The sequence below is a fragment of the Lactuca sativa genome, chromosome 2, assembly GCF_002870075.4.
Source record: "Lactuca sativa cultivar Salinas chromosome 2, Lsat_Salinas_v11, whole genome shotgun sequence".
NCBI classification, from domain to species: Eukaryota; Viridiplantae; Streptophyta; class Magnoliopsida; order Asterales; family Asteraceae; genus Lactuca; species Lactuca sativa.
The window spans coordinates 48,354-120,442 of record NC_056624.2 but is presented as its reverse complement, the minus strand read 5'-3'; the positions used below and the strand labels follow the sequence as shown (position 1 = coordinate 120,442).

At 39.6% G+C, this 72,089-nt stretch overlaps 3 protein-coding genes and 2 pseudogenes across 3 annotated transcripts; 4 read left to right on the top strand and 1 right to left on the bottom strand.

Annotated features, from left to right (window-relative positions):
• Positions 1 to 5,950: 5,950 nt before the first annotated feature.
• On the top strand, positions 5,951 to 10,343 carry LOC111888774 (exosome complex component RRP4 homolog; annotated as a pseudogene).
• Positions 10,344 to 11,280: 937 nt separating this feature from the next.
• LOC111888773 (exosome complex component RRP4 homolog) lies at positions 11,281 to 15,223 on the top strand. Its single transcript, XM_023884883.3, has 8 exons — positions 11,281 to 11,437; positions 12,769 to 12,943; positions 13,205 to 13,306; positions 13,392 to 13,437; positions 13,654 to 13,743; positions 13,953 to 14,018; positions 14,363 to 14,431; positions 14,636 to 15,223. The coding sequence occupies exons 2-8, from the start codon at positions 12,789 to 12,791 to the stop codon at positions 15,083 to 15,085; spliced, it is 978 nt and encodes a 325-aa protein (XP_023740651.1). The 5' UTR covers positions 11,281 to 11,437; positions 12,769 to 12,788; the 3' UTR covers positions 15,086 to 15,223.
• A 648-nt stretch (positions 15,224 to 15,871) lies between these two features.
• On the top strand, positions 15,872 to 16,624 carry LOC128132143 (transcription termination factor MTERF4, chloroplastic-like). The gene has a single exon (XM_052768208.1). The coding sequence runs from the start codon at positions 15,872 to 15,874 to the stop codon at positions 16,622 to 16,624; it is 753 nt and encodes a 250-aa protein (XP_052624168.1).
• Positions 16,625 to 16,972: 348 nt separating this feature from the next.
• On the top strand, positions 16,973 to 17,560 carry LOC111888772 (transcription termination factor MTERF4, chloroplastic-like). The gene has a single exon (XM_052768207.1). It carries the CDS (start codon positions 16,973 to 16,975, stop codon positions 17,432 to 17,434), a length of 462 nt encoding a protein of 153 aa, XP_052624167.1. The 3' UTR covers positions 17,435 to 17,560.
• A 21,958-nt stretch (positions 17,561 to 39,518) lies between these two features.
• Positions 39,519 to 61,742, bottom strand: LOC128132137 (exosome complex component RRP4 homolog; annotated as a pseudogene).
• Positions 61,743 to 72,089: the final 10,347 nt, after the last annotated feature.

The window sequence follows — 72,089 nt, the reverse complement described above, 5'->3', positions numbered from 1 at the left end:
GAGCTGAATATATTAGGGTTAGGTTATGAGATAAGGAGCTTAAATAGGGTCTAAGACCCTAAAATAGGGTTCAAATCTGATTAGCGTACGCTCAACGTACTCCGAAGAACATTTGTGACCACCCCTGGTCAATACGCCCAACGTACTCCAAAGTACGCCCAACGTACTTCCTTCTTCACTAGTACGCCCAATGTATGCTTTGTGTACGCCCAACGTACTCGGCTAGGCCTGAAACCACAAAACTTATGAAGGCCATAACTTCTTCATTATATATCCGGTTCTGATGATACTTATCTCCACGAAAAGGTAACGAGAAGCCCTACACTTCTATCAACTTTATTCCTCCTGAATCCCACTTGAACTCAGATCCAAAATCCATGAAAAGCCCAAACCAGCGCCTTTAACAATACATCTGGGCTCTAAATCACAAACCGAACTCTTTTATCACACAACCTACCTTACCTACATCCTAAAAGGGCCTGAACCTTTCTCTTTAAGAGGCTCAAAACCTTCTCATACTTGGATTAAGTCCCACGTGCCTTAAATCACAAAACAATCAAGAACAAGATGTTACAGACCAAGGACTGGTTTGGCATGCGACATTGTTTTGGCTTTTTAGGCCTTAATGGGCCACTAGTTTTCTGTATTTGGGCCTTCTTGTGCTTGGGCCGATTTGGAGCTTTAGGTGTCATTTAGGAATTTGAGCCTTCTTGGATTAGGCCAATGATGGGTTTTGGGCCAAATTAGGAAGTTGGGTCATATTGGGCTTTTGGTGCTATTAGTTTGAGCCTTGGATTTTGGGCCAAGTAAGGAAATGGTAAAATGGACTTTTACCCTGAGTTTTGGACAGTTAGAATAGGATTCCAGCTAAGGGTTGTGGATCAATTATTAATTAGTTATTATTTAATGATGCTAGCGCGAGGATTTTCCGGATCAGCAGTCCGAGCTTTTATTTGAGATATTCAGCAGCTTGAGGCGAGTGTCCTCACAGTATTTAGCGGGTCGAAGGCACCAATGTCTGCCCATGATTATCATGATTAGGATGTTAGTTGCCTGCGTGACTCTTTCATGTGTAGTATGAGGTATGTATACCGGGTGGGGCCTGATAAGTATATTATATGTTATTTATCTTTGTGATTCTTGCATGTGTTATGTGTTTATATGTATACTGGGAGGGGTCCAATGCTAGGCAGGGCCTGATGAATGTGATGAGTTGGGGCCCATCTCATAGATCTGATAGATTTGTTTCGAGCGGAGCTCGATGTCGGGCGGGGCCTGTTATATGTTTGATATGAATGGTATGTGGTGTTTTGGGGAACTCACTAAGCTTCGTGCTTATGGTTTTCAGTTTATGTTTCAGGTACTTCCGAATACAAGAGGAAGAGATCGGGGTGATCTCATCGCACATACCATATCGTTCCGCTTTTTATTTGACTATGATGTATTTGGATGTTTTGATCATACTCTGATCCTATCATGGTTTTATGAACATGTTTTGCATGATGGTTATATTGTTTGAAAAATTGAAATTTTTGTCTTACTTTTTGGGATGTTATAAATATATACACGTATTAACTATATAATTTAATAAAAAAAATAGGGTCTTATCTTGTACGGTCATACAGCTGGTACTCCCTTAGGGTCGGCTAACTTATAACCTTATAGCCATTTTTTTAAGATAAACGGTGTAATTTAATGCGAGGTAATGGCAATGTTGTAGAACTCGTTACTCGGTACCTGTTCGGTCGACTACTGAGTAGCGAGTACTCGGGAGTACTCGCGAGTACTCGGGGAGTACTCGGATTCGGTAATTCATGTACAAATATTTTATAGGAAATTATATATGTCAAAATCATAAGTTGATTGAAATATATAACAAAATTAGATACCTGTGAATACACAAAAACTGAAAAGCACATAATTGTCTCACTTCGTGAATAATTATTGGAAATTTAAGATATATATGTAGTAATAACCACATGTGTGTATGTTAAATAATAAATCATTAAGTATGTTATACATATAAATCACCGAGTTGACCGATTTTTACAACACTACTCAGTTCAGTAAGGGGCCGATTGGGGAGTACTCGAGATTCTGTAACTTGCCTCGGTAAGGGGCCAAGTAGTGAGTACTCGGAGGAGTAATCGGCCAACTCGGCGTGTTTTACAACATTAGGTAATGGACATTATAATCTAAAAGTTATTGTGTCCGTAAGTTGTAACTATTACGCTTTGTTCCTTAGTTATACTTAAGGATGGATATGAAGGAAAAGTGGGGGATGTCGAAGGCAAATCGTATTTCCGAGTTTCATTAATGGAAGGAAAATGAGGAGAAGAAAAAGATTTTGGAGCCATATTTTTCGTCAAAATTTTCCTCAAAAATTGGACGGGTTTGTGAAGAAAGTGAGGAGAAAGAAAATTTTTAAGTTTTATTTTCTTTTTCCTCCCTACTTGGGAACATAAAAAACTTAAAATTTTCCTTTCATTTTTTTCAAACTCAAAAACTCGGAATAAAGATTTTTTTTCTTCCGCTCCTTTTCTTTTTCTCAATATTTCATTCCCTTTCCTCTATCGAATTTACAAAAAAAACTTAGGAACAAGGCGCTAAGGTAATTATCATTTTTTTTTGGTTTATGTTAACAAAGTGTTAACCTTTGAAACTTTGATTTTTATGTTTGAAAAATTAAAAATTCATATTTTATTTTATAACATTAATATCTGATTTTGTTGGTTTCCAAACCAAACAAAGCCAAATTGTGATTCAGTTTTTGGTTTGGTTTGAATTATTCGGAATTTAGTTTGGTTTTTATATTGAAAAAAAAAAGTTCAAGCACTAAATTTGGACAAATCAAATCAAGTGGTTCAACACTAAATGCCATGTCGTTAGCTAATATTGGATAATACGTAAAAACAAATTTGAAACGACCCAAAAATACGACCCAAAAATTTCGTTTTTCAACATAACTAAAAACCATAATTTGAGTGTCATATCATGAAACCATACATAATGCATCGCAAAATTATAATAAACCACGGTATGGAAAACTGTATCATATCCATGACATATAAAAATCAGGAACTAAATCAACCCCCAGGATGAAAGCTGAAGCTGTGGTGTGTGCAATGCCATCAACCCGAGCTCCTCCCTCTGCTAGCGGAAGTACCTGAAACCAAAACTGAAACTGTAAGCACGAAGCTTAGTGAGCTCCCCCAAATTACCACATACCATACAATAATATATATATATCAAGCACATACTGGGGCCTTGCCCCCCCCCCCCCTCCATCGGACCGAAGTCCGAAGCTGACTGACCGGGACCTTGTCCCCTACATCGGACCGCAATCCGAAGCTCACATCAGACCGAGTCTGAAGCTGACTTGGACCTTGTCCCCTACATCAAACCTGAGTCCGAAGCTGACATCGAACCGGAGTCCGAAGCTGACCGGGACCTTGTCCCCTACATCGAACCCGAGTCCGAAGCTGACATCGAACCGGAGTCCGAAGCTGACCGGGACCTTGTCCCCTACATCGAACCTGAGTCCGAAGCTAACTGATCATAACCTAACGTATCACTTAGCATGAACACACATAATCCTGTCTGAGCCACGAAGGCTTCAAACATGCTAACTACTGCGTCGGATAAAGATCTGGATACTACTGCTAGCTAAACGGGCCGGCATTGTGGCCTTAGACCCGCTCCTACTGAAAAGGAACTCACCTCGTGAATTGGCTGCTGAGTGAATAGCTCTGAGGGCTAACTGCTGCTGCTCCGGTATCTCCCCGACTACAAGTCCATAAATACACTCAATCAAATACTAAACACTGCACTGGGTAAAATGACTCTTTTACCCCAGGTCAAAGTCAACTCTCGGTCAAAGTCAACCCATAGTTGACCTGACTCGCCGAGTTGGGCCGCCAACTCGCCGAGTCCCTATTCTCACACCTCGACTCAACTCGCTGCTACTCGTCGAGTATGGCATCGACTCGACGAGTACTCTCCCGATCCAAGAACTCAGACAATCTTCATCCGACTCGCCGAGTCCTATGAACAACTCGACGAGTTGTTCTTGAGCTTAAGAAGATTGCCTTGGACTCGCCGAGTTGTATGAACAACTCGCCGAGTCACTCCATCACTGAGTCTACTCTCAACTCGCTGAGTCCACTCTCTAACTCACTGGATCCACTCGATACTGATAAAAACGAAGGAATCGGGGACTCGCGACCCAACTCGCCGAGTCGTTCTTCCCGACTCGCCGAGTTGCCGCCATGCAACAGATTTTTACTCGATTTTGTTTGAATCCAACACATACAATTGATAGATCTGAGTCCAATAAGCTGATTTACCACGTAAAGTTTCCAACTTTACGTGTACAACCTCATGAATAAGGGAAATAAGGCTAAAAGATGCACAAAATGGGTAGATCTATGGTTATTATGCAAAGTAACTCCAAAAAGGCAGTAGATCTGGGCTCTACAACCCCCAATCATTCAGATCTAAAGATATCTCGACTTATTAAGGCATTCAAGCATACATAAGGCTTGGAACAAGCATCAACTAGATCCTAGGAGGGCTCTAATGGAGGTTTAAAGCATATAACAAGAGGGGAGATCCGAAAATACCTCAAACAACTCAGATTTGCCCTTGGATCTTTGCACTACACCTCTACTCCTTGCTCCTTGCTTCTTCTCCTTCTTCAAACCTTCACAAAATGGCACAAAACACTTAGCTCACACAAGGGTGGATTAGGGTTCTTTCTCACAGTGTTCTCAGGGTGAGGGAGGCGAGAATGGGGCTATAAGGTGACTTAAATAGTGGGCAACCCGGGGATTTAGGGTTTCACCCAGACGGATGGACTCGCCGAGTCAGGGATATGGACTCGCCGAGTCCCCGGCTCACACGTGCTTCGAAGTCGCGACCCTACTCGGCGAGTCAGGCTATGAACTCGCCGAGTCCCTCTTGCAAAACTACAAAATAAATACCAAGGAATTACCATACCGGACACGGGTCGTTACAAAATTTTTTTAAACAGTCAACTAAAAATATGGTGATTTTTAGGTCAAAAGAATTGCATCTACTTAAATTTTTCAATACATAACTCAAATATGTTGATTTTTTCTACGATAATTGGTCAAATATTTCATCCAAAACCACGTCCGGATTGAACCATATAGCCTTTTTAAATTTGGTCCTAAATTTCAGACAAGGTAGGGTTTTTTGTAATTGAAAACAAGGGTTTAAGCCTTTAAGGTTTATGGCCTAAATTTCAACAATTGCGTCAAATAAGAAAAAGAGTACAACACCCCCTAAATTTCAATACTCTCGTTCTCACACACACTCTTACTCCTCTCGCACAACTCTCTTCGCGTTCTCAACTGCAAACGACGAAGACACAACGACCTCCGGCAACCTCCTGCTTCAACCGACGACTTTCTCCTCCTGCTCCAGTACAAAATCTGAAGTCTTAGCTTTGATTTTTCTTGTTAAGAGTATATTACTTATTGTTTATCTGTATTTCTAATTTTGCTGCAAAGTTGTGGTTGTTCCCTTTACTAATCGAGTAACAAGAGTCTGGAAGAGTTTACATTTAAGAGTCTTTTTGGTATTTTTACTTGGAGTTCTATGCAAGAAATAGAAACATGATTTTAGCGATTCGTTAGTATAATGATGAATGATTTCTGACTAAAAAGTACATTATCAAGATCAATCATTCATGTTCTTATTAATGATATCCACTGGTGGTCAAAAGCTAAGTCAATTACCAAACCAGATTGGGGAATTTGTTAGCTGGGTAACCAAACCCGATGTACCTGTAAACCGATTAAACCAACTTATTATGATTGGTGATGAACACCAACCCGACTAACCCGAAAACATCCTAAACCACATGATGCTTACCCCTAGTTTATGTGTCTGTTTTCTTACAACATATTCAAACATGATTCAAGAGATGAGAGGCATTGAGCTATCATTGAATCAAACACAGAAACTAAGGCTGCAAAGAGCACTCGAACTGTTGGAATCTCTATCTTCGGGAACCAATTTTGATTCTTCTGTCACCGTCGCCGATTCTATCCCTATTAACCAAGAAGATGGTGTTCTAAAGTAAATATAAACCCTAACTAATGTCTACTTTCCATATGCATATGTTATATTGTGAGTTTTATGTGTATTTTGATTTTTATTTCATGTAAGTAACGATACTAGAAATTGTTCCATCCTCATTTATTTTAATATAGTCTTAGCTCTTAGGAATCATGGAATTCGTGGTTTATAGGATCGTTAAGCTTAAATTTTGAAATGATTTTTTCCATTTGTAATATTTTAGGGGTCATGGGACGACAAAGCTTAAGGGTGAGGTCGTGGCAACAGTGTGTGGAGTAATCAAATGTGTAAATAAATTGGTCTATGTTCGCACTTTGAGAGCCAGGTCATGAGCAATCTATTTACCTGAATTTTTATGTTTCATAAGAGTGGAAGCAAAATGCTTAATGCTGAATCTGAAATTGGTGTAGGTATAAGCCTGAGGTTGGTGATATCATAGTAGGTTGTGTTATTGAGGCAAGTCCTAACTCGATTTACTGCTTCTGTTCACTTTAGTTTTATACCAATAGCTTAATCTGCCCGCATATATGCAATTCTTCTCAAGTGAAAAGATAAAATTTGTAGCAGTTGCGTTAAAATGTTTGATACAAGTGAGGAATGTGTTGTTAAGTTGATTAGTAGGTAGTTAGTATTTTGGTTAACGGAGTTTTGTTTTTCATGATATATATGAAGGTTGCTCCAAAGCGGTGGATATTGGAGATTAATTTTAGCCAATATGCGGTATTGATGCTCTCTTTAATGAATTTACCTGATGGAATCTAGGTATATATCTCCCACTATGTCATATGGTCATGTTAACATGCATGAATGCTATGTGTATGCTTCATGGCTTAGTTTCTTTGTTATTTCCGAACTTGTTTGGATTGTTGTATTTTGTCTTTCTCATGAGTCATGACCATCCTTAAATTGGCAGAGGCGACAGACTGCAGCTGATGAGCTCAACATGCATACCATTTTTGAAGAGAATGACGTCATCTGTGTAAGCCCATAAATATCGTCCGTTTATTGAAGGCTTTTTTTTTACCTCTTTCATGTGTTGTACAAAATGAATTGTTGTCCAGATAAATGATGTTTATAACATATCTGAGAAAAGACGATACACTTGGATAAAGTGGAAGAAACCAATAAATGAATGCAATTTTATATAAAAAAGTTAGATTTGATTCTTTTCCTGAATTTCTCTATTAAGTTCTCTTTTCTGCATTAAGTAAAAAAGAAACACTCACTTAGTTAAGTACATTTTGTAAAAAAAGAAAGAAACGACACTTTAGTATTCATTGTGTTATTTATATTCGATGAATGCCCCCGTTAATCATTATGTTGTTTGTTGTAGGCTGAAGTCTGTGATTTCATGCGCGATGGTTGTAACGCCTATGTTTTTAGGCTAGACATTAATGATGATGTAATAGTATAGGTTAACCTTTGTAACTCATTTTGAAATAATAAAAATGTATTATTTGAGTATTATGTGTTTTATGCTTAATTGTTGCGATTTAATTAAATTAAGGATATAATAAGAGTAAAAATAAAATGTTAGATAAACCCAATATCGATACATGAAGTTGTAGTGGTCGTGAAGAGGATCCCGGATATATAAATAACGCTGAAATCCGAGTTATAACGAAGATGTTAAGACCCGTCAAAGTTTTGCGGCATAACCGGTACGACACTACGTGACGTAAATAGTGAAATCACGATAGAGTGATATTTAGCCTTAGTGATCTAAAAAAAGTCGTAGGATACGTTAAACCGAGAGCGTACATAAAAAGAACGTCTAAATCTGACTTCGTATTAGGAAATTATGATTTTTCGAAGTTTTTACTTAACAGTATACAACCCAAAGTTTGAATATGATATCGAGTGATTTCTTGCCAAATCAATCTAAATGAGAATCGAAGATCTCGTCTATAGTAGTGCAACGGTAAAAAGACAGACGAAAACGGATGTCTAACGAAGAAGTTATGAATTTATAACGGAGTTTTCCTGTCCCGGCCTACTAAAAATAATATAATAAAATAAAGTCAAAATTAGCCGACGGAGTCTAAATGAAGTTGTAGAGCATAATCTCACCTACGCGTGGATATAAAGAACGTCAAAAACGGAGTTCATATGTGAAAGATATGAATTTCTGAAAGTTCGGAACACAAACTTCGAGATCAGACAGGGTTCACGACGTGGAGTAGTTAGTGGAGCATCAAGCAGGTAGTGGAGCACTGAGCAATTAGTGGAGCAGGTAGTGGAGCACTAAGCAGGTAGTGGAGCACCCAGAGCACTATAAATTGAGGCTCGGGGCTGCCTAATTCTTCATACCTTCAACCTATTCTTTCACTCTTTATACTCTTTCTATCCATTCAAGCTGAAGCTCTGCCCGCAAGAAGCCCGCTGTGTGAAGATATTCCAGTTTCATCAAAGAATACTACTTAAAGAGTCGTAGTGTTGTCCGATAATCATCTTATCTGGCATGAGTGTATATACCCTTTCTTCTAAACACATAGATATGAAGTATCTCTATAAAATACGTGTTATGTGTTTATACATATTATTTGTTATCTGGTGTGAGTGTATATACCCTTTCTTCTAAACACATAGATATGAAGAATCTCTATAAAATGTGTGTTATGTGTTTATACATATTATTTGTTATCTGGTGTGAGTATATATACCCTTTCTTCTAACACATAGATATGAATAAAATATGTGCTATGTGTTTATATATTATCTGTTATCTGGTTTGCGTATTCAATGAATATATATTTTCACAAGATTTAAAATTGTATATGTATATTATCTACAAAACTGTTGGGTATAACATGGATAGATAGTTGACGTGTGAAATAAAATGATGAGAAGCCTCGATGTTGTTGTTGTTAATCTAGTCATCTAGCGGAGTATGGATGACGACCACATACACCTTCTAGACTGTCCAATGGAATGCTAGCAAGTTCATAACCTGTATATGTTTGTGAACGATGTGTTCACCGGTGTACTCTATCCCCCTCATGGTTGCCTTTAGGACATCTATTGTTGAGGAAACCCCTTTGCAGTAATGTCTGTCCCGATGAACTTCCTAGATTAGGTCCCTTGTTATAAATGTTATTTTAGGGACGTAAAGTGAGGATAACGGGAATGGGTAATCGGGTTAATGTTGGTTGGTGAAATTAAATATAATTATTTATTGTGGGTTGAAAGCCCTATATGCTCACCAGACTCCCAAGCATGACCCACTCAGTTTTATTTGTATTACAGGAAGTGGCGCAAGAGCCTAAGATGGATGAATCATCAAGTTATTTGTTTATATGCCTATGGTTGTGTGAAACTGTTGTAAGGCCTGTATTGTACTGTTTATGCTTTTGATTTGTATCGGAACATGACATCCCGAGTTTTATAATATATTTCTTTAAGAAATGCTTTGATAAACTTTATTTTATCATATTTTGTTTTGGGAACAAATTCCGCAACTCTTTTTAAATCAATGGATTTACTCTGATTTTATTTTAAAAGCATAAATTAAACCGGTCTTTTCTGGCCGTGAATTTGGGGATGTCACAATAGTACTCTACAACTGCAAGCAAGGAGCCAGAAATATGGAAAGGTTTGGGTTGCTTTACTATGTAACCTATGTTTTTATGTTGTCTTTTCTTGTCCACAAGTATGGAAAGATTCTAATTCCTTCCAAGAAATTTTTTCATTTTGTGAGCTTGTTGGTGTATCTTAATGGAAGATGAGTTTGGATGATGTGATTATTTTTAGCTTAATGATTTAATGATGATGGTAATTTGCATGTGCAACTAGAAAGGGGTCAGATGCTGACAGTATCTCCATATCTAGTAAAGAGGTGCAAACAACATTTCCATCATCTACAACAGTATGGAATCGACCTCATACTTGGTTGTAATGGCTTCATCTGGGTTGGTGAACATGTCGAAACTAAAGATAACATGGTAGAAGACGAACCGATTAAACCCCCAAACAAATCACAAACAACCCTTAAAGAACAAGAATACACCTACACTCCATTAAAAACCAGGCAAAACATATGCAGGGTTGCAAATGCTATCAGGGTGTTGTCAACATTGGGATTTAGCATTACACTTGATGTGATTCAGGAGGTTGTTGATCTGAGCAGCTCCAAGGGCCTGAATATACATGAGATGCTTACTGCTGAGTTTTCTGTCTTGGTTGCTGAAAGAGAAGCTGAGCGAATAAGCTCCTCAACCTCAACTCGAAGAAAACGATAAATTCATATATATATATATATATATATATATATATATATATATATATATATATATATATATATATATATATATATATGACCATTAAATAGTTTCTACTCCTTACTCCTTAATACAAAACTAATCTGTATCATTCCTATTGAAGGATTTATTTGGTTGTGGAATGTGGATCAACTTGAATTTTTTCTCTTTCTTTCACAGCTGTAACAATTTTGTTTCTGCTAGCATTTGCATTTCATGAGATTTACAACACAGTTTATATCTTTTACTTGTAAATGCTTGATTTTCTTGCAGCCATTATGAATTTATGATACATGATAGGTGTGCAGCTGTAATGAAAATATGTCAAATACTCACTTAACTTGAAGTGGGCAAGGTACCCATACAATTAAGAGGAAGAAATGGTCTTTTAGAGTTGTAGGTTCTTTTTTAGTGCAAGGTAAAATGACGGTTTATTTGATGTAAGAATCTAAAAAACCCCCCAAAAATGAAAATGAAAAAAAGAAAAACTTATATAGACAAATCTAATATTGTCTTCCAACAATTATTTAGGTGTTTATCTTTTGGGAAATATAAAAAAACTTAAAGGGTAAGTGGGTAAATGTGTTATATAGCTAGTTCTATATTTTGGTTTAGGTTATAGAAACGACATTTTTGGGCTGTTTTCCATTTTAGGGGTTTTATTAGGTTTTGCTCCTTTCTATTGGGTTATTGCCAATGGATTATTAAATTTTCCATATATTTTATGATTTCTCATTACTATATTTACATGGGTGTCGAAATAGTATACAGCCATAGAAGACGGACTAAATAAAATATAAGTCATTAACGGGTGGCCAATTTCACAGATGAGTCATAGAAGAGGGACTAAATCAAATATAAGTCATATATAAGGGGCCAAATTCACAGTTAAGTCATAGGAGAGGAGGGACTATATCACAGATATAATCAAAAGAGTGAAGTGGATTACTCCTTGTACTTACGAATACAACTATCTGCTCCTCACGTCGACTCTACCCTGCTCGCCGTCGCCTCCCCTTTTGAAGTCACCGGCCGGAGACATTCGATAGCCACAACTCCGTCGCACCCAACCCCAGGTTCTATTCTTCCTTCTTTTCTCTTCTTTATTCTTTTTTCTGCTTTCTTTGAAATCGCTGTTGGTCGATTTCATTTTATGCAAAAGGTTTTCTTTTCCTGTGATTTCAATCTTCACATACGAAATTAGTATTTTTTTTTTTAATATCAATCGTCAAGTTCAAGTTCTTCCCTGGAATTCTGTTAGGTGATTTCTTACTTTCATTGATAATTGATTTCTACGACTATTTTGCTGCTACTGATTTGCTAATTGTGTTTAATGTTTAAATGTATGAAATCTGATGTGTCTAGTGTTCTGTAAAAAACTGGAATGTGTTTGCATGCGATCTGTTTGATCAATGCCTGAGAGGGATAGTACTTATGCATGTTTTCACTTATCAATTATAATATACATATTTTAATGTTTAACTTTTGAATTTTTATGTTGGTAACTTGGGAATGAACAATAGATGCTACGGAGTTGCTACTGATTTCCTCCTAGTGTTTCTGAATGATGTTCCTAAGATGCTTATATGTAAAAGGAAGCCTTTTTTGGTCATTTTCCGGATATAAGCAGTTTTTTTTGCCAACCACTAAAAAGTGTTTATCAGCTTATAGCGTTTTGATACCTAATAAGCTAATCCAAACACTTTTGTAGAAAGTCAATTTTGACACTGCTGGAAGCTAATAAGCTATAAGTTAAAAGGTGCTTATCATTTTAAATAAGCTTAGCCAAACACCCTCTTAATATCACTGCTTGTTAGCAATTTGGAACAGAAATAGAAAAGAATAGAAGGGATAAACTATTAACTCAATTACAAGCTCTATCATAATCGCTATTTCTGTAACCATTACATTTCTATGTTTCTTCTAAACAGTTATCCTTAAATCATCTGTTTCGTGTTCGCAGTTTCGTGTACATTTCTGTATGTTGGATTGTTGTTCAGCTTTCAAATCTTCTTGTCACTGATTATCCTTAGGGTTTTATTTTTCTGTTTGTGTTGAATTTATGCTTAAAGTTTACAATTTGGAAGAGAAATAGAAAATAATAGAAGGCATGTATGCCTATAGCATCATGTATTATCATAATCTTTCTTTTAGAAGTTACATTTCCATGTTTTTTGTACACAAAGGACCTTGAATTCATCTGAATGCATTTGTAGTTTTGTTCTACACTTTCGTGAACAAACCTAATTTATGTATGTTCAATGCACGGTTCAAATTTCTCATCTTTTTTGTAGTGTTTATCCTTAAGCTTCTTAATTTTCTGTTTATATTGCATTTATACCTAATATCACGGGCCTAAACCACCTGATGCTCACCCCTTGTTTATGCGTCTGTTTTCTTACAACAGATTCAAACACAATTCAAGAGATGAGAGGCATTGAGCTATCATTGAATCAAACACAGAAACTAAGGCTGCAAAGAGCACTCGAACTGTTGGAATCTCTGTCTTCAGGAACCAATTCTGATGCTTCCGTCACTGTGGCCGATTCTATCCCCGTTAACCAAGAAGATGGTGTTCTCAAGTAAATATAAACCCTAACTAATGTTTACTTTCCATATGCAAATGTTATATTGTGTGTTTTATGTGAATTTTGATTTTTATTTATGTACTGCATGTAACGATGCCGAAAAGTATGAGCAAGTACCAACTTTGTAATTACAAATCATGTCCATTTCCATCCTCATTTATCCTAATGTAGTCTTAGGAATCATGGAATTCGTGCGTTAAGCTTAAATTTTGAAATGATTTTTTCCTTCTTTTTTCCATATTGTAATATTTTTAGGGGTCATGGGACGACAGAGCTTGAGGGTGAGGTCGTGGCAACCGTGTGTGGAGTAATCGAACGTGTAAATAAATTGGTCTATGTTCGCACTTTGAGAGCCAGGTCATCAGCAATATATTTACCTGAATTTTTATGTTTCATAAGAGTGGAAGCAAAATGCTTAATGCTGAATCTGAAATTGGTGTAGGTATAAGCCTGAGGTTGGTGATATCATAGTAGGCCGTGTTATTGAGGCAAGTCCTAACTCGATTTACTGCTTCTGTTCACTTTAGTACTATACCAATAGCTTAATCTGCCTGCATATATGCAATTCTTCTCAAGTGAAAAGATAAAATTTGTAGCAGTTGCGTTAAAATGTTTGATACAAGTGAGGAATGTGTTGTTAAGTTGATCAGTGGGTAGTTAGTATTTTGGTTAACAGAGTTTTGTTTTTCATGATATATATGAAGGTTGCTCCAAAGCGGTGGAGATTGGAGATTAATTTTAGCCAAGATGCGGTATTGATGCTTTCTTCAATGAATTTACCTGATGGAATCCAGGTATATATCTCCCACTATGTCATATGGTCATGTTAACGTGTATGAATGCTCTGTGTATGCTTCCTGGCTTAGTTTTTTTTTTTGTTATAATGCGAGAAAGATGTATGATGTGTAGATTAGTGTACCTATCAACTTTGTTTCTTTGTTATTTCCAAACTTGTTTGGATTGTTGTGTTTTGTCTTTCTCATGACCATCCTTAAATTGGCAGAGGCGACGGACTGCAGTTGATGAGCTCAACATGCGTACCATTTTTGAAGAGAATGACGTCATCTGTGTAAGCCCATAAATCTCGTGCGTTTATTCATACAAGAAAGGCCTTTTTTTTTTTAAAACTCCATGTATTGTTCGAAATGAAGTGCTGTCCGGATAAATGATGTTTATAACATATCTGAGAAAAGACGATACACTTGGATAAAGTGGAAGAAACCAATACATTAATGCAAGTTTATATAAAAAAGTTAGATTTGATTATTTTCCTGAATTTCTCTATTAAGTAAAAAAGAAACACTCACTTAGTTAAGTCCATTTTGTAAAAAAGAAAGAAACAACACTTTAGTATTCATTGTGTTATTTATACTCGATGAATGCCCCGATTAATCATTATGCTGTTTGTTGTAGGCTGAAGTCCGTGATTTCATGCGTGATGGTAGTCTACAACTGCAAGCAAGGAGCCAGAAATATGGAAAGGTTTGGCTTGCTTTACTATGTAACCTATGTGTTTATGTTGTCTTTTCTTGTCCACAAGTATGGAAAGATTCTAATTCCTTCCAAGAAAATTTTTCATTTTGTGAGCCTGTTGGTGTATCTTAATGGAAGATGAGTTTGGATGATGTGATTCTTTTTAGCTTAATGATTTAATGATGATGGTAATTCACTAATTTGCACGTGCAGCTAGAAAGGGGTCAGATGCTGACAGTATCTCCATATCTAGTAAAGAGGCGCAAACAACATTTCCATCATCTACAACAGTATGGAATCGACCTCATACTTGGTTGTAATGGCTTCATCTGGGTTGGTGAACATGTCGAAACTAAAGATAACATGGTAGAAGACGAACCAATTAAACCCCCAAACAAATCACAAACAACCCTTGAAGAACAAGAACAGACCTACACTCCATTAGAAACCAGGCAAAACATATGCAGGATTGCAAATGCTATCAGGGTGTTGTCAACATTGGGATTTAGCATTACACTTGATGTGATTCAGGAGGTTGTTGATCTGAGCAGCTCCAAGGGCCTGAATATACATGAGATGCTTGCTGCTGAGTTTTCTGTTTTGGTTGCTGAAAGAGAAGCTGAGCGAAGAAGCTCCTCAACCTCAACTCAAAGAAAACGATAAGATTCATATCTTATATAATCTATATGTATGGCCATTATATATAGTTTCTACTCCTTACTCCTTAATAGAAAACTAATCTGTATCATTACCATTGAAGGATTTATTGGATTGTGGAATGTGGATCAACTTGAATTTTTACTCCTTACTCCGTTACATTTCTATGTTTCTTCTAAAAAGTTATCCTTGAATCATCTGTTTCGTGCTCGCAGTTTTGTTCAATGTGCTGTAAATAATTTTACATTCCTGTATGTTCGATTGTTGTTCAACTTTCAAATATTCTTGTCACTGATTATCCTTAGGGTTTTATTTTTCTGTTTGTGTTGAATTTGTGCTTAAACTTTACAATTTGGAAGAGAAATAGAAAATAATAGAAGGCATAGCATAATTTCATGTGTTATCATAATTTTTCTTTTAGAAGTTACATTTCCATGTTTTTTGTACACAAAGGACCTTGAATTCATCTAAATGCATTTGTAGTTTTTTTCTCCACTTTTGTGAACAAACCTAGTTTATGTATGTTCAATGCACAGTTCAAATTTCTCATATTTTTTTGTAGTGTTTATCCTTAAGCTTCTTAATTTTCTGTTTATATTGCATTTATACCTAATATCATCAACTCTTAACAGTTAAGTCCATAACTATCATCATAATTGTTAAACTAAATTTTTTCTTGTAAACAATGAACCTGAAGTTCATCTGTTCTTCTGAGTAAGCCTAATGGGTCCTCATACTCCTTTGGAAGCCCTAGACTCCTAATTTTGCACTTTTTGTGGATGTGCAGTATGCATGAAGATGATAAGCTATAATCATATTCCAAAATCAAGTATTTTAATTGTGCACCATGAGATATCTACCCTTACGTTTTGCAAGCCTCTAACACCAGCTATACTGATTTCAAATCAATACCAGAAGAGAATCAATTTCATCACGAAATTACAATGTTCTGTTTCCAGTAGACCATATGCATCAAACTCATTAGACTCCAAATCAAAATCAGACTCTGTTCGTATGAACCGAAAACAAGGAGGATCCTCATCAATATACAGCCGTGCCAGCTTACTAGAAACGAAGAAAGAAAGGATTGCAAATCCAGCACGTGTTTATGATTTCTTAAAAAGTATCGGTATAGAACCAGATGAGCTTGATGGGTTGGAGCTTCCTGTAACAGTTGATGTCATGAAAGAACGTGTTGATTTTCTTCACACATTAGGGTTAACAATCGAAGACATAAACAATTACCCTCTTGTCCTTGGTTGCAGTGTCAAGAAAAACATGATCCCAGTCCTTGATTATTTAGGTAAGTTGGGTGTTAGGCGATCTACTTTGACAGATTTCTTGAGAAGATACCCTCAAGTTCTTCACGCCAGTGTTGTGGTAGACCTTGCACCTGTTGTTAAATATCTAGAAGGCATGGACATCAAACCAAATGACATTCCTAGAGTTCTTGAAAAGTATCCGGAAGTTTTGGGGTATAAACTTGAAGGGACAATGAGCACATCTGTAGCTTATTTGGTGGGAATTGGAGTTGCAAGAAGATAAATTGGTGGGGTTTTGACTCGATATCCAGAGATTCTTGGAATGAGAGTTGGAAGAGTGATTAAACCCTTTGTTGATTATCTTGAAAGTTTCGGAATACCAACATTAGCTGTTGCCAGGCTAATCGAAACACGACCCCACATACTCGGGTTCGGACTTGAACAAAAAGTCAAACCAAATGTCAACTCCCTAAAACAATTTGGTGTCAGGGAGGCGTCTATTTCCTCTGTCATTGCATAGTATCCTGAAATTATAGGTTTGGACCTTGGGTCAAGGTTGCTGAAACAACAAAGCTTCCTCAATTCCATAATCGATTTCAGTCATGAAGATTTTGGAAAAATTATCGAGAAAATGCCACAGATTGTGAGCTTGAGTAACACACCGGTTATCAAGCATGTGGAGTTTTTGAAAAATTGTGGGTTCTCATTAGATCAAGTGAAAAAGATGGTCGTTGGGTGTCCACAGTTGCTTGCCTTGAATATGGATATAATGAAATTAAATTTTAATTATTTTGAAAGCAAGATGGGACGAGAGTTTGATGAGTTAGCTGATTTTCCGGCTTTTTTTGCTTATGGTTTGGAGTCGACTATAAGACCAAGGCATCAGATGGTTGCTAAACAGGGACTTAAATGTTCTCTTGCTTGGCTTCTTAACTGTTCTGATGCGAAATTTGAGGAACGGATGAATTATGACACGATAGATATGGAGGAGATGGAAGATGATTCCTCATTTGATATGAATACTTTAATGGAACCCAGAAATGATGGATCGGATTCTGATTTTGATGAGGACAGTGATGAAGACTACTTGTAGCATATTGATTATGCTAGCACAAGAATGGATTTAATGGAGCCTACATGATCTCAAAATATTATGAGGTATGTACCATATCTTACATTATGTCACTTTATTTTTGTCTCTCCCATGTATTAGTTTTCATAATCGATGACAGAAAATAGTACTTACAAATTAGTGAACAGTTATGCAAATCAATGTCTAAAACAGGTTTTAGAAGTTAAAATTGTAATGGTGTTTCTATATGTATTTTCTTGTATCTTTATCGATCATCATTATAAGGACACACCCTTTTAGACAAAGGATGAGAACAAGATAGTTATATACTTCTACTTACGTGTAACACCCGAGGCCCAAAGGCCAAAGCCCAAAGTTACATAATAGCCCAATAACTTCTTGACCAACTTAAAACCATGGTGGTAGCCCACAATTTAAGGCTTATAGGGGCTCAAAATTATCATTGTTGTCCCTGTAAGGGGAGCCAAGTAGATGAAGGGTGACAATCTTAAAGGAAAGTCAAGGGTTTAAAACCTGGCACTAGGGGTGCAAACGAGCCGAGCCGAGCCCGAGCTTGGTCAGGCTTGGCTCGGGCTCGTTTAAGTTATATGATGCTTGAGCTCGAGCTCGGCTCGATTCGAGCTTCTTGTACCGAGCTCGGCTCGAGCTCGTAAATAAATATGCAAGCTCGACTCGGGCTCGGGCTCGACTCGTTTTTTGTCTGACGTGCCTAAATAAGCTTAAGCTCGGCTTGAGCTCGTTAAGAAGCTCGTTTACTAATACCCTAAATACCTAATCCCCAAATATGTTTTTATTTTAATATATAAAAATAATAATAAATTATTTTATATAAAGGCTCGTTTAGGCTCACGAGCCTAAACAAGCTTAGTGACATAGGCTCGAGCTCGAGCTCGTTTAATAAACAAGCTTAATATTAAGCTCGAGTTCGGCTCAGGCTCGTTTAAAATCGGTTTCGAGTCGAGCTTTTAACGATCCGATCCCGAGTAGCTTGACTCGTTTGCACCCCTACCTGGCACGCCCAAAAAAAACTACTGATGGTACCTTGCGATTTACCCTCATGTGATAGGCCTTTGGGTGGGTAAATCGCAAATGTTGTTTAAGCTTCTCTTGGTGAGCTTGGAAGTTGGAATCTGTTGGCTTGTGATTTTTAGCCTGTTTTGTTTTCCTTGACCTGACTTCTACTCTCATTTATTAAGTTGAAGTTCTATTAGGTATCCTATCTTTTGACGAAATTAAATTTTAAAAAGAGCATGACTCATGAGAGTAAAACCAAAGATGTCCGAGAAATTTTTTACTATACTTATCCTTCACTCCCTATGATGACCAGAATTAGATATCACAGTTTTGGTCGTTAACCCATAAATGGGTTGCATAAGATTCTTTTGTTTTTAACAGCCCAAAACTGTTAACTATTAGCTTAAAAGAAAACATGTCAAATAAGTAAAGTCGTCTCATCTATGTTCAAATGCTTAAAAATTATTAATTATTTGTAAAAATAATTACATTAGTATTTTAAAAACTATATAATATTTAATATATTTGTCATATTGAAAATTGGACAGAAGGTGTTTTTGGGTCAATCCAATCTCACTAACTTTAATCCATAAAAGCAACTTCTTGATATATAGACCGGAGAAAAAGAAATTGCCTAAAACCAAGGGTTTGTATTCCTAAAGGCTAAAGATAGTGGATTGGCACGGTTTATTAAAAAGACATCCATTTTTTCATATAGATACCTTATTTGGTTTTTAAGATATTTTTATTGGTTGAATTTGCAATGTTTTCTGAAAAATAATTTATAAATAGTTAATTATAAGTTGGTTTTTAATAAAAATGTTTATAAGGTGTTAAAGGGTGTCAATTTAACAACATTCTTTATATTTGGATAATCACAAAAATAGAGGTGACAAATTCAACCTATCGAGTAAATAAGCTATGGGCTTATTTGATAAGCCTCTTACTGGTCAGTAAGAGGGCCAAGTGCCCAGGTCTGACTCGGTCTGAATCAGAATGTTTGATAGCACCGCTCAAAACTCTTACTCGGTCCGTGTTGCTCTTACCGAGTCATTCAAAAAACAATGCTGACTGAGAAAAAGAAACGCCTCTACCCTTCTTTACCCTTCTCCTTATTTCTCCTTGCACAAGACTCCAGTCCTTTCCCTCTCGATCTGCTTCTGGCTTCAGCCTCCGACCACCTCCTTCATCTCTAGCGTCACCCACCTCCTTCACTGCCTTCATCTACAGTGCCGACCAAGAATTTCAATCGACAGATACCTTCACGAGTTCACCTATTGGGCTCATGCTCTTAATCGACAGGTTTAAAGCTCAAGATTTTTAGAATCCATGCTCAAATCTCGATTGTTCTTCTATAGTTGTTGAATCGCTACCATTATTGCTAGGGTTCTCACTAAAGGTAAAGATCTTCCATGGTCCAAACAGTTTCACTGTTATAGTATTTGCATCTAATCCTTCTCTTAATTGCTTAATTAGATGTGTATACTTTGATTCTTCGAAATTAGATGTGTATCCTGAAAGGAACATTTAACAACTATGGCATATGTCAACTCTTGGATTGGATTTAGGTGTTGAGAGTTTCTTTCATTTCTATCTGAATAATTATTGGAGTGGTTACTAGTTTATGATCATTATGAGTATGCAGAATTTCTTTGACTGTGTGATGAATAGCACTTTTGAGGACTGGAATTTGGGTATGGAATGTGTTATTGATCAGTGGAGCATGGGCTCGAGGGGGACTATCTAGAAGAAATGGAATTGGCAGTGGTTGTGGATTGGTTGGTTGTTTAGGATAGGTGTTTTTTAAAAATAAAAAAAAATCTTTCTGTAGTTAGTCTCTTTTAAAAACTCTGTATTCTATTTTATTATCTAATAAGTTTGCCATTTACAAATTTGGAAGATTTATTTCATCTATATAGGATAGTGAGAAATGGTTTATGTTTGAGTGATCAATGAATGGATTCTCAGAAGAACAGATGAACGTCAGGTTCATTGTTTACAAGAAAAAATTTAGTGTAACAATTATGATGATAGTTATGGACTTAACTGTTAAGAGTCGATGATATTAGGTATAAATGCAATATAAACAGAAAATTAAGAAGCTTAAGGATAAACACTACAAAAAAATATGAGAAATTTGAACTGTGCATTGAACATACATAAACCAGGTTTGTTCACAAAAGTGGAGAACAAAACTACAAATGCATTCAGATGAATTCAAGGTCCTCTTTAGTTTCGACATGCTCACCAACCCAGATGAAGCAATTACAATCAAGTATGAGGTCGATTCCATACTGTTGTAGATGATGGAAATGTTGTTTGCGCCTCTTTACTAGATATGGAGATACTGTCAACATCTGACCCCTTTCTATTAAATTATATATATATATATATATATATATATATATATATATATATATATATATATATATATAAGACCCAAAAATCTCATTTTAGTTTAATAAAAACAATATTCCAAAAACATCATAAATACAAACTTGATAAAACAAGTGTATTAATCGACCTATAAAATCAGAGTGAATCACAAAATACGGAACGATGTGGTGTGTGCCCTACAATTATCTCGAGCTCCTACTTTTGAAACCAACCTTTGGGACTTAAGGAAATTATATCGGGTGCAAAACCCTAAAAATTAGGGTTTTCTCAACCAGCCGCCAACACGTTGTATTTGCCCACCAACACACCGTGTTGGTCCATAAAAACACGCGACCCAAAAGTTCCTTAACACGCTGTGGTGATCACCACACCATGTTTCAGAGGAAAAACATGCAAAATGGAATAAATCTCATACTGGGAAATCGGGGTGATACAGTAGGACTGATTAAGGTTTGACTTAGTCATTCTCGGGTGAAATAATAATCCAATCGACAGCCCAATTATGCATCCAATCATTGTCCAAAATAGAGCTCCCCGATTCTAGAGTTTTTCACATAGAATGATAACTAAGGTTAGTGTTCCACACTTAACCCCTTAAGGACTTAATCCATTAAGTCAAATATTGCATTAAGTTAATTGTATGAGCATTATTAAGTATTACCCCCTCCGTCCCAAAATTATAGTGCATCTTTCTTTTTTGGTTTGTCCCAAAATAATAGTCCACTTCTAAAAATAAATAACATTTTACAAAAATACCCTTCGTTATTATTTAACCAACTAAACATTTAATGGAACATTAAATGCAAAATAAGGATAAAATTGTTGTAACGATGAGATTTTCAAAACAAAATTTTCATTTTTCCAACAACCAAATTTATATAAAATATTCTCAAAAGTATTCAACAATAGTTATCGAAACATGACATATCCTAAGATCACAAAATCTAATCCCTTCTCTTGTGTGTACGGGTCACACTGGCGCCTTCCCACGGTCCTCGCTAGTACCTGAAACACATAACACAACAACTGTAAGCATAAATGCTTAGTGAGTTCCCCAAAATACCGCATACAACACATACGCCACTCGAGGCTATAGCACGACCCTCCGGTCGATGTGTCTCAGCGGGACCCTCCAGTCCCATAGCTCGTTGGACCCTCTGGTCCGGTCATAGCTCGTTGGACCCTCCGGCCCGGTCTGTATCGTTGGACCCTCTGGTCCGGTCTATAAAATCATACAACATACATATATCACATAGCACATAATCTCATGCATAACACATAAGACCCTCTGGTCAACACATAATACCACTCTAGGTAATGTATAGTGAGAAGACTCACCTCGTGTAGCTCGGTAACTCAGAAATCTCGGACTCTGTGAAATAGGACCTAGCCTCCGCCTAATCATATGAAATAAACACTCGCCATCAACATATTTCCCAAGGCTAGATCATTCCCTCTCATATCACAGTCAGGAAGGGTAAAAGACCATCTTACTCCTTACTTGGCTCAAATACACTAAAGTTGACCGAACCCTAAAAGTCAACAAAAGTCAACCCTCCGGGTTACGCTGGGCGTACCCGGAGCCTTCACAGAATCGGGGTACGTGGCCCCTTACGCCGCGCGTACTAGGATTACGCCCAGCGTAACACCCAGCTTCCTTATCCTTCTCATTCAGGTCTTAATCGGTTAAGACTTGCGTCCAAAACCCAGATCTGACTCCTCTAATACGACTTAATCCATAAAGTTGAAACCTTTAAGCCTTTGCATGGCTGTAAAGGTCACTTTGGCTCAAAACACCTTTCCTTTTTCCATATAGAGACTATAACTCATGCATGACACAAGATCCACGACCAAGACTGGATTTTTATGAATCCTCAACACAATATTCATTAGAAGAGGCCAGATCTAAGCTCTTGGAGACTCTTTGCACACAAAGTCTCCAACTTTGAACCAAAAACCCTAAGAATGGTCCAAAAAGAAAAACTCATGAAGAACAAGGAAAGCTTTGAGCTTTTTACCTCAAAAGGGATCTCCAACCACTATAGAACTCGGATCTACACTTGTTCTTCAACTTCTAGCTCCAACAATGGCTCATTCTTCTCCTTATTCACATTGAAAGATATCTCCAAGCTCAAACACACACACATACACACACAAGCTAAATCACAAATTTTTGCTCTCTAAGGACTCACTCAAGGGGGTATGGTGGCTAGGGCAAAGGACTACATGTTCCTTTTATAGTGCACAAGCCAAAAATTAGGGTTTGCATCTGGGCTCCCTACGCCCAACGTAATCCCTGGGTACGCCCAGCGTACCCGGGAGAGTCCGCGTCCAAAATAAGCGCGTGAGTACGCGCGGCGTACACCTCATTACGCCCAACGTACTCACAAATCCAACATATAACTTAAGGGACTCAACTTGCCAACTCTCAAAGTAGAAGGGTCATAAGGCTTACCTGCATTTCGGGCTGTTACAATTGTCATTTTATTGTATAAAGTTAGTGGTAACTAATGCTTCCTTAATCTGTGTGTTTTTTTTGTCTTTGGACAATAATTTTGGGAATGAGGGAGTATTTAAATTTTAATTAACACCTTTAATGCGGGTCCTGGCCAACTCCAAAAACCAGGGTTTCTTGACATTAGGGTTTTCTAAACCCTAACTAGGGTTTCCAAATCCTCAAGTTAGATGATTATATATATATATATATATATATATATATATATATATATATATATATATATTAAATAAATCGAGCACCACCTTCTGCCACCTCGAGCAGTGGTGGTTGGCGGTGGTCCGCAACGCCAGCCACCCGCACACGGCGACGGTTCGAGTGATAATTCCCACAATCCAAAAACAAATACAAATTCTTAGATCATTCACACACATTAACGCCAAAAGAATATCAAAATGTCCAATACAGCCACCACGATGGTGGCAGACGATGGCAGAAGGTGGCAGCCACCACCTCATGGTGGTGGTGGTGGGTTTTCTTCACTTCAGACTAAGAAATGCTTATACAACACCCATCATTGGAACACAAACATAAATACCATATCAAGCACACACAGCTACCCACACATGATGGCTATTGGTGACAGAAAAAGCAAAAATGGCGGCAACCACCATGGTTGGCTGCCATGGTGGCTCTTTTCAAATTCCAGCCAGCCAAAATACACACACAAGTCACAATTGCAGCAGTGATACACACATACACGTACGTGAAGCACGAGCACCCACTGAAACACATACAAAACTCAACTTCCCTCGCAGAGGAAGGCGGTGATGGATGATGACCGGAGCAACAAAAGGGTCATTTTAGTCGTGACGGTAACAACTAGCAGCGACCTGAATGAAAGCGGAGGGGGAAGGACATCGTTTGTGGCAGAGAGGCGGTTGCGTCCTTCAACGATCGCAACAGCGACCACGACGTTCGTCATCGGTCCTCGTCCTCAACAAAAACGAAAATAAGATGGCGGCCCTTGACTTGGTGGTTCCCAGCTTCGACGCCAGCGGTGCAGCAACGGTCTCAATGGCTCATAGTGGCGACGTAGTTGACGACAACGACTTGAGATGAGAGGGCGGTGATAAGGTGGCGGTTGGGGATGATGTAGGGTTAGGGTTTGGGGGGTGTTGCACTCTTAAGAACGTAAGGAGTAAGGAACATGGGTTCAAGTCCCGTGTTTTACCAAACTTGGACGCATTTTAACGAGATTGGTCCCTGCCTCAAAAATTCCTTTTCAATTTAAATCCAATAATTACTAAACAACCCTCGCTTCACAAAATCCTTTACATTTCAATTCCTAACGTTATAATATAGACCCCAAAGTATGTAAATTATCTCATTTAACTCCTTATGGCTAACACTGATAAATTATTACGGATTCAGGGCTAAAATAAAATAATATAATATGCATCTCGAGGTTTTAGGGCTTATTATTTATTTACTTAATTTATTTTAAACGGAATTTTACAATTCTCACCCACTTAAATCAAATTTTGTCCTCGAGATCACCTCCCGCCTCTACTTTATGATGTACTCCCCCACAGTAACTAAGACAAGCAAAAATTTGTGGAATCAATCAATACAAAGATTCTCGGTCAAATGTCGGCACGCCATCACACAGATAAGGTCACCACCGCAATGAAACTCATTGATCACATATTGAACTAGATCACACACTCAATCCTGCAACCCAAGATCTAATACCTCAACCCAACGATCCCTACCAGGTCCCACCTGCATTGCCACATACACATGGGCGTCACCCATGGGTCCTACCCATCTAGACCTACACAGGCCCAACTCCACCTCGAACTCCAATGGTCGTCAACCTGAAACAGAGAAATGATCTCCAACAATCCTGTCTGTCGTGCCCAAGGCACAAATTGGTCCTCTTATATACCTATGACCACCTCAACGATGGGCTACCTCAGCTGGTGAATGCTACGATCCCATCGTAGTCATACAACACTTCTAACCAACCATGGTTACCACCGATGGTCTTACCACATCTGAACCATCTCAACCCCAATTATCCGGAATAGAACCCGCATCTAACTGAATTCCAATATGATATTTGGGCCATGCTTTGAACCAAAAATCCTTCATCAAACAAGAACATGCAACGAGGCTCTAACACAACCCTCAACATGGATTCATCCACAAGCCTACTATAAAGAAGACGACGACCTACTGTTGGAAGTTTCGTGAACTTTCAACTTACACAACTTCAATCCTGACGACCACTAGGGTCGTCTCTCCTCCTGATTAGGATGCGAAACTTACTCTAGTTTCACACCCAATCCAGCTCACAAAATTCTGAATGATTCTCCCCTACTCGGATTCGTCGAAGCTCTTTCATCCCACAAAATTGGATGGATTCCCAACCCACCTTATCTTCATATCTATGGATCAAATATGACTTGCACTTATCAATACTAACATTCCATTACTAGCCAAACTCAATGACCGCACAACTCTTGAAATCCAGATGAACACTCCTCAGAATCTCAGCAAGTCCGACAACCCCAATCGCTTCCCATGATACAACACCCAATTATATAAGTCTTTATGTTAGTGACAAAGACCATCACCTTTGCGATAAAATAACTTCCCCCTGGCACTTCCAAAGACCAACCAAACTCGTGCGACTGTCACCACCATTTTCTTGTTATCATTCCTGTTAGGTTTTAAGCACTATAACACTCCTATGGTGCACATGCAACCCGAAATGCTTTGGATCTAAGTTTTCTCTAATTTTACATGCATTTTCAAATTTCCAAAGCATATAACTTAACTGGCATACATTTCAAAGTAACAACTAGTTAGATAACTTACCTCTTGAGACTTTCTTGACCTTTGGAAGCTTAGCACCCCAAGTGTTGTGCCTATAATGTGTTACAAACACCAATATGCAAAAGAGGCTTAAGAGAATAAGACTTGTAGCATCAAAATCGGTTCTATCTCTTGTGTATATGGGTGTAGCCGATTTTGACACCAAGGAGGGGGGGGGGATGGGGGTTATAGTGTTTGCAAACTCTAGGGTTTCATCCATGTAACCCTAATGTGCCATGTCTTTCCATCTCCCTTAGGCTCCATGGGTTAAAGCTCCATGGACTATCCATGAACTATTTAACCCACCCTAATGGATCTTTGGCCCACACTATAATAATAAGTCGGTTTTGGTTACCCAGCTAACAAAAGCCCCAATTTGGTTTGGAAATTTACTTAGCTTTTGATCACCGGTGGATATCATTAATAAGAACATGAATGATTGATCTTGGTAATGTATTTTTTAGTTAGAAATCATTCATCATTATACTAACGAATCGTTGAAATCATGTTTCTATTTCTTACATATAACCCCAAGTCAAAATACCAAAAAGACTCTAAAATGTAAACTCTTCCAGACTCTTGTTACTCGATTAGTAAAGGGAAAAACCACAACTTTGCAGCAAAATCAGAAATTTAGATAAACAATAAGTAATATACTCTTAACAAGAAAAATCAAAGCTAGGACTTCAGATTTTGTACCGGAGCGGGAGGAGAAAGTCGTCGGCTGAAGCAGGAGGTCGCCGCCAGTCATTGTGTCTTCGTCGTCTGCAGTTGAGAACGAGAAGAGAGTTGTGTGAGAGGAGTAAGAGTGTGTGTGAGAACGAGAGTATTGAAATTTAGGGGGTGTCGTACTCTTTTTCTTATTTGACGCAATTATTGAAATTTAGGCCATAAACCTTAAAGGCTTAAACCCTTGTTTTCAATTACAAAAAACCCTACCTTGTCTGGAATTTAGGCCCAAATTTTAAAAAGCTATATGGTTCAATCCGGACCTGGTTTTGGATGAAATATTTGATCAATTATCATAGAAAAAAATCAACATATTTGAGTTATTTATTGAAAAAATTAAGTAGATGCAATTCTTTTGGCCTAAAAATCACCATATTTTTTGTTGACTGTTTAAAAAAATTTGTTTTTACGTATTATCCAATATTAGCTAACGACATGGCATATAGTGTTGAATCACTTGATTTGATTTGTCCAAATTTAATGCTTGAACTTCTTTTTTTTTTCAATATGAAAACCAAACTGAATTCCGAATAATTCAAACCAAACCAGAAACTGAATCACAATTTGGCTTTATTTGGTTTGAAAACCAAGAAAATCAGATATTAATGTTAAAAAATAAAATATGAATTTTCAAATTTTCAAATATAACAATCAAAGTTTCACCGGTTAACACTTTGTTAACATAAGCCAAAAAAAAATGATAATTACCTTAGCGCCTTGTTCCCAAGTTTTTTTTTTTTTGTAAATTCGATAAAGGAAAGGAAATGAAATATTGACAAAAAGAAAGGGAGTGGAAGGAAAAAAATTCTTTATTCCGTGTCTTTGAGTTCGAAAAAAATGAAAGGAAAATTTTAAGTTTTTATGTTCCCGAGTTGGGAGGAAAAAGAAAATAAAACTTAAAAATTTTCTTTCCCCCCAGTTTCTTCCCAAATCCGCCAAATTTGGGAGGAAAATTTTGAAGAAAAATGTGACTCCAAAATCTTTTTCTTCTCCTTATTTTCTTTCCATTAATGAAACTCAAACACGATTTTCCTTCAACATCCCCAACTTTTCCTTCATATCTATCCATATTCCTCCTTAAGTAGAACTCAGGAACAAAGCGTAATAGTTACACCTTACACACACAATAACTTTTAGATTATAATGTCCATTACCTCGCATTAAATTACAACGTTTATCTTAAAAAAATGGCTATAAGGTTATACGTTAGCCGGCCCTAAGGGAGTATAGGGTGTATGACCGTACAAGATAAGACCCTATTTTTTTATTAAATTATATAGTTAATACGTGTATATATTTATAACATCCCAAAAAGTAAGACCAAAAATTTCAATTTTTAAAAAAATATAACCATCATGCAAAACATGTTCATAAAACCATGATAGAATCAGAGTATGATCAAAACATCCAAATACATCATAGTCAAATAAAAAGCGGAGAGATATGGTGTGTGCGATGCGATCACCCCGAGCTCTTCCTCTTGTGTCCGGAAGTACCTGAAACATAAACTGAAAACCATAAGCACGAAGCTTAGTGAGTTCCCCAAAACACCACATACCATTCATATCAAACATATAATAGGCCTCGCCCGACATCGAGCTCCGCTCGAAACAGATCTGTCAGATCTATGAGATGGGCCCCACCTCATCACATTCATCAGGCCCTACCTAGCATCGGACCCCTCCCAGTATACATATAAACACATAACACATGCAAGAATCACAAAAATAAATAACATATAATATACTTATCAGGCCCCACCCGGTATACATTTCTCATACTACACATGCAAGAGTCACGCAGACAACTAGCATCCTAATCATGATAATCATGGGCCGACATTGGTGCCTTCGACCCGCTAAATATTGTGAGGAGACTCACCTCAAGCTGCTAATTATCTCAAATAAAATCTCGGACTGTTGATCTGGAAAATCCCCGTGCTAGCATTATTAAATAATACCCAATTAATAATTGATCCACAACCCCTAGCTGGAATCCTAGTATGATTGTCCAATACTTAGGGTAAAAGTCCATTTTACCATTTCCTTACTTGGCCTAAAATCCAAGGCCTAAACTAAAAGCACCAAAAGCCCAATATGACCCAACTTCCTAATTTGGCCCAAAACCCATCATTGGCCGAATCCAAGAAGGCCCAAATTCCTAAATGGCACCTAAAGCTCCAAATGAGCCCAAGCAAAAGAAGGCCCAAAGTAAGAAAACTAAAGGCCCATTAAGGCTTAAAAAGCCAAAACAACGTCTCATGCCATGACCAGTCCTTGGTCTGTAACATCCTATTCTGGATTGTTTTGTGATTTAAGGCCTATGGGCCTTAATCCGAGTATGAGAAGGTTTTGAGGCTTTGAAAGAGAAAGGTTTAGGCCCTTTTGGGATGTGGGTAAGGTAGTTTGTGTGATAAAAGAGTTCGGTTTGTGCTTTAGAGCCCAAATGTATTGTTAAAGGCGCTGGTTCATGCTTTTCATGAATTTTGGTTCTGAGTTCGAGTGAGATTCAGGAGGAATAAAGTTCGTAGATGTGTAGGGATTCTCTTTACCTTTCCATGGATATAAGTGTTGGGTTTTGAGCATTCTAACACTCCTATGGTGTACATGCAGCTCTATAAACCTTGGATCTATGTTTTCTCTATTATACATGCAAATAAGAACTTTCCAAGGCTTTAATCCTAACTAGCATATTATGAAGCTCTTATACTACGAAGTACTAGTTAGATGACATAACTTTTGATGTAGCTTGATGTCTTCAAGCTTTAAGAGCTTAGCCCCAATAGTGTGGAAGCCTCAAGTGGAATCACAAATCACCAAAACACCTTGGAAGACTTTAAGAATAAGAATACTTTGGTTCTCTCTAGTGAAATCGGCTAGCCCTTCTTAGTGTACCCACACTAGTGCCCATTTCACCAACCAAGGACATCTTTATATTGTGTGGAGACTAGGGTTAAACCCATGACCTTTCATTTCATATGATCCATGGGTTAAACACTCCATGGACTATCCATTAAAGCTTAGCCCAATCCTAAATGAACTTGGCCCATTCCATATATATAAGAGTCCATATTAATTAGCTCATTCTGATCACTTAATTAATTATAAATTAAGTATTGATCAATACTAATTAAATAATATGATTCCATATTAATATATTAGAACTTATAATATATTAATATAAATCATAAATATACTATTCTCAAAAGACTATCCATATAAATTGTGTCGGTGAAGTGCAACCCAAATGGACCATGGCGGGTCGGGTCAAGTACATACCAAATATAGTTATGGACTTAGACATTAATCCAACAGTCTCCCACTTGGATAAGTCTAAAAATATTATTGAGTATGACTTCAAAACCTAACTGGCAATCATAGCTCTTAAAGCCGCTGTCGAACTCTGACCTTGTAAATGACTTGTCCATTAGATAAAGGATCATATATTCCTCCATTCTAGATATCATATGGACTGAGACATGGATTATAATCATTCTCCCAATCCATTTATTGTTTCCCGATTTCCGATTCATGATAACTGACTGATTGAACAAATCAAATCAGTCCTGGCTTGGCCAAGCACTCACATTTGTCATCATTAAATCATTGAGGGGCCCACAGATATCGCTTTTATCCCGGAGGTAAAAGGAATGGATAAACTTCGACTCATATGGCTTGTTCTACTACTTGTTGAATCATATACAAAGGCACGTTTTATAACATCGAGTTATTGAATGTCGTTTCGTGCAATCAATGTACAACCAACTCATAGTAACAACTTATATCTCTAGGTTTGAAGAATATAAGATATTATCGTCTCATGATCACTCATGATAAAATCCATGAAGTGATTCAAATGAGTGCGGGTTGAATCCAATACTCAGAACTTATGAGCACTCATGAGTGTTGTAGCACAACTTTGTCCACCAACTTGGACCTCTACAAGCCAACCCATGACAATCTTGATTCATATCTACTTCCAACATATGACCGACTGTGGATGGTTTGAATAACTTAGTCATTCTGGAAGAATAACCTAGTTATTATGGAAGTCAAAACATGCAAAGTGAAACACAAGAATAAATGAATCTAATATGGTATCAAAACCTATGAATATAAATAAAACACTTTCTATTTATCACCATACCGATTACTCATTATTCATTGTTTCAGTTTTATCAACTTTATACTTGAATTAAAAAACACCATGCTCCAAGCATGTACACTATGTTTTCTAGACAATAGCTTTGCCATACACCAAGTATGAACTCTATGTTTGTCTATGATCCTTTTCTTTGTGAAATAGACCAGTTGAACATAACTCCAATGATTCTCATTTCACAGTCCCAATTCCTTACTGCAAATGCAAGAATTCCAAATTCATGCCATTTACTAAAATCTGTTAGATTCTAAACTTATATGCATTGATCCTCTTGTAATGATTATGCACAAATTCACTTGGCAACAATCATTACAGCGTATTCCAAAGGAGATCAACTCCTTGGAAACATCCTTCTTGCATTAAGTTTCTTAATCTTACGCAACTTTATTGAACAACTTCCACCTATGGGATCATTTCCATATTCCCATTTTGACTATCACTTTTGAACAAGATTTGCCTCTTTTCAGAATATGTCAGTATTGTCTTTCCAACAATTAACACTATACTTCCAACTGTCCTTGAGCAACCAATCTTTGGTAAACCTTAGATTATCCTCGACAATTGCTTAATCATTTTAGTCATATCAATTTCTAGACCTTTTTCCCTTCTTAATGCCCCAGGCATTTGGAAAAATTTAGAAAGAATGAATATTGCACATGTAATCGATCCTATATCCGAAGCATATGGGACACGATTCATGATGTCTCACATAAAGACTAAACTGGTCTTTTGCTATAATATTTCCATTTCTATTTGCCAAGTTCTCATAATTCAGATTATGAAAAGGGATGTCGTAATCATAATCGAATTTTAGAACGCAAATAATGAACCCATATATATAATTTCCTTATGTTGATCCATTCCAACATGAAATTCATATATATTCTTAACTAAATACGATTAGGACCTCAATCTAAGCTTTTAGATTTGAGATGAAGTATAATTTCCTCTCCATTAATTATAGCAAAACAACTTTTTCCCAATTGAGACCTTTTGTTTTCTATAATTAACATTGCTAACTTGCAATCTTTATCATAATTATCATGCTCCCACTAACATGATGATTATTAGCATAACACTTATGCTCCCACTAGCTTTGACATGTACTCAAAAATCAGCTGAACTTCTAGGAAAAACAATACTTTGTTGACTTTCTTACCAAAGTTCAGATCTCTGATACTAGATTGCCTTGATAAGACTTTATCAAAATTATACACCTTATATTAGATAGCTCACAGGTGCGTCTAAACAATTTCACAACGCACGCTCCACTAACGACTTTGAGAACTGCAAATATCACAATTGCTACCTACTTAAAATCTACTTAGTGGAAGAATTTCCTCACCATCATTTTCATGAATCGGATAGAAACCTTATGACACTTAGATTTTATGGTGGATGTGTTCTTATCCACGAGAATTTGTCAAACCATAATCACAAGACTAGGTTAGTGACAAATCCTATCTCATATGGATTGAACTTATGCAATCTTAACTTCTTGCCACCTGGCAACTCAAGAGCCTTCCATTGCTTCCTAGTAGGTATGCACACAGTTGAGAACATGTAGAACTCAAATGTGTAGCCAACTTAACTGGAATGGGCACAGAAATGTCAACACGATATGTTATAAACCTCTAGTTGTGTGCTAGTGATGAAATACAAGTTTTATTCTTGATTACTTTTTGAAACCCTTTCAGGATCTTTTAGACTCCCACTGTCTCCTTGACCTATAAGACTTTCTTGCAAAATATTCAAGAGATAGTGTGGATTCTAATCAAGACAGACACTTAACACAATTAGCCTTAGTTGGTCTTTGTTTTATCCAAAACATTACAACTTACCAATTTCAAATGTACAAGAGTAGAAAACTTTTACTCTTACATTTGACAAGTGTTTTAAACCTTCTTTAAAACATGTCACTCAAGTTACAATCTTAGAGTATAACTCTAAGAATTGTTTTTAGAACGAAGTATGAATCATCTTCTTGATTTAACCACTTCAATTTATTCATAACTCCTCTTCTTAAGTATCATAATGCACTTAGAGGATGAATTTTGATAAGGTCTCAAAATCATTAAGATGATCTTAAAACATGATACTAAAGTACTCTCCTATCTTTTCAGATTTGAGAAAAATTTATCCTTCTGCCTAATTTGATTCTTCTTATTCGTTCTGTCATACATTGAAAATTTTCCAATGCTTCAGAATTATACTTAAGCTTGTAAGTATAATCATATTTACTAAACCTTAGTAAATCATGACAAATAGTCTTATCCATCTTTTGTGGTGGACTTTGACAAGTTCACAAGTAAGTGTACTTGATCCCTTAGTCCTTCTCTTGACTCACACATCCATGTGAACAAGTAGTTAGTCTTAATTTTCCAATTCTCGAAAGTTCTCATTCATCATACTATACAACTTGCATGATTCCAAGTTTCTATCCAATTGAAACTTGGGTGATGAGAATCTTTCCTTATTTGGTAAATTTAGATACTACCACAAATGAAAGAATCAAATTCATATTTCCAATATTGCTATCAATAGAATCATATAAGCAACATCTTTTTTCCCCCACAAATGCCATTGTAAGGATATTTTAAAATAAATAAAATTAAAAACTTTTCTTTTATTTTAAAACTTTGCGGAAAAACTAATCCTTACAATGCAAATGTATATGAAAACTTGTTGTCATCTATTCCTAAGCAATCTATCATAACTCTTAAGCACCTGCTCAAAATTCTGATCACCGAACCATGCAATTGAAATCCATCTTCGCGATCAGAATCAACATATACTTCCTTTAAGTTCCTTTACTTTTCTTTGATTCTTAAAACATCAACATGTGACCCAGCCACATCATGTAATAAGAACCTCCAAGTAGGAACTTAATAGAGTTAGACAATGGACTTTACCTGAAATAAAGTCAAACTTATTGACTTTACCATCCTTAGGTAAGTTTGGCAGCTTCGTAACCAAAGCCCCTTCCTTTGGCAATAGAAACATATGGACCCTTAGGTAATAGTACATGAGACTATCTCAGACTTAGCCTTTCTCTTTACCATTTGGTCAACCAAGTTGACTATGGCCAATCCCTTTCCATTGGGAAGAGAATGTTTTTCTGGATTTCCTATGTCACTATTGTCCCTGTCCATAAAGTTTTGGGAAGTTGATCTCCTAATCAAATTTGCTTTACTAGTACACTAAATCATTTTTGATTTAGCAGCACCAAGCAAATATATGAGATCATTAAGGGTCTTGTCATAGTCTATTTCATAGGAGTCCCAAAGGAACTGACTATGTGACTTAGAAAGTGATTGAACCACTAACTTTCTCAAGACTTTGACACCCAACTCTCCCGGCTTGTCAGTATGTGACTTCATCTCCAAGATGTGATCACACCTAGCTAGACCTTGCCTTGCCAATAAGGCTTGAGTGACCTTGAACTTGTGGGTTAGGGAGAATAATTGGAGGAGGTGGAGGAAGTGAAGTTCCAAGATATTTGGGAAGATCATAGATGTATGAACTAGACATCTTTTGGGAGATATTCAAGATAGTTGATTTAAAGTCCTTAATATAACACCCAATATGAAATATTAAGGCTAGGACCCAACAAACTATTTTATAACTTGGAAGAAGGATGCCGTAATCCAAGCTATAGAATATTTGAAGGTAGGTGAATGACGATTCACCAATTTCCACCATGAAAAACGAAATAATTTATTAGGTTTTAATTAGATTTGAAACTCCTACATCTTTGAGATTCATTGAACTTTCATTGGCATGTTTCAATCTTGAGTGTGCCATTCAGGTTTTGTGACTGGGATGCCGAGGATCACAAAACAAGGTGTGAAGTAACCATGAAAATTATTTGGTACCCTTAAGTGTTTACCCCTCAATCGATGTGCCGGTTAACCACACATGCTTCATCGATACTATGATAAACATTAAGTTACCCTTTGCCTACCTTGTTAAATACGAGTTAGTGTGCCGGTTAACCACACACGCTCCACTAACCGACTTAAAAAAAGTGCAAAGTGTAATTTCATGGATTAACATCTTATTTACATTTTTCCTAAGTAACTAAGATTGGGTATTTATAAAAGGTTTAGTTACTTAGTATTTATCATTAATACTTTTAATGAAGGGAGAATTAATAGTCTTTGTCCTACCCGTTCGGCTAACGAACCTCCACCAGTCAAGGAAGCGGTAGGTGAGAGTGGACACCCATTAAACTGCCATTTTATAGGTAGTAACCTTATACTCCCCTTATAGACCGGCTTCGTGAATGAGGCCTACTAACGGTAAGACTGACTTGCACTTATACATATATATTATTAACTTATAATATTATAAAGTATAAGGGTTGAATTTTAACTTTTAAAATTCTAAGGGCTAAACTTGGAATTAAATTATTCATAAGAGAAAACTTTTCAAATTCCAAAACTTGAGGTCAAGTTTTGTAACTTTCAAAACTTTTCTATTCCATAACTTATGTGTTTAAAGTAGTTTTAATTAAAAACTCTTCAAGTTCCATAACTTGAGGACAAGTTATGGAAGACTTTAAACTAATTAAGAAAGTGACTCTTCATAATTCATAACTTATGGAAGCTTTATGAGATTAACTAAGGTTACACATATTTTATTTAATGAAGAGACTCTTGAACCTCCACAACTTGAGGACAAGTTATGGAGTCATAAAACCATTTAATGAGAACAAGACTTTTCATTTTGTAACCTATGACAATTTTTTATGAGTTTTATGAAACTTAAATGTGACTTTTCATATAACTTGAGGACAAGTTACAAAAACACATTTTAGAATCAACTCTTAGATTAAAATGGATTGAAAACACATAATCAATTAACTTTTCTATTAATCTAAGCAACTCATAAGAACAAGATAATTCAAATCAAACTTTTTCATGTAATTAATCTAAACTTTAAACTAATAAAAAAACATGAATATTGACAATTATCTTTGAAATTGGATTAGTATGAGCATTACCACACCAAAAACAAGTTTATAAGTACAAAACCAGCTTAGGGTAATGTTCCTAGTCCATTTCTAGCCAAAACAATCGAATATATGCTGTCTGGGGGTCCAATTCGTCGAGTGCACGAACCAAATTGGTGAGTTGGATGCATTTTGTCTTGGACTCGGCGATTTCATCAGTGGACTCGGCGAGTCCAATGCCCAGAAAGCTAGAAAATCGATTTTTTCAGCATTTTTTAGCAATTTGCATCAAGTATAATTGAAAACAAGCCTAGGCTCTGATACCACTGTTGGGTTTTGAGCATTCTAACACTCCTATGGTGTACATGCAACCCTATAAACCTTGGATCTATGTTTTCTCTATTATACATGCAAATAAGAACTTTCCAAGGCTTTAATCCTAACTAGCATATTATGAAGCTCTTATACTACGAAGTACTAGTTAGATGACATACCTTTTGATGTAGCTTGATGTCTTCAAGCTTTAAGAGCTTAGCCCCAATAGTGTGGAAGCCTCAAGTGGAATCACAAATCACCAAAACACCTTGGAAGACTTTGAGAATAAGAATACTTTGGTTCTCTCTAGTGAAATCGACTAGCCCTTCTTAGTGTACCCACACTAGTGCCCATTTCACTAACCAAGGACATCTTTATATAGTATGGAGACTAGGGTTAAACCCATGACCTTTCATTTCATATGTACCATGGGTTAAACACTCCATGGACTATCCATTAAAGCTTAGCCCAATCCTAAATGAACTTGGCCCATTCCATATATATAAGAGTCCATATTTAATTAGTTCATTTTGATCACTTAATTAATTATAAATTAAGTCTTGATCAATACTAATTAGATAATATGATTCCATATTAATATATTAGAACTTATAATATATTAATATAAATCATAAATATACTATTCTCAAAAGACTATCCATATAAATTGTGTCGGTGAAGTGTAACCCAAATGGACCATGTCAGGTCGGGTCAAGTATATATGAAATATAGTTATGGACTTAGACATTAATCCAACAATAAGGATCGTCGAAAACGGATTTATAACTAAGAAGTTATGGCCTTCAGAAGTTTTGTGGTTTCAGGCCTCGCAGAGTACATTGGGCGTACTAGTGAAGAAGGAAGTACGTTGGGCGTACTTTGGAGTACGATGGGCGTACTGATCAGGGGTGGTCCCGAATGCTCTTTGGAGTACGCTGAGCATACCATATGTATGCTGGGCATACGCTAATCAGACTTGAACCCTATTTTAGGGTCTTGGACCCTATTTAAGCTCCTTATCTCATAACCTAACCCTAATATCTTCAGCCTCCATCCCTCTAAACCCTAGAAAAAGACCCTAAGCCACCATTTGAGTGATTCTTGAGCATTTTGGTGATTTAGTGAGTTTTTGGTGTATATTGTGGAAGAAGGAGTTCCTTGAGTAAGCATTGCTTGGCTTGGAGCTTGTGGATCCAAGCCCTAATCATGTTGATCTAGCTCCAGAAAGCACAAAGTTTGAATCTTGGTGGCTTTCTCATGTGGATCTAGTGGGTTGATGACTTGTTATGTTTGGTTGTTGAAGAAGAAGGAGCTTTGAAAGAGGATAGCTTGAGCATCTAGCTTTTGGATCTATGTTCTACCCTTGTTGGTGCATCTTCCAGAGGTATCAAGCTTGAAACTTGCTTATTGTTGTGTTAGTTTTGTTTTGGGTCCATTTTAGGGTTTTTGGTCCCAAAGCTTGAAGATTTATGAGTTGTTGAACTCCATATCCTAATATATGTCCCTTTGAGTGTTTCTAGTGGAGAGGATTCATAAAAATGAGGCCTTGGACGTTGGAACCACCTTATGCATGAGATATGAGCATTTTGGGGAGTAAAGAGTGAGAGTTTTGTGTTTGGGACTTGTTAAGGCATGTAAACGCTTAAAGTTACGAGCTTTATTGAGTATGAGCCTCTATGGAGTCCAGATCTAAGAGTATAGCTATGGTCTTAATGGATTAAGACCAAGGGAGTGGAGATAACAATCCTAGACATACGTTAAGCGTAATTCCAGTATGCCACGCATACTGACCAAGTGTCCCCAATGGCCAATCTGGATTCGTAGGTATGTTGAGCGTACCAAGGGAGGTATGCCCCGCGTAACCTCACTTTGGACTTTTGGGCTAAGTCTCATTTTGGGCCTTGAGTGTTAGGCCTAGAGTTTTGGCTGGTTGCAATAGAGTTTTGGACCAGAGGAATATATATATATATATATATATATATATATATATATATATATATATATATATATATATATATATATATATATATATAAGCTTTGGGCCCTTCAGTGGGCTTGCCATTTAGATTTGAGAGTTAGGCCTCGGGTGAGTCCATTTATTATTAGGCCTTGGTGGGCCCAATGGGTTTAGATTATTGATGGTCTAGTTAGTGGGCTACCTTTATACCTAATAAGTGAGAGTTTGAACTTAGTTCCTAATTGGGTGAATTGTGGGTTTGGCTCAGAGATAGAGATCGGTGCGCAGAAGCAGCGTTTTAAGGGGATGTTCATCATCCGAGGTGAGTCTTCTCACTATACTTTACCTAGGTAGTAATTATGTGTGGCCAGAGGGTCTTATGTGCTTGCTTGAGTTATGCATTTTCTGTGTGATATGTGTTGTGTGCTATATTATGTGATACTTAGACCGGACCGGAGGGTCCAACGAACTATGAGACCGGAGGGTCCTTACATAGACCGGACCAGAGGGTCCAACAAGCAGTGAGACCTGAGGGTCCTCACTGAGACCGGACCAGAGGGTCCAACGAGCTGTTGGACTGGAGGGTCCCACTGAGACACATTGACCAGAGGGTCTTACAGAGTTATAGCCTCGAGTGGCTAATTATTTGTGTGTGTTATTTTGGGGACCTCACTAAGCTTCGTGCTTACCGTGTTATGTGATATGTGTTTTAGGTTTCTCAAGATCACGGGAAAGCACCGACTTGATTGTACACAACAGAGAAAGAGTTATGTTTTGAGGATCATGAATTATTAATCAAACAATTATGGAGTTGTGTTTTCTAAATTAAATAAATGAGATTTTTGTGAAATGTGTTACGAGAATCATATGATTTTAAAGAGAAAAATTTGTTCGAAAATTTACGGCGTTACATGGTCACGTCATGAGAGTCACCCGTTCTGAGTCCAAAGACTCATTCTTGAATCAGACAACTCAATAAGGGATGGGTTTCGCATGTCTCACATCGTGAGAACGGTCTGAAGCCAAAACCAACGTTTTAACGTTCTTAATCCATTCATCCCTCAATTCCAACCCGTCCAGAAGTTTAAGGGGACCCTAATGGTCCATAAAAATGCTTACTTGATGGACAATGCATGCACCACGCATGTCCTGTTGTGACATCCCCATTTTCACGGAAAAAAAAACCGATTTTGTTTATGCTTTATAAAAATCAGAGTACTTATTTTAATAAAAATATTGCTGAAACAACCCAATGAAGCTCCATGTTATCTTTAGTTTCGACATGTTCACCAAACCAGACAAAACCATTACAACCAAGTATGAGGTTGATTCCATAATGTTGTGGACTACCATCACGCATGAAATCATGGACTTCAGCCTACAACAAACAACATAATGATTAATGGGGGCATTCATCGAGTATAAATAACACAATGAATACTAAAGTGTTGTTTCTTTCTTTTATACAAAATGTACTTAACTAAGTGAGTGTTTCTTTTTTACTTTATGCAGAAAAGAAAACTTAATAGAGAAATTCAGGAAAAGAATCAAATCTAACTTTTTTATATAAACTTGCATTCATTTATTGGTTTCTTCCACTTTATCCAAGTGTATCGTTTTTTCTCGGATATGTTATAAACATCATTTATTTGGACAACACTTGATTTTGGAAAACACATGAAGAAGGTAACAAAAAAGCCTTCAATAAACAGATGATATTTATGGGCTTACACAGATGACGTCATTCTCTTAAAAATGGTACGCATGTTGAGCTCATCAACTGCAGTCCGTCGCCTCTGCCAATTTAAGGATGGTCATGACTCATGAGAAAGACAAAACACAACAATCCAAACAAGTTTGGAAATAACAAAGAAACTAAGCCAGGAAGCATACACAGAGCATTCATACATGTTAACATGACCATATGACATAGTGGGAGATATATACCTAGATTCCTCAGGTAAATTCTTTGAAGAGAGAATCAATACCGCATGTTGGCTAAAATTAATCTCCAATCTCCACCGCTTTGGAGCAACCTTCATATATATCATGAAAAACGAAACTCTGTTAACCAAAATGCTAACTACCCACTGATCAACTTAACAACACATTCCTCACTTGTATCAAACATTTTAACTCAACTGCTACAAATTTTATCTTTTCACTTGAGAAGAATTGCATATATTCGGGCGGATTAAGCTATTGGTATAAAACTAAAGTGAACAGAAGCAATAAATCGAGTTAGGACTTGCCTCAATAACACGGCCTACTATTATATCACCAACCTCTAGCTCATACCTACACCAATTTCAGATTCAATATTAAGCAATTTGTTTCCACTCTTATGAAACATTAAAATTTAGGTAAATAGATTGCTCATGACCTGGTTCTGAAAGTGCGAACATAGTCCAATTTATTTACACGTTCAATTACTCCACACACGGTTGCCACGACCTCACCCTCAGGCTCTGTCGACCCATGACCCCTAAAATATCACAAACGGAAAAAATCATTTCAAAATTTATGCTTAACGATCCTATAAACCACAAATTCCATGATTCCTAAGAGCTAAGACTATATTAGGATAAATGAGGATGGAACAATTTCTAGTATCGTTACTTACATGAAATAAAAATCAAAATACACATAAAACTCACAATATAACATATGCATATGGACACTAGACATTAGTTAGGGTTTATATTTACTTGAGAACACCATCTTCTTGTGATGAGATTAAAACTATAACTTTTTAATCTATAAAGATCGATTAGATCGTGAACAAGTATATGAATATGAACCTGCAAGAACACAACATAAATCAAGACGGAATGCAATAATAAGAACAAACAGCTTGAATCAAACGTGTCGAATGATTAAATAAAATCCTTAGAAGAGCTCGATTAAGAACATCAACTGTAAAGGATTGGAAGATTACAAGAGAGCAATATCGTAAACTCTGGAATGCCAAAACAGAAATCTTGAATCTTGACCTAATATGCATGCAAGCGATAACTTATATACAATACATAAAAGGCTCTCGGTTGGACAGGCCCAAACCGGAGAATACAAGGCTAATCTACGAGCCCAAAAGACGCAATACAAAACAGAACTTCAGCCCAACAATCTCCCCCTTTGCGTCAATTTGGAGCGAGACCTTCACTTCTTACTTGGGCCGGCGGCTGAAGCTGGTACCTTCTTCTTCACGGTACTAAACAGACACTTTGTTATAGAAAGGATGGTCTGTCTAAACCGGATGTACCAATTGATCATATCTTCAAAGTATTTGATGTCATCAGCCGAATTGTCCTTACACCGCTTGACGATTGATAGGACGTGTTCCAAGCAGGTAGTAGTGTAGAGGTGCTTGTCAGCTAACGCGAACAGACATTTCTGTCCTTCGGCTCTGGTGAACATCACAGAGTTTCGCCTCAAATCTATCATGCCCATCTTCATCGTGTTTAGATCACTGGCCGATCCCACAGGCTTGACTTTTGGTTTCTTCTTAAACACTGTGGCAACCTCCTGATCCATTAGGGCCACCTCCATGATGTAGCATGCCAGCATCCTTTTGACATGGTCTAAGATGGGACCATATTCGGATTCGTTTGTCAGCAAGATGTTGTACAAGACTATCCAATCATGAGGGTTCAGATTGGGCAGATCCGCCAGAGAGATCATGTGAGCAGTTCTTGCAGATCCTCGGATAAGCTTGAACTTGACGTTTGTGAATCTCCCCACGGCAAATGGCTTCATCACCCGAACACTGACAATCTTCTGGGCGCTCCATGTAAGGTATTGAGGGCGAGCGGCCTCCAGATAAAAGTCAATGAGCTCCCTGTCGAGCTCATCGTTCGGATGCGGGACTTCGAATATGTTGGAGAAGACGTGGAAGATGAACGCCTTTCGAGTCAGCGGCATATCAAATTGCGAATCGACCGAGTTGATGCAGTCGAATGATATCACCGGCTCGAGCCATAGTATGCTTGGAGTCTCTATGGCCTCTTTTATCAGACGATCCCTGGTCCAGGCAGGGAAGAGCAGCTTTCGGCTCTCAAGGAGATCGTTGGCTTCTTTTTGTTTACGTTCGGCTTCTTCAGCTTCACGTGCCACACGACTGACATCGTCATCAGTATTGCGACTGTTCTTTCTCTTTAACATGTCCGCAATAGTCTCCTTGTCTTCATCTTCATCTTCATCTTCATCTCCTCCCTCTGCAATGTTTTTGCCCTTGTCCTTCACACCCGAACCCGAGGCATGACCAGTTGGGGGTGGTTCGGTTGTGTGAGTTGCTTTTGAGGTAGGAGGTGGTTTCGATCCTTTCTTCTCATCTCCCCCTTGTTTCGGAATGGACACGAAACTGGGTAGGCCTTCAATTTTACTCAAGAGAGCCATGGCCGGAGAGAGTTTCTCAGCGAGGGTACGCCTCACCGAGTGATTGAGGATGGGGTCGTGTGCTTCCAGGATGTTGGATAGAGCGGCGTGGACATCCGAAACACACGTCTTGATGATTTCCCTTTCAGATCGAAGAGCCTCCAATTGTTGTTCGGAGTTGGAAAGTTGGGTGCTCTTGACCTTGAGGGCAGTAGTCTTACTCGCCAGGACGTCCATTAGTTTATTTTCAGCCGCAAGATCCTCTTGTAGCTTTGCCAAGCGGGCTTCAATGGAGACACGGAGTGCCGAGTTGTCGTCGCTAAGGTTTTGTCTGAGGGTAGCGAACGAGGATAACTCCGTCTTCACAAACTGGGCCAATTGATTAACAAGTGGTTCCAGTGTTGTTTTGGTGGTTTCGGCGCTTTCCTGCATAGACTGCAGCAGGATTGTAGCGTCATGGAATAGTTTATCGACTTTTTCGGTCGCAGCCTCACAAGCTCGGGTGGAGGCGTCTATTGCAGCAGTAGCGGAGGCCACTGAGTCATGTTGAGCCCTAGAGAAGGCATCAACAATCCTCTGAAGGGCAGCTTCAGATAAGGATGACTGCTGATTGGAAGAGGAGGCGAGAAGTTGATCAACCTTCTCGTTCAGCTCGCGAAGATGCTTCTTGGTCACAGGAGCATCATCCTCCTCATCACTTTGAACTTGAAACGGACTATAGTAGACCGAATCAAAGTTCAGGTGATCACCACCTAGGTATTGATCATCGCCATCGGAGGCGTCTTCTGGAGATTGAGGTGGTGGTGAAGCTGGGGGTGTTGTGGGTTTGGTTGGTTTAGGTTGAGTGGGTGGGGGGTTAGTTTCAGGTGGTGGTTGTGAATGGGTTTCGGTTTGTGGAGGTTCGGTTACAGGTGGGGTTTCGGTTGATGTGGTGAATATGGGTGGTGGGATAGGAAATGAGGTAGGTGGTATAGTAGGGGTTATGGTGGGAATGGAAATAGGAATTGTGGGTGGAGGGGAAGGAACTGGGGATTGGTGAAGTTCCATCTCCGGGGTTGGGGACCGAGGGGGTGTGTTGCCTCTTTGTGGAGATACGTCTCCTTGTGACCCCTCAGAGTCCGAACTCCCACCTTCGGATTCACTGGAGGTTGAGGAAAGGACGAGCGTCCGTTTCGGTTGAGTCTTCCTCCGTTTCGGTTTTGGAGAGGAAGCAGGCTTTGGTTGTTTGCGTTTCTTGGGAGTAGGTTTTGGGGCTTTTGATGGTTTCTTCCCCTTGTCTGCCTTTTTACCCCTTGCCACCGGTTTGTCGGCATCATGAATTGAGCGAAGCAAGTCCGGTGTCAGTTCCCTCGGACCAGATGGCCCTACCTCCTTGATCGCCTTGATCATACTGCTGTCTGATGGCACACTGCCATACATCGACTCCGGGATAGAGCCAATGAAGGAGAACTTTGATGCATCGGATACGATGATCTTCTTGGTATGGAATGTACCAACAGAAGACATCGGTGCACCGTCAGCAGTTGGTACGTCAAACCTGTCCATGGCCCATCTTGTGATCAAGATCCAGAACCGGGCCAGCGACACTTCAGAGTGTCGAGAAGTGGAAGAAAGGCTCTGAATCAGTTGTTGCCAAAGGACAGACCCGTAATCGAGGTTGATCCCGTTGTAGACCCCATACATGATTGACAGGAAAAGACGACTGGCCCCGTCCGATCCTGAACTCCGTTCAAACAGTCCCTTGAAGAGAACTGTAAATAACCCATTCCACAGGGGCGGTAGGCATGACTTCTTGAACCTGGCGACGGAGGTAAGAACTTCCGTGTAGCCCATGTTGTAGAACATGATGTATAACATTCCAACCGGAATCGTCTCCGGGTTAATGCGCGATGGGTCTGCTTCAAACCCAAGCATGTTGCAGAAGCGGGGACGAGAAATCGACGTCTTGTGTTCCGCCACTTCGAAAAAGATTCTGTCGACACCCTTGTCGTAGTAGGCCGTTGCATAAACCTGAGAGAGAGCCACCATTGGCACCGTTTCAATCCGGGACAATGCCGGAGCAAGTTGGGAGTATTTGAGGCATTCAATAACCGGCGACATGTAGGGATCGTAGGCTAGTGGGTTTAGATCAATGATAAGGCATTGTTGAGGTCTGATGGGAAGAATTTGAGAGGTGGCACGAACAGATGAAGATTCAGCCATTGGTGCAGGTGTGGAGAAGAAGATGACCGGGAGAGAGTTTTGGGAGTATTTTTGCTTTGGAAATTATGGGGGCAGTAAAGAGGTAAAAGGTGGTGTTTATGGGTTTTTATAGTAGGTGATAGGAGAGAGAAAAATCGTTTCAAATCTCTTATGGAAATACGGAAGGGTTTTTGGGTGACTGATTGGTGACAGTTGAGACGTGCGATGATCACGTAGGAGAGAGAGTGTCAGATTCCTAGGATCACGCCGCCCAATAAGCGCCGGTTCAGAGAGAGGAACCGTTTCCATTTCCACACGCGCCATTAATGCCAGATGGATGACGCTTCAATACTGTACACGCGTCCAATAGTGTCAGAAAAAGCGCGGTCTCTGCAAATTCACGCGCCCGCCTTTTTACCGTCGTTTGAATTTCTATCCTTTGAACTTCCGCCGCGTCAGCATCTTTTGTCTCTTCCCCTTTGTTAATCTGCTTTCTTTTGAATAAAACGCCCACGTGGATTATTGGTAACCACAACTTCATTATGAACCATCCATTAATTATCCAGCCTGTAAAATAATTAGTAACGGAATTTTTGAAAATCTAGGATTTTCGTGCAAAGAGTGTAAGAAAAATAAAGAAATAAAGCAACTCTTTTTAGGATAATCTGTGATGTCAAGACTGACACAAAACTGATGATCCCGGGCACGAATCTCTTCCTTCAAGGTCAAGAGAGACCTCAAAGTGTTAGTGTGGAATCCCGTTGAATTACGATCAAACATTTATTAATAAATGTTGAAAGGCTTCTTTTAATAAGGCAACTGAAGGGTGGTTTCGCTTTGATTCATCAATCCAATTCTTGATATAAGAACGAATGTGAACAAAGTACTTGTGAGACCAGTGTAGTCTGTTGAACAAGTAGGTTTGAGTTGATTCTGTAGTGGCTTGGATTAATATGAAATCTCAGATAAAAATTTAAAACTGGACCCCATGGGAAGAAATGTTATGGTGTGTAACAATTTCATTGGAACCACGCAAAAACAAAAGAAATTGAGATTTCATGAAGGTACATTCGTCAATGCATTGGTTAAAACTTGATCAAGTTAATTGGTCACCGTCAATTCGTTGGTGTTGAATTTTGGGTTTCACTCAGTTCGTAGTGGCACGAAACTAAGATCATAAACACAGAGGTTGTGTAACCATAAACCTCAGTGGTTGTTTCTGAGAGTCTCAAGGGTTACAATGATGAAACGAATGTTATGGAGAAGTATAATGGGGATTGTGAAAGAAGATATAGTACCTCTACTGCGAACATAAGGACCAAGCAGGAGACTCTAAACTCATGTGAGAATAGAGTGAGGTAGCTCACGATTAGAATAAATGAGTTAGCCTAATTGGGAAGACAAGGTTTGTGTATACCAGGTCATGAAGGCTAGTATTCAAAATCTTATGAGGCTTGGGACACATACAGCAGCATGCTTCTAGGGACACTTAAGTAAGGCATGGAATATTTTCCCATAAACAAATGAGCACACACAAAAAAATGAGAGAAAATATTTTTGGAGTTTTTGAAATTTATATAAAAAACGATAAAAATAAATAAAAATAAGACAAAAAAAAATGTTAGAAGAGTAAAAAAAATGGAAAAGGATTGAAAAACCGAACCCGAGCGTTCGGTTGGTTTCGGTTGGAAAAAGTTGGAAAACCGAACCCGAACCTTCGGTTGATTTCGGTTCAGGAAAATTTTGAAAAACCGAACCCGAACCTTCGGTTGATTTCGGTTCAGGAAAATTTTGAAAAACCGAACCCGAACCTTCGGTTGGTTTCGGTTCTTGAAAATTTTGAAAAACCGAACCCGAACCTTCTGGAGGTTTCGGTTCTTGAAAATTTTAAGAAACCAAAGAGTTTAGATATGCAAAAAAAAAAAAAAAACATTTTACATAAAGAAAAACAAATTTTGCACAAGAAATATACAACTCAGAAAAACTACCTTTGAAGTAATGAGCGAGTGAAATGGTTGAACCGAACCCGAACGTTCGGTTGGTTTCGCTTCTTACGTTTGAGATTGAGAGGCAGTGTGAGGAACTGACTCTGATTCCATCATACCTAGCCCTTGCAAAATTTTATTGAATGAAGCTTCTGGAAGAGCTTTGGTGAAGACGTCAGCCAGTTGATCAATGGTTCTTACGAAGTGAACTTCGACATTTCCATCTTCCACATGATCTTTGATGAAGTGATACCGCAGTGCTATGTGTTTGGTTTTAGAGTGTTGCACCGGGTTATGACAGATCCTAATTGCACTTTCAGAGTCACAATATAGAGGGATCTTCTTCATATTGAGTCCATAGTCTCGAAGTTGACTTTGGATCCAAATCACTTGTGATGTGCAGGATGCAGCGACAATGTATTCCGCTTCAGCAGTAGACAGCGACACACATGTTTGTTTCTTGGATTGCCAGCTGACCAACTTCCCATCAAGAAATTGACAGCCACCCGTTGTGCTTTTACGGTCGAGTCCACATCCTCCAAGGTCTGCATCAGAATAGGCTTGAACGAAGAAGCCAGAGTTGGATGGATACCATAGACCCAAGGAGGCGGTTCGCTTGAGATAGCGTAGGATGTTCTTCACTGCCAACATGTGAGGTTCGCGTGGGTTAGCCTGAAATCGAGCACAATAACATACAGAAAACATGATATCAGGCCTGCTAGCAGTTAGATACATCAGCGAGCCTATCATTTGACGATAGAGCGTGATGTCGACGGCCGGTTTATCTAGTGAAGGAGTAAGTTTGGTGCCGAATGCCATAGGGACTTTGACTTTTGAGTCTCCCATCATGCCAAACTTTGCTAGGAGAGTCTTCGTGTAAGCTTCCTGATTGATAAAGATGCCTTCAGGTCCCTGTCTTATATTTAAACCAAGGAAAAAATTAATAGGACCCATTGAGCTCATTTCAAACTTAGTCTCCATCAACTTTCTGAATTCAGCTGTTAAGCTGGGATTCGTAGAGCCAAAGATGATGTCATCGACATAAATTTGAACTATCATAAGGTGGTTACCTTCCTTTTTGCGAAAGAAGGTTGGGTCAACCGAACCTTGTTTGAATTTAGACATCTTTAAAAATTTTGTAAGCGTTTCATACCAGGCTCTCGGAGCTTGTTTGAGGCCGTACACAGCTTTATCCAGAATGTAGCAATGATTTGGATACTTTTCGTTCACGAACCCAGGAGGTTGCTCCACATACACCGTTTCTTCAAGTTCTCCATTGAGAAATGCGCACTTGACGTCCATTTGGAAGACCTCAAAGTTTTTGTGAGCAGCATAGGCCAGAAATATTCTAACCGATTCTAGCCTAGCTACTGGAGCGAACGTCTCTTCGTAATCTATCCCTTCCTCCTGACAGTATCCTTTGACAACCAGGCGAGCCTTGTTCCTTATGACATTACCTTCCTTGTCCATTTTGTTTCTAAAAACCCATTTGAGACCAACAACTGAAGCATCCGGAGGAGTTGGAATGAGGCGCCAGACTTTGTTCCTCTCAAACTCGTTTAGTTCGTCTTGCATAGCTTGAACCCAATCAGAGTGATCGAGGGCAGTGTTCACTGTCTTCGGTTCGACTTTTGATACAAATGAGTTAAACATACAAAACTCAACTTTTGAGAATAAGGATGTCTGTTTTGCCTTCAGTTGAGATCGGGTCAGAACCTTTTCAGATACATCACCAACTACTTGAGAGATAGGATGATCTCTGGTCCATTTTGTAAGAGGAGGGTAATTCGGATCAAAGGATGGATCTAATTCAGCGTTGATCATCTCTTCAGACTCGGATTGGCTATCAAAATCAAGCGTCATATCATCATGCTCCCCCTCAATTGATGAGTCTTGACAAACATGAGGTTCAGGGGTTTCTTGTGGTGCTGGATTTTCAGGCATTGAAGCACCTTCGTTTGGAGGTGCATCTTCGGTTAGAGAGTTACCTGCGGTTGATGAAGGACCTTCGGTTGAAGTAGTAGAGCTTGGCTCCCCCTGGACTTGTGAGCTAGGCTCCCCCTCGACAAGAGAATTTAGCTCCCCCTCGACTGAAGCATTGTTGGTTGGAGATTCATCAGCAGGCAATTCTCCTTCATGCATTCTTCTTGCAGCATCTTCGACAATTTGCTTTATATGATCTATTTTGTTGTCGGCTGCTCCTGCTTCTGAGAAAGAAGCTTTTTCCGGTTCATCAAAGAGATCCAGAAAATTCTCGTACATATTGGCGATTGAGACTGTGACTTGACCAGTTTGAGGGAAAATTTCCCTGGCAGTGTCATCTATGGCCTGTAGCTTTTTGACATAGCTATCGTCGAAGGTCACATAGTATGTCTCTTCAATCCTTCTTGATCGTTTGTTTAGGACCCTGTACACCTTTGAAGTGAGTGAGTAACCCAGAAAGATTCCCTCGTCGGCTTTGACATCAAACTTGTTGGTGGTTGACGAGGCCAACACAAATAATAACCCTAAATATTACACACTAAAATAGTGTATAGTGGTAAAGGGATCGAATCCACGGAGATTGGTTCAATTTATAACTCTATGAAATATCTCTTTGTAAAAATACTTGTAAAATGACAATAAAAATAAAATGGGGGTTTTGGTGTTTTGAAATACTTGAAACAAACTAGAATTAACTATGATTTAAATAGACAAATGCAACAAAAATAAGAGTTTGATGTAAAATCAATAAGGGAGAGATGGTTGACTTAAAGTTTCCTCATTTTGACTTTTGATGAACATATCATTAGAATCCAATGGTGCAATACTTTGATTTAAATCCTTAATTTGGCTATAGTAATCCAAGGAGCTTGAGATTACCTAGACTTTTCTTAATTGTTGAAATGGTTAGAGAAGCTCATAACAATTTCCTTATTCAAAGTCACTAATTCCAAATAGCATGTAATTAGTGAAAGTCAACTAGCATTAAGAACCAAAAAGTCACCAAATCCAAGAGGGGTCAAATGCTTTCACCACCATGTTGGAGGAAATGTTTTTATGATTGTGTGAAGCAAAAACAACACAAAAATCATTTGTTGCTTGCTAATTTGAGGATCCTTTACTTAATCAAGAAATTAGCCAACTAATCACCACAAACACATTTAAACTCATGAACTAAAACATACAAGTAATGATAAGATATTAAAACACAAAACATTCCCATAAAGATTCAAGAACATGTTCATGGATTCTTCAACATTCAACAAAAGTTCAAAGGATTAACCAAAAGTCAACCAAGATTAGTTTAGCCAAGCATGGCTAAACTCAAAGAAACAAAGTTAGAGAAACTTGTACCAAACATTAAGCAAGAATCAAGAGGTAAAAATATGATGTTCTTCAAGTGTTCTTGGCCTTCAAAAGTCTTCAAAACTCCAGAGAGAATCTCCAAAAATCGGATATCTAAGAGTCTCCAAAAGATGGGCACCAACCTTCCTCAAATAGCCTTCCAAATGGATTTCCGAAATTACCCCTGCAGAGCCTTGTGCGACCCGCGTGCTGCTGCGCGGGTGGGTTGCGCGGGTGGTGCCTGACATGGGCTTCTTTGAGATTTTGGGCCTCCAAAGCATATCCCACTAGCCCAGATCGAATCCAATCACCTCCTAGCCCATTTTCTTCAAGTTTTTCTTCATTTTAAGCCCAATTTGACCTCTCCAAATCCTCCAAAGCTCGTGCACTCTCCCGATTAAAAATCTACATATGCTTGAATAAACTCCCGCATCTTGCAAATTTAAAGTTTATTTCTCTCCAAGCCTTCAAATAACCATCAAGCTCACTCCATGCATAATCTCCACAATCACCAAGCCTAATATCATTTTTGTCTACCAAATCTCATCGCTTCCCATACGTCCCGAACACTCCCGCTCCGCTAGACCCGAAAACCTGCAGTTATGCTCACAAGATTCGAAAGTACCCAAAATAGTCATAAAATAACAAAATGGAAAATATGCATGGAAATTATCTAAATTATGAATGAAATATGCTAAAATAAACTATAAAAAGAAGTAAACAAAACTAACTATCAAATCACCCCAAGCTTAAACCTTACTTGTCCTCAAGTAAGACAAGACTAAAATGAACTTGGGATATGAACTATCCTAGAGAAAATAAAAAGAATGGATAGAGCCGCAGAACCTGATCACCGTTAGTCAACATGGTCAAAATTGATCCTGCTATCACCTCACGAATTTTTCATCCGATGACAATGGTACCATAAACCACAGCCAGGATAACTCCTTTAGGTGAGTAAGGAGGGATGAGCAGTCGCAGCCTCAATGGAACATGCATACAATGAAGAATATCTGTAGTAGGGAGAAAGCAGCTGGATGGGCTCGGGTGGAGCTCTTCTTTAAGTGTACACTCTGATCTCACGTTTGCCTATTTCTCTCATGTGTAACTAGGTTTAATCGCTCGGGCACCGTTGTAGGAATCGGTTCACTTGGTGTTGGCCCAAACCTCCCGTAGTATCCGACTCGACAGTCTCCCTAACATCACCAATTTGCGAAAAACAACTCGATCTATATACAATAAAACATACCTAAATAAATGAATATCAAACGTCGGGTGACCAAAATGTTGGAAGATTTAGTTCAATAATTGAACCGGTCACCCTTCTCAGATTTCTGCAACTGGGAATTTGCCTGCCCCCCCCCTTTTTTTTTTGTTTTACTCGAAGGTAATGTAATAACAACCCTTTGACTCAAAATTTGGTTCCTAAAGTGTGTAAGTGGAACCGAAAGAGTAGTAATATAATCTGAATGGTCTAAGCGAGAAAATGACCATGTGTGGAGCATAAAGATATAATGTAAGCTCCTTTTCAAATTTGTGAATTTTTTTTTCTTTTTTTTTTCCAAAAATAATGAAAATGTCCACATGCGGACTAAAAGACTTCTCTAAAATCCTAAGAAAATCGCAAAAAGATATGGTGATGTAAAGAGACCGGATATGGATTCTACTCGGGGACAAGCACTAGTGCTTCATCCTAACGGTTCAAACATGATCAAGTGTGATCCTCTCGGCGGTAGTGACCGCAAGGCTAAGACATCCATTGTTATAGTATATCCTACAGTCATTAGTATTGTATGCATAGTTCTTCATGAAAACTACATGTCCATGATCACTTACCCCTTTAAGCTACCAGCATCTGATCCCAAGTATGAGATCCCAAACTGCAGCTAATGGTCCCGGTTCGATGGGTGAAATAACAACAAGATCCTGGACCAATAATGATACAATAACTATGAACTTATTCCATGGCATCCAGGGGGTGAGAATAAACAGACAACAAAAATGCATGAATGTTAATGCCTAAGCTAAATGTTATGCAAAAATATAAAAGGTGAAAAAGAAAAAAAAAATAAAATCTTTTTGGATTTAAAAAAAATGAATGAAAATTAGCTTAAAACTAAAATGTTATGCAGCCTAATTAAAAATGCATGAAAAAAATAAAAGGAAAATGAAATGCCCCACCCCAAGCTTAAGAACAAGCATTGTCCTCAATGCTTAAGGTAAGGGCAAAAATGACCTAAATCGGAGGATTGGATGAAAACTACAGTCATTAGTATTGTATGCATAGTTCTTCATGAAAACTACATGTCCATGATCACTTACCTCTTTAAGCTACCAGCATCTGATCCCAAGTATGAGATCCCAAACTGCAGCTAATGGTCCCGGTTCGATGGGTGAGATAACAACAAGATCCTGGACCAATAATGATACAATAACTATGAACTTATTCCATGGCATCCAGGGGGTGAGAATAAACAGACAACAAAAATGCATGAATGTTAATGCCTAAGCTAAATGTTATGCAAAAATATAAAAGGTGAAAAAGAAAAAAAAATAAAATCTTTTTGGATTTTAAAAAAATGAATGAAAATTAGCTTAAAACTAAAATGTTATGCAGCCTAATTAAAAATGCATGAAAAAAATAAAAGGAAAATGAAATGCCCCACCCCAAGCTTAAGAACAAGCATTGTCCTCAATGCTTAAGGTAAGGGCAAAAATGACCTAAATCGGAGGATTGGATGATGGGAGATGTCTGTGGTGGTGGTTTCGTGAAATTACGACCAATAGAACTCCGACAATCTTGAATTTTCCGGCAAGGTGGGTGCTGGAAGGTTATATGAGAGGAATGGAGTGGGAGGTCAAGATGATTAAATGAGGAAGAGGGAAGCTGAACATTTTAATCTATGGGTCAAAAAGGGTCAATTTCGGTCAATGTTGGTCACAAAAAGTCAAAAGGTCAACTCATTAAAACCTTTGGTCAACACTTGGTCAAATAATAGCCAAAAATAGCCCAAATTGCCCAGCACAGTGCGCGGGTTGCGCAGTGTAGCACGCGGGTCGCGCAGACCTTGCAGTTAAGTCTTGGGCCAATGTCGCTTCATCACACCTGGCCGCGCAACCCACCCGCGCAACAGCACGCGGGTCGCGCAACCCTATGATGCCGATCTTCATTTTCGCTTCCTTTTTCTTCGTTTTTCACCCGTTCTTGCTTCGGACAGCCCCAAACACCTAGAAACTCTTGATTTCTTCAAAAAACAACTCTTTTGAATCCCAAAAACATCTTCAAAACTCATTTTGTTCAAATTAAAAACACGAAAACACAATGCTTTCCAAAAATGCCCTTCTTTAACGTCTTTGGCGAGACACCTCCAAACTTCACTTTAACACAATGGGGCGTCCAAATGGACGACATCTTGGACATTTGAATCAAAACCTTCATTGAATGGCTTCAATCGATGTCCATTAACCTTGCAAATTTGCCCCGTGTCTACATTTTTTAATTTCCACACCTCCATTGGGACTCTTTTCTTGTATTTGACTTTCTTTTTACGGGAGAACCATACCGGACTTAGACCTTTGATAATAGAAATCATCCAACCATATTCTCTCTCGTATTTGTTCCGTAAGGTGACCAACTCTTCCCTCTTTGACATGGTGGTTGAGTAGGTGACCGGTTGGGGGTCTTTTTTCTCGGGATAGGTAACCTTTGAAGAGTCCGACAAATTTATCGTTTGTGGCTCTTGTGGTTGGTCTACCACTGGAGTTAGTTTCTCAATGGTAGTGGGTGACTCAACCTCTCCTTCGTTAACCCCCATTACTTCCTTTACAGTTTCATTGACAACATTCTTAATTTCTTCTTCCTCTTTGACAACTTCTTCCACTTCTACTTCTTCTTCATATAACACTCTTGGGGCATCAAAAGTTTTCTCATCTTTAAATGGAATGCAACATGCATTATGACATGGGATCTCTTCAGATGGTAATTTGTATTGAGATTCCACTATACTCAATGATTGAGAAATTTGTGTTATTTGTTGCTCTAAGCTTTTGAGGCTAGCTTGAGTTGTTTCCTGGAAAATTTGGGTAGAAGTGGCAATGCTTTTCACAATGTCCTCTAAGGACATGCTTGGCGTTTCAGTTTGTTGAGGAGGGTAAGGATAGGGTTCTTGGAACAGTGGAGTTGGTTGGTATTGGTTATTTCCCCATGTTTGGTATGGGTTTTGGTAATGGTTATTTCCCCAAACTTGGTTGTTGTCCCACCATTGATCATGTTGAGGCTGATCATAACTCCATTGGTTTGACCGGTAGTAGCTTCCCTTATCTTGCACTTCTTCCCATTCTCCTTGTAAATATGGACACGTGTCGGAATGATGTCCATTTTGGGCACAAAAATCGCAAAGAAGAGGTGTGGGTTGCATACTTTGGTCACTTTCAATCATCATAACTAACTGAGCTAGCTTAGAAAGTTGGTCTTCGGTGCAAGTAGTATTCATTTCCGAACCATACTCTTTTTTTTTTTAATTTCTGGATTTTAAATTAGAGTACCTGCACAATGAGATCTAGGCATAGAGAAACAAACTGATTAAATCAAAACCAATCCCCGGCAACGGCGCCAAAAATTTGGTGGTTGTCGAGGCCAACACAAATAATAACCCTAAATATTACACACTAAAATAGTGTATAGTGGTAAAGGGATCGAATCCACGGAGATTGGTTCAATTTATAACTCTATGAAATATCTCTTTGTAAAAATACTTGTAAAATGACAATAAAAATAAAATGGGGGTTTTGGTGTTTTGAAATACTTGAAACAAACTAGAATTAACTATGATTTAAATAGACAAATGCAACCAAAATAAGAGTTTGATGTAAAATCAATAAGGGAGAGATGGTTGACTTAAAGTTTCCTCACTTTGACTTTTGATGAACATATCATTAGAATCCAATGGTGCAATACTTTGATTTAAATCCTTAATTTGGCTATAGTAATCCAAGGAGCTTGAGATTACCTAGACTTTTCTTAATTGTTGAAATGGTTAGAGAAGCTCATAACAATTTCCTTAGTCAAAGTCACTAATTCCAAATAGCATGTAATTAGTGAAAGTCAACTAGCATTAAGAACCAAAAAGTCACCAAATCCAAGAGGGGTCAAATGCTTTCACCACCATGTTGGAGGAAATGTTTTTATGATTGTGTGAAGCAAAAACAACACAAAAATCATTTGTTGCTTGCTAATTTGAGGATCCTTTACTTAATCAAGAAATTAGCCAACTAATCACCACAAACACATTTAAACTCATGAACTAAAACATACAAGTAGTGATAAGATATTAAAACACAAAACATTCCCATAAAGATTCAAGAACATGTTCATGGATTCTTCAACATTCAACAAAAGTTCAAAGGATTAACCAAAAGTCAACCAAGATTAGTTTAGCCAAGCATGGCTAAACTCAAAGAAACAAAGTTAGAGAAACTTGTACCAAACATTAAGCAAGAATCAAGAGGTAAAAATATGATGTTCTTCAAGTGTTCTTGGCCTTCAAAAGTCTTCAAAACTCCAGAGAGAATCTCCAAAAATCGGATATCTAAGAGTCTCCAAAAGATGGGCACCAACCTTCCTCAAATAGCCTTCCAAATGGATTTCCGAAATTACCCCTGCAGAGCCTTGTGCGACCCGCGTGCTGCTGCGCGGGTGGGTTGCGCGGGTGGTGCCTGACATGGGCTTCTTTGAGATTTTGGGCCTCCAAAGCATATCCCACTAGCCCAGATCGAATCCAATCACCTCCTAGCCCATTTTCTTCAAGTTTTTCTTCATTTTAAGCCCAATTTGACCTCTCCAAATCCTCCAAAGCTCGTGCACTCTCCCGATTAAAAATCTACATATGCTTGAATAAACTCCCGCATCTTGCAAATTTAAAGTTTATTTCTCTCCAAGCCTTCAAATAACCATCAAGCTCGCTCCATGCATAATCTCCACAATCACCAAGCCTAATATCATTTTTGTCTACCAAATCTCATCGCTTCCCATACGTCCCGAACACTCCCGCTCCGCTAGACCCGAAAACCTGCAGTTATGCTCACAAGATTCGAAAGTACCCAAAATAGTCATAAAATAACAAAATGGAAAATATGCATGGAAATTATCTAAATTATGAATGAAATATGCTAAAATAAACTATAAAAAGAAGTAAACAAAACTAACTATCACTTGTTGCGGTGTTCTTTAGAGTTAAAGATGAAACACCTTGAGCCAAAAACGTGGAAAAATTTCACATTAGGTTTCCTGTTGTTTAATATCTCATATGGTGTGAGTGTGAATCGCTTGTTGAGATAGGACCTGTTTTGTGTATAACAAGCAGCAGAAATAGCGTCAGCCCAAAAATAAAGAGGTAAGGAAGCGAAACTTAACATAGTTCGGGCAGCTTCACACAGAGATCGGTTTCGTCTTTCGACTATTCCATTCTGCTGTGGTGTGTAGGGAGCTGAGAAATTATGGCTAATTCCCTTTTCTGCAAGAAACGCTTCAAACTCCCTGTTCTTGAATTCGAGACCATTGTCGCTCCTGATGTTGCGAACGACCTTCTTGAGTTGGACTTCAATTTGCTTGATAAACACTTTCAGCTTTTGAGTCGCTTCAGATTTGAGCTTTAGAAAGAACACCCATGTAAATCTAGAGAAGTCATCAACGACAACAAGAATATACTTGCTACCACCGATGCTTTCAATAGATGAAGGACCACATAAATCGATATGAAGCAATTCGAGTGGTTCAACAACTTTTGTGTTAATTATGGATGGGTGACTTTGACGACTCTGCTTTCCCATTTCACATGCAGCACATAAATGCTCTCTGTCAAACTTGAGCAATGGAAGACCCCTAACATGACCTCCAGTGACAAGTCGGTTGATATCTTTGAAATTGAGATGAGAGAGTCTTCTGTGCCACAACCAGCTTTCGTCGGATTGAGCTTTTGATAGCAGACAAATTGTTGGGTTTCCTTTGATGGGTTTCATGTTCAGCGGAAACATTTCACCCTTTCGCTCTGACTTCAGAATCACTTTCTTTGTTGTTTTCTCTATGATTTCAGAACCTTCATCATCGAATGAAACTTTGAGACCTGTACCTCCAACAAGCTGAGATACACTGATGAGGTTGTGTTGAAGTCCTTCCACATAGGCCACCTTTCTTATGGTAAAATCACCATTCGTTATCATCCCATATCCCTTTATGGTGCCGAAAGAGTTATTTCCAAACTTAACGTTGCCACCATTTGCAAGAGATCTGTATTCCCTGAGTTCCTCCTTCCTTCCTGTCATGTGACGCGAGCAGCCACTGTCGATGTACCATTCTTCGTCAAACTGCTCGTCACTTATAACCTGCAAAAATTAAGCAGATTTAGGAACCCAAAGTTTCTTGGGTCCATGTGAGGTTTTCATGGGAACAGGAATAGTTAGAGAGATATCAACAAGATATGTTCTTTTAATTAAAGTTGTTTCATCTTTCTTTTTAATGGTGAAAACTTTTATTTTGTTAGGATTGGGTTTGATCGCTTTAGATTCAGGTTTGAATTCATCGACCTTCTGCTTTCCCTTCTATTCAGCAGATGGACGTGGTTTTTGAGAACCCATGGAATTAGCGTTAGAGCAAGATGGAGATGAACAAGAAGAATTAGGACGAGAGGATTTGGATTTGGATAGAGGTGTCTTCCTTGCTGATGACTCTAGGTGACCCTTTTGCTTTTGATCGTGGGTGGGTTTAACCTTTGAGTCTTGTTCTCTTCTGACTTCAGAACCGAACCTCTGAGTTCGGTTGGAGTTGTTCTTTGAACCGAACCTTTGGTTTCGGTTGAAATCCTTTTCAGAACCGAACCTTTGCTTTCGGTTGGTAATTTCATGCGAACCGAACCTTGGCTTTCGGTTGGTATCTTCTTGTGAACCGAACCTTGGCTTTCGGTTGGTATCTTCTTGTGAACCGAACCTTGGGTTTCGGTTGTCGGAATCATCGTGCTTTCTTACGGGATTATTTTCATACTTCAGATTCTTGTCCTTGTGTGAATAGTATGCATTCTGGGAGTGCCAGAATTGTTTCCTTTCAGAAAGGTTTTTCCTGTATCTTAGGTTCTTTTCTATCTTTTTATCCCTCATCTGTTTAGGTTGATGATGAATGTTCGCTTTTGCTTTTGATGTCACCTTTGTTGATTCCTTTTGATCTTTAGGAGTTTTTCTTTGAAACGAGGGAGCAGAGGGAATATCTGAAGAAGATTCAGTTTGCCCTGAGGAAGTGGAAGGAGTTTCTGATGAAGTTTCACTTCGAGCTGTTGGTGGTGAAGGAATGTCTTCTTTCGCTGAACGATCAACCTCTTGAGGAGTGTCTTTTGTACCACTTGTGCTTGGTTCACTGAAATTATCAGGCTTGTTCAAGGGTTCAGGTATGTATCTCCCTTTCTTCATCCAAGATGTTCTTTCAGATAGACCAACAGTTTCGTTTCCATTGTCAATAGGAGCTTCCCAGAAGTACTCATCACAGCCATCAGCATTGTCTTCGTTAACAATAGCCTTGAGTTCAGCTGTTTGATGTTCGGTTACTCCAGTCACTTTGTATACCTGATTCGGAGTGGTTCTGACCTTTTGATACACAACAGCCTTTTCTACTAATTTCGGGGACTTTTGTTGGGACAATCTAGCGAATTCCACAGAATTTTCAGAAACAAGATTTTTGTGATTTTCAGTTTCGCTTTTAACAAATTCTGAGCAGTCAACCGTATCCTCTACAGAAATTTCACTCATGTTTTCGTCCTCGTTAAGCTCAGATGCATTTTCAACATCGATTTTATTTTCTGAGCTTACCTTGGCATTTAGAGAGTCAAACTTTTGTATGGTTTCGGTTCTCAGTTTAAGTCTGTCATTTTCGTCCAAAAGATTTTTGAGCATGTCCTTGTGGTCTTTGGATTTAATGAAGGACTCAATTTTGTCCAGTCCAATTTGATAAGTTGGGTTGACATCATCAGACGAAATCACACTCTCACAATTGTAAGCTTCGGCATCGATTTCATCCTCCTTAAATTCTAGGAATGGTAAAATCATACGATGGATCTTTTTGCCTATCTCACAGTCTAAGTGAAGCTGAGTAATATTGGAATATAAACGTTTAGCTATTAAACAAAAAACATTTCGTTGTTTTAACAATTTCAAATTGTCTCTCTGCAAATAAATGTTTTCGTCTTTGACTTTAATTAATTCCGACTCTTTTAACTCAATCCACATACGCCGCTCCTCACTCTTCGACGCCACCCTGCTTAATTGATCAGTCAGGTTAGAATTGGTGACTCGAGTTTGAGTTAAGCTACTATCTAAATGAGAAATTCTTGTGTTAACGTTTTTCAGTTCTTTCTCATATGAGGATGATGGTATTTTAGATGAAATAAAAACAGATTGTACCTTCTTTATCAGTTCATCAAGCTCATTGAACTGTTGGCTAAGTGGTTTGGCCGTGAAGCACATATCTTCCTGCACCTTCGGTCCATTGCTTCCTCCATCAGCATTGTATCCCCTCATCTGAGATGCGCTTGACACCATGAAGCATTTTCCACCACTGCTTTCCTCCTTAGCCATATAAGCCTTTCCATGAGTAGGCTTCCTCACTTCTTCGTCTTCTGAGTCAGTAGACCAAACTTCGGTGCTACCGAACTCATCGTCATTAACCGAACCCTGCACAATAAGAGCATTAATAGAAGGGTTAGCGGTATACTTTTTCTTTCTTAACTCATCCAATCTCTTCTGCAGTACGGCTTCCTCATCCTTTCCGTCATCCTTTTCAGCCATCTTTTTAAGAACACAGTCCTTAGCATAGTGGTTCTTGCCACCACAGTAAAAACAGCTTACTCCGGAATCGCCATCTGCCTTCGGTTCCTTCTTGGACTCCTCAGTCTTCGGTTCATTGTTCGCTTTTTCAGAGCTATAACTCCCCTGCCAGTTTCGGTTTTTGTTGCTGGGGAATCTCTTCTTTATGAACCTCTTAGGATTAGATACCATCATGGCATAATCCTCAGTTGTGAGGTCATATTCTTCTAAGTTGAGCTCTTCATCCTCCATCACGGCTTTACTTTTAGATAGGAGGGCCAACGAACCAAGACTAGACACAACGTTCTTCTCTTGAACCACAATCTTCTCTTGGGACTTTAGAATACCCACCAGTTTCGCCAAAGAGTATGATTTAAACTGTTCATGGGCTTTGACTGTGGAAACTACTGCTCTCCATTCAGATCTCAGTCCGTTCAAGAAAGTAACCTTTTGTTCGATGAGCTTCCTTTCAATGTCGTGTTTGATCATCTTGCTGAGAAGATGATTGAAGCGATCAAACGTCTGGGTCACCGTTTCTTCGACCCCTTGCCTGAATTCTCCAAACTCAGATAGAAGCAAGGTTTGGATAGAGTGTTCAAGATCTTCGTCTGTTGAATACAGTTCGCGAAGTCTATCCCACACTTCCTTCGCCGTAGAGCATGAGCTGACTAGTCTGAATGTGTCGGACTGAAGGGCGAATCTGATCAACCTTAGTGCCTTAATATTGCACTGGAATTTATCTTTCTCATCCTGCGCAATATTCGCCACGTCCTTGAGCAAATCGTTGTATTCTTTTTGCGTTTTAATAACTCTGGATGTCGCGGAGTGAGAAAACGGTCCATTGATAATGGCTTCCCATATGAGAAAACCATTGTCCTCCGATCCAATCACGTAATCTTCAAAATGATGTGCCCATACTTCATAGTCATGAGTGTATAAGATTGGAATCTTTGTCGTCGAACCTATGCTGTTGGAAATATTAATAGGGTTTGATTGCGTTGCGTCCATAATGATCGTAAAACCTGTTCAAAGATCAGACTTGTAATAAAGCAGATTAGGGCAAAACAATAAATACTAAGATACGTCAATTAAGATGACGGCTCAATAAATATCGATGATTGCGGAAAACCCTAATGGAAATCTTTTTCACAGAAAAGATGTGTATCGATTACACAGCCTCCTGCTCTGATACCAATTGATGAGATTAAAACTATAACTTTTTAATCTATAAAGATCGATTAGATCGTGAACAAGTATATGAATATGAACCTGCAAGAACACAACATAAATCAAGACGGAACGCAATAATAAGAACAAACAGCTTGAATCAAACGTGTCGAATGATTAAATAAAATCCTTAGAAGAGCTCGATTAAGAACATCAACTGTAAAGGATTGGAAGATTACAAGAGAGCAATATCGTAAACTCTGGAATGCCAAAACAGAAATCTTGAATCTTGACCTAATATGCATGCAAGCGATAACTTATATACAATACATAAAAGGCTCTCGGTTGGACAGGCCCAAACCGGAGAATACAAGGCTAATCTACGAGCCCAAAAGACGCAATACAAAACAGAACTTCAGCCCAACATCTTGGTTAACATGGATAGAATCGGCGACGGTGACAGAAGAATCAGAATTGGTTCCCGAAGATAGAGATTCCAACAGTTCGAGTGCTCTTTGCAGCCTTAGTTTCTATGTTTGATTCAATGATAGCTCAATGCCTCTCATCTCTTGAATTGTGTTTGAATCTGTTGTAAGAAAACAAATGCATAAACCAGGGGAAAGCAGCAGGTGGTTTAGGCTGTTTTCGGGTTAGTCGGGTTGGTGTTCATCACCAGGCATAATAAGTTGGTTTAATCGGTTTACAGGTAAGTCGGGTTTGGTTACCCAGCTAACAAAAGCCCCAATTTGTTTTGGAAGTTTACTTAGCTTTTGACCACCAGTGGATATCATTAATAAGAACATGAATGATTGATCTTGGTAATGTATTTTTTAGTCAGAAATCATTCATCATTATACTAACGAATCATTGAAATCATGTTTATATTTCTTGCATATTACTCCAAGTCAAAATACCAAAAAGACTCTAAAATGTAAACTCTTCCATACTCTTGTTACTCGATTAGTAAAGGGAACAACCACAACTTTGCAGCAAAATCAGAAATAAAGATAAACAATAAGTAATATACTCTTAACAAGAAAAATCAAAGCTATGACTTCAGATTTTGTACCGGAGCAGGAGGAGAAAGTCGTCAGCTGAAGCATGGCCCCACCTCATATCATTTATCAGGCCTAGCCTAACATCGGACCCCTCCCAGTATACATATAAACACATAACACATGCAAGGATCACAAAGATAAATAACATATAATATACTTATCAGGCCCCACCTGGTATACATATCTCATACTACACATGCAAGAGTCACGCGGACAACTAGTCATCCGGAGTTGTTTTCAGAGTAAGACTTCGAGGGCGAAGTCTGATTCTAGTGCGGGAGAATTGTAACATCCAGATTCCCAGGTATATTATTTATTCCTTTAATTTTTGGAGTTTGTGGAGGAACTCGGCGAGTTGGTGCCAAGACTCGCCGAGTAGGGACGCGGATGTTCATTCTAGTTCACGTCCGGACTCGGTGAGCCCATGTGTGGGCTCGGCGAGTCCATGCTGTTTAGTGCAGCGCTAATTTCCAGGGCTTGGGACCTATTTAAAGGCCCTTATGGCCGTCTATTGCGACTACTACACCCCAGAGAGAGACTCAGATCGTTTAAGAGGCAAGGAGTGACCATTGTTGATCTTTGTGGTGTCATTTAGCAAGAAGAAGGAGGTTCTAGCCAAGGGAAAGCAAAGGAGGTTGCTATTCTGAGGACTAAAAGCTAAGATCATTTCATTTGAGGTATTATTTTGACTCTTCTTCTGTTTTGGGAAGGATATCTGGTTTTAGTGTTTCTTGTGCCCTTGTCTAAGTTGATTTGAGGTCCAAATAGTCCCTTCTGGAGATGAGACTTTAGATCTGGACCCATAGAGGTCCAGAGAGCCTTATTCCCCAAGCTTTATGAAGAACAATGGAGGTCATGACCTTGGGACAAAGTATTTGGGACTAAATCACCATTTGATGCCTATTGGTTGATTTATAAGCATCAAGATTCAGACTTTACGTGACCTTTATGCTTGGGAAGGCCAGATCTATGGATTAGGGGCACAGATCTGACCTCAGGAGGTCAATAGAGTTTGTGCATGGCATGAACTCGCTGAGTTGTTCTTGAGACTCGGCGAGTAGGGTTAAGGTTCCACCCACATCACCCAGTGAGTAGAATTGCCGAGTTGGGGGATAACTCAGTGAGTCAGAAGGGGATTAAAAGACTGGAGTTCAAGGCGGTACTCACCGAGTTGTTCTTGAGACTCGACGAGTTGAGTCGGGGTAGCCCCGTGATTCATGCTAGGGGTGACTCGTCGAGTATAGGGAGGGACTCGACGTACCAAGCGGGACAGAGAGAGTGAGTGGTCATGTGTGTACTCGCCGAGTCGCCGGAGTGCACTTGGCGAGTTGGGTCAAAGTTGACCGTTGACTTTTGTTGACTTTTAGGGTTTGGTCAACAATGGGGTCCTTGAGTCAAGAGGGGGGTAAAATAGTCTTTTACCCTTCTGAAGTTGACAATAGAGGGTTGAGTCTAGCCTCGAGAGTTATATTTATGAGAGTATTTACTTTGTGTGAATAGGCGGAGGCTAGGCAATATTTCTACCGAGTCAGAGATTTACGAGACGTCTGAGGTGAGTCTTCTCACTATGCCTTACCCGATGGGGTAACTATGTGTGACCGAAGGGTCTTACGTGTATGTTATATATGTGATGTAAGTTATATGTGATATGTTATGTGATATGAGTATGATGTGGGCCGGAAGGTCAAGATGATATGGACCGGAAGGTCAACAGAGTTATGGGATGGAAATCCCCTAAGACACTTGGATCGGAAGATCCCACAGAGTTATGGCCTGGAAAGGCGTATGTGTTAGAGTGGTATTTTGGGGAACTCACTAAGCATTTATGCTTATAGTGTTATGTGTTATGTGTTTCAGGTACTAGTGATGATCGCGGGAAGGCGCCGGCATGACTCGTACACACGCACGTTGGAGTTTAAATATTTTGATCTTGGAGTTTTGTACTAATACAATGTGAAACAATGTTTTATTTATAAATGCCAATGATATTTCATAGTTTTCAAAAATGAAAAATTGTTCGAATTTTTACGGTGTTACAAGTTGGTATCAGAGCCTTGGTTTGAGGGATTCGGATACATCTTCGGGTGTATCTGAACTCAAACTTGGGATTTGAGGAAAATGTTAATAATAAAGTAAAATTTTTGAAAAAGAGTAAAATGGTTTTGAGACAAACGGAGCAGAGCCGTGTGTACGATCAGCCAGCGCCCGAACGGTGATCTCCCAAAATACTCTCATAATAAGTGTTATCAGACATGCTATGTTATGCTATATGATGAATTACAATATGCATGCTAGAGTAGACTAGGTATTCTTATTAGGACTAGAGTGGCCTGATATATGATGCCTTAGTCTAGGGGTTGCTACTAGAAATGCTTAAAAGTGTTTAGATAGCAGCGAGGTGCTTATGAGAGAATTGTTAGCAAGTAGCGCATGATAGTGAGAGTAGAGCACTAGGATTTGGGGCTCAAGGAGGAGGACTTGGGATGAATGACGATGCGGTATGGACGGTAGTATTGGGCCCGTATTACTGAAGATACCGGGTTGGTGCGCAGTCCAAGTAAGAATCCTTTGGGCACTAAGGAACCAGTGGGGTGGAGTTATCGAGTATGATTATACTTGAGTGGGTCCCTAATATTCTTATGTTGTATTTCAGAGGGAGATCATGGTTGGGACACGCCACACACCAGAGGTCAACGGGACGAGTGATGAGGAGATCCGTAGGATCATCCACGAAGAGGTGGATGCGGCCATCAGGGCTGAGATTCCAGAGATGTTCGGGTCTATTAAGACCACTTTGATTGAGACTTTTGATGAGCGGTATGCTGCTCTTTCTGATGCTGCTGTTGCTGCAGCCACTGCAGCCGTTGCTGCTGCCAGGCCGCAATGGGGTGACTCGTTGTTATACCGGGAGTTCAGCAACACGAAGCCACCAGAATTTGACGGAACTCAGGATCCGATAGCCGCGATGAGGTAGGTTTCTGACATAGAGGGGTGCTTCTACACATGTTCCTGTCCGGAGCATCTGATAGTTTGGTTCGCGCTGAACCAAGTTCGCTTGGGAGCGAAGGACTGGTGGAAGTTTGTGACGGCGCACTACACCCCTGCTGAGCTTGTTGCAGTAACCTGGGAGAGGTTCACTGCTATGTTCCGAGATAAGTACGTTCCCCAGGTGGAGAGGGAGCGATTGGCACAGGAGTTTCTAACCCTTAAGCAGGGTACTGAGTCGGTTACAGAGATTACACGGAGGTTTCACGAGAGGGCGATGTTCTGCCCTGAGCACGTGTCGACCGAGCAGGCACGTATGAGTCGATATCTGAGCATTCTGAGGAGAGACATTCGTGAGTTTGTGGCAAATCATCATACCGGACATTTGCTGAGCTTCAGGAAAATGCCCGGAAGAGGGAGATTGAATTGGAGACGTAGGCCAAGGAGGAGGCCGAGTCTCAGAGGATGGATCGGCGGTCGGCATAGTCTCAACCGGCAGCCAAGTGGGCCAAGCCCGTCGATTCGAGGTCTGGGGGTCAAAAGGGCCGTACTTGCGGAAAGTGCGGCAAGGGTCATGACGGAGTTTGTAGGGTTGGTGCTTGCTACAAGTGTGGCATGGAGGGGCATAACGCCAAGGATTGCCCCAAGGGATTCATGGTCTGTTTTCATTGCAACCAGACCGGGCACCGGAAGGCGGAATGTCCACAGTTGCGAGGGACGACACAGGGAGCACCTCAGGGATCTGCCTCTACTGTTGCAAGAGCTAGTGTGAGTCAGTCGGTGAAAGCCGAGGCGCCAAAGGCGCGAGGGAGGGCGTTTCAGCTGATAGCGGAGGAGCTCCGTGCATCACCCGACGTCGTGGCTGGTATGTATTATATCATGTATTCATTATATGTTGAGATATTGTGCTTATATTATGTTATGCGTAGATACTTTTCTTGTGGATTCTGTACCTGCTCTAGTGTTATTTGACTCGGGTGCGAGTCGATCTTTTGTATCGTTGGCGTTTAGCCAACACATCAGTATTAGTCGAGAGGCGTTGAGTCGACCTCTGAGAGTTTCCATAGCGGATGAGAGAGCGGTCTATGCCACCGAGGTGATTCGAGGTTGTGTACTTGAGATTTTCGGGGTAGCGTTTCCGATCGATTTGGTTCCCATTGTGATGGGATATGTCTGCGTCATCGTGGACATGGACTGTTTGAGCAGATTTGGAGCGATCATCGACTGCGAGCGACAGCTGGTGACCATGCGAGACCCTAGTGGGGGAGTTCTTATAGTGTATGGCGAGGGTACACGTTCTGGGTCGGCGTTTTGTTCAGCCGCCGGGGCGAGGCAGAGTCTTTAGCAGGGATGTAAGGGATTTATAGCGTATGTGATGGACGCGAGGGTTGATTCAGAGAGAACGAGGTCAGTGGAAGAGGTTCCGATAGTGCGTGAGTTCCCGGATGTATTTTCGGAGGAATTGCCGGGTGTGCCTCCCGTGAGGCAGGTAGAGTTCAGTATCGATCTGGTCCCGGGGGCTACGCCTATCGCCAAGGCGCCCTATCGCCTTGCGCCTCCCGAGATGCAGGAGTTGTCCTCGCTGCTTTAGGAGCTGCTGGGGAAGGGATTTATTCGGACGAGCAGTTCGCCGTGGGGAGCACCTATCCTTTTCGTCAAGAAAAAGGATGGTTCACACCGGATGTGCATTGATTAACGGGAGTTGAACAAATTGACGGTCAAGAACCGTTATCCATTGCCGAGGATTGACGATTTGTTCGATCAGTTGTAGAGAGCATCTTGGTTCTCCAAGATCGATCTGAGGTCTGGATATCATCAGGTGAGGGTGTGAGATGAGGATATCTAGAAGACAACGTTCAGGACTTGTTACGGGCATTACGAGTTCGTGGTGATGCCTTTCGGGCTCACCAATGCACCAGCGGTGTTCATGGATCTCATGAACAGGATGTGCAGACCGATGTTGGATCGCTCGGTGATCGTATTCATCAACGACATTTTGGTGTATTCGAGATCAAGAGAGCAGCATGAGGAGCATTTGAGGGAGATCCTCGGGGTTTTGAGATCGGAGAGGCTTTATGCCAAATTCTCCAAGTGTGATTTCTGGTTGCGAGAAGTCCAGTTCCTGGGACATCTCGTTAACCAGAAAGGGATATTGGCTGACCTGGCCAAGATTGAGGCGGTGATGAGTTGGGAGGTGCCGAGGTCACCAACGGAGATCAGGAGTTTCCTAGGACTGGCAGGCTATGATCAGAGGTTTATCAAGGATTTCTCCAAGATCGCCGTGCCACTCACTAAGTTGACCCGGAAGGGTGTAGCTTTTGCTTGGGGTCCAGAGCAGCAGGCCTCCTTCGAGACACTTCGCCAGAGACTATGCGAAGCCCCGGTGTTAGCCCTTCTGGAGGGAATGGAGGATTTTGTGGTATATTGTGACGCATCGATATCCGGGTTGGGAGCAGTGCTTATGTAGAGAGGGCATGTGATAGCATATGCATCGAGGCAGCTGAAGCCTCATGAGGCGAGGTATCCTACCCACGATTTGGAGGTGGGGGCAGTAGTGTTCGCCCTCAAGATCTGGCGTCACTATCTGTATGGAGTTCGGTGTACCATTTACACGGATCATAAGAGCTTGAAGTACTTGATGGATCAGCCCAACCTGAATATGCGACGGAGGAGATGGTTGGATGTGGTAAAGGATTATGATTGCGAGATCCTGTATCACCCGGGTAAGGCTAACGTGGTAACCGATGCCCTGAGTCTTAAGGCAGAGAGTGTTCCGATGCGAGATGTTTGTATGAGGTTGACAGTGATGACTCTAGTGTTGGACACCATCCGAGGAGCCCAGGCCGAGGCCGTGAGACCAGAAAACCAGAAGAGGGAGCGAGTTATCGGTCAAGTATTGGAGTTCGTTACAGATAACCAAGGGCTTATGACTTTTCAAGGTCAGATTTGGGTACCGTTTGTAGGCGGAACGCGTACCATTTTGATGGAGGAGGCGCATAGAACGAAGTTCTCAATCCATCCCGGTGCCACTAAGATGTACTTGGATCTGAAGAAGGTGGCCTTGCATGAAGAGGGACGTCGTGTGGTTCGTTGAGAGGTGCCTAACCTGTCGCAAGGTTAAGGCTGAGCACCAGCGTCCGCATGGCAAGTTGCAGCCATTGGAGGTTACCGAGTGGAAGTGGGAACATATCACCATGGATTTTATCACCAAGTTGCTGAGGACTGCTAGGGGTATCGATGCAATTTTGGTGATTGTGGACAGGTTGACGAAGAGAGCTCACTTCCTTGCCATCAGTGAGAGCTCTTCTGCTGAGAGGCTGGCAGAAATGTACGTGAGAGAGGTGGTATCGCGACATGGAGTGCCGATCTCAATTGTCTCAGATCGAGATGTGCATTTCACTTCTAGATTTTGGAAGAAATTCCATGAGGAGTTGGGTACGAGGCTGCATTTTAGTACCGCATACCACCCGCAGACTGACGGACAGAGTGAGCGGACGATTCAGACGCTCGAGGACATGCTCCGAGCATGTGTGCTGGATTTCGGCGGGAGTTGGGACACGTATTTGCCCTTAGCGAAGTTTTCCTACAACAACAACCATCATTCGAGCATTGGTATGCCACCCTTTGAGCTGTTGTATGGGAGGAGGTGTCGGACCCCCATTTGCTGGGGAGAAGTAGGGCAGCGTGTGATGGGAAGTATAGAGATCTTTCTTCAGACGACTGAGCAGATTCAGCAGGTCCGACAGAGGTTGTTGACCACTCAGAGTCGCCAGAAGAGTTATGCGGAAAGGCGACGATCTGAGCTCGAGTTTCAGGTTGGTGACTTCGTGCTCCTGAAGGTATCTCCTTGGAAAGGAGTGATCCAATTCAGGAAGAGGGGCAAGCTGGGGCCCCGATATATTGGGCCGATCAGAGTGATCTCAAGGGTGGGCAGGGTAGCGTATCGTTTGGAGCTACCTGCGGAGTTGGACCAGATTCATGATACCTTCCACGTGTCGCAACTGAGAAAGTGTATAGCCGACGAGTCGGCGGTGGTGCCATTGGAGGATATTCAGGTGGATGTGGGCCTGAACTACATTGAGTAACCGATGGCGATTCGGGATCGAAAGATCAAGGTTCTGAGGAACAAGGAAGTGCCTCTGGTGCAGGTCCAGTGGCAGCATCGGAAAGGGTCAGAACTTACTTGGGAGCCGGAGAGCAAGATGCGTGAGCAGCATCCAGAGTTGTTTTCAGAGTGAGACTTCGAGGGCGAAGTCTGATTCTAGTGGGGGGGGAATTGTAACATCCGGATTCCCAGGTATATTATTTATTCCTTTAATTTTTGGAGTTTGTGGAGGAACTCGGCGAGTTGGTGCCAAGACTCGCCGAGTAGGGACGCGGATGTTCATTCTAGTTCACGTCCGGACTCGGCGAGTCCATGCTGTTTAGTGAAGCCCTAATTTCCAGGGTTTCGGACCTATTTAAAGATCCTTATGGTTGTCTATTGCGGCTACTACACCCCAGAGAGAGACTCAGATCGTTTAAGAGGCAAGGAGTGACCATTGTTGATCTTTGTGGTGTCATTTAGCAAGAAGAAGGAGGTTCTAGCCAAGGGAAAGCAAAGGAGGTTGCTATTCTGATGACTAAAAGCTAAGTTCATTTCATTTGAGGTATTATTTTGACTCTTCTTCTGTTTTGGTAAGGATATGTGGTTTTAGTGTTTCTTGTTCCCTTGTCTAAGTTGATTTGAGGTCCAAATAGTCCCTTCTGGAGATGAGACTTTAGATCTGGACCCATAGAGGTCCAGAGAGCCTTATTCCCCAAGCTTTATGAAGAACAATGGAGGTCATGACCTTGGGACAAAGTATTTGGGACTAAATCACCATTTGATGCCTATTGGTTGATTTATAAGCATCAAGATTCAGACTTTACGTGACCTTTATGCTTGGGAAGGCCAGATCTATGGATTAGGGGCACATATCTGACCTGAGGAGGTCAATAGAGTTTGTGCATGGCATGAACTCGTCGAGTTGTTCTTGAGACTCGGCGAGTAGGGTTAAGGTTCCACGCAGATCACCCAGTGAGTAGAATTGCCGAGTTGGGGGATAACTCAGTGAGTCGGAAGGGGATTAAAAGACTGGAGTTCAAGGCGGTACTCGCCGAGTTGTTCTTGAGACTCGGTGAGTTGAGTCGGGTAGCCCCGCGATTCATGCCAGGTGTGACTCGTCGAGTATAGGGAGGGACTCGACGTACCAAGCGGGACAGAGAGAGTTAGTGGTCATGTGTGTACTCGCCGAGTCGCCGGAGTGCACTCGGCGAGTTGGGTCAAAGTTGACTGCGACTTTTGTTGACTTTTAGGGTTTGGTCAACAATGGGGTCCTTGAGTCAAGAGGGGGGTAAAATAGTCTTTTACCCTTCTGAAGGTGACAATAGAGGGTTGAGTCTAGCCTCGAGAGTTATATTTATGAGAGTATTTACTTTGTGTGAATAGGCGGAGGCTAGGCAATATTTCTACCGAGTCAGAGATTTACGAGACGTCTGAGGTGAGTCTTCTCACTATGCCTTACCCGATGGGGTAACTATGTGTGACCGAAGGGTCTTACGTGTATGTTATATATGTGATGTAAGTTATATGTGATATGTTATGTGATATGAGTATGATGTGGGCCGGAAGGTCAAGATGATATGGACCGGAAGGTCAGTAGAGTTATGGGATGGAAATCCCCTAAGACATTTGGATCGGAAGATCCCACAGAGTAATGGCCTGGAAAGGCGTATGTGTTAGAGTGGTATTTTGGGGAACTCACTAAGCATTTATGCTTATAGTGTTATGTGTTATGTGTTTCAGGTACCAGTGATGATCGCGGGAAGGCGCCGGCATGACTCGTACACACGCACGTTGGAGTTTAAATATTTTGATCTTGGGGTTTTGTACTAATACAATGTGAAACAATGTTTTATTTATAAATGCCAATGATATTTCATAGTTTTCAAAAATGAAAAATTGTTCGAATTTTTACAGTGTTACATAATAGCACCAAAAGCCCAATATGACCCAACTTCCTAATTTGGCCCAAAACCCATCATTCGCCTAATCCAAGACGGCTCAAATTACTAAATGACACCTAAAGCTCCAAATCAGCCCAAGCACAAGAAGGCGCAAAGTCAGAAAACTAGTGGCCCATTAAGGCCTAAAAAGCCAAAACAATGTCGCATGCCATGTCCAGTCCTTGGTCTGTAACATCATGTTCTGGATTGTTTTGTGATTTAAGACCCGTGGGCCTTAATCCGAGTATGAGAAGGTTATGAGGCTTTGAAAGAGAAAGGTTTAGGCCCTTTTGGGATGTGGGTAAGGTAGGTTTTGTGATAAAAGAGTTAGGTTTGTGCTTTAGAGCCAAAAATGTATTGTTAAAGGCGCTCGTTCGGGCTTTTCATGAATTTTGGATCTGAGTTCGAGTGGGATTCAGGAGGAATAAAGTTCATTAAAGTGTAGTGCTTCTCGTTACCTTTCTGTGGATATAAGGATCATCGGAAACAGATTTATAACGAAGAAGTTATGGTCTTCAGAAGTTTTGTGGTTTCAGACCTCGCCGAGTACGTTAGGCATACTAGTGAAGAAGGAAGTACGTTGGGCGTACTGACCAGGGGTGGTCACGAATGTTCTTCGGAGTATGTTGAGCGTACCATATGTACATTGGGTGTATGCTAATCAGACTTGAACCCTATTTTAGGGTCTTGGACCCTATTTAAGCTCCTTATCTCATAACCTAACCCTAATATCTTCAGCCTCCATCCCTCTAAACCCTAGAAATCGACCCTAAGCCTCCATTTGAGTAATTTTGAGCATTTTTGTGATTTAGTGAGTTTTTGCTGCATATTGTGGAAGAAGGA

Excerpts from the sequence above, each read along its gene's own strand:
- LOC128132143 (XM_052768208.1), top strand. The coding sequence starts at position 15,872 with ATGAAGATGATAAGCTATAATCATATTCCAAAATCAAGTATTTTAATT.
- LOC111888773 (XM_023884883.3), top strand. The coding sequence starts at position 12,789 with ATGAGAGGCATTGAGCTATCATTGAATCAAACACAGAAACTAAGGCTG. Across the intron at positions 12,944-13,204 it reads CAAGAAGATGGTGTTCTCAA|GGGTCATGGGACGACAGAGC; the intron begins GTAAATATAAAC and ends TAATATTTTTAG. Across the intron at positions 14,019-14,362 it reads AAGAGAATGACGTCATCTGT|GCTGAAGTCCGTGATTTCAT; the intron begins GTAAGCCCATAA and ends TGTTTGTTGTAG.
- LOC111888772 (XM_052768207.1), top strand. The coding sequence starts at position 16,973 with ATGCCACAGATTGTGAGCTTGAGTAACACACCGGTTATCAAGCATGTG.